This window comes from Mus musculus, chromosome Y (assembly GCF_000001635.26).
Source record: "Mus musculus strain C57BL/6J chromosome Y, GRCm38.p6 C57BL/6J".
Classification (NCBI taxonomy): Eukaryota; Metazoa; Chordata; class Mammalia; order Rodentia; family Muridae; genus Mus; species Mus musculus.
The window spans coordinates 5,182,794-5,254,882 of NC_000087.7; positions in this window are offsets into that span (position 1 = coordinate 5,182,794).

Consider the following 72,089-nt stretch of genomic DNA (forward strand, 5'->3'; position numbering starts at 1 on the left):
GGGGGAATTTAAAAGGTATACATAACTACATGTGTATTGTATGTGTGTGAGAGAGAGATTAGGATAAAGTAATTTTATTATTATTATTATTATTATTATTATTATTATTATTATTATTAACAATTTTTCATACAATATATTTTGAACATGTGTCCCATCCCTGAATACCTCCCAGATTTTTTCCAACCATCATATCCACCCAAATTAATGTTCTTTCTCTTTCTTTCTCTCTCATTTTCTTTCTCTCTCTAAATGAAAAAAGCAAAAAAGCCTGAATCAACAATAACAAAAAATCATGAAATCAAAAAGCCTCAGTAAATCACACACACACACACACACAAAACACAAACACATACACACACACACACACACACAGAGAGAGAGAGAGAGAGAGAGAGAGAGAGAGAGAGAGAAAGCCAAAATAAACAACATCAAAGAAGTCCACAAAAATAACATGTGTTGGTCAACTCTCTGTAGGTATTAGTCAACTCTGGAATGTGGTTGACATGCACAGCAATATTCCATCAGAAAAAAAATGTTCTTTCATATGCCTGAGGGTCTCAATTTAGAACAGAGTCTATGTCCATTTCCCCATCTAAGTGTTGGGATCTCATCTATCTTGAACTTGTACAGGTTTCATTTGTGTTACCACAGTCTTGTGGATTCTTATGTTCAACACCCTTTTGTCTGGAAGAGAATGAAGAGGAAACCATATTTTTATAAAACTTAATAAATAAGTTTTCTCCACTTAAGAATAAGAACAAATTTGTTGTTAGAGTTATAACATCTCTCTTTTCTAAGAGACCATCTCATTACAGATATGTGTTCATTCCAACTATGAAATAACTAATTTAATAATGTAAACATTTATTTATCTTCCAATATTGGTAAATATTTACAATTCAACTGATTTGGTAAATCAATTCAAAACTGACATTACCAATTTGAAAATTAAATAACTGTTTATTAAAATTACTAAGGTATAAAAATAAGTATGATTGCTATCAGAAAATATTGCCTTAATAAAAATAAGCATAAGTGAAGTAACAATTTTACTTAATATAGATTGTATCTCATATTCATCAATACTATTTTAAGATATTATAGTCTTTATTTTATGCATCTGGGATTAGATGACATGCTGAATTTCAGTGCCTGAAATAATAATTAGAGATGTTAGATGACTGGGAGGAAACTGGATGTGATTTTTATACTGATTGTGTTTTTATAATACTAATATTTAAATCCATTGGTTACTACACTAAAGCTTTTTGAATCACTTTTTTTCAAATTTTAAAATCTTATGCTACCTCTTACACTACATAGCAAGGCATCATTCAACAGATTCTTAATTTGTTAAATTGTTCTTTGTGAATGACAATGATGTGTAAGAATATTAAAATCATCAATATACTCACCAAATAACTACAATGTTTTTAATATGTTGAAGGAATTTTTATATTCTGCATCTGTTAGAAAAATATCTTAATGTTCATTAGACACAGCCCTCGAAGGAATTAGGGTAATTTTTTTCTTTGAGCTTAGAGATGGGTGAGTCCTTCAGTAACATTTAGAATTTCTTTTTACAATGAGCATTCTTGAATCTCGACTGTCCTGACCCATGAAACAATCGAACAGGGTCTGAGAAACCACCTAAGGAGAGAATGGGGAACAAGAAACACAAAGAATGGACAGCAAGACAAAAAAAAAAAAAAAAAAAAAAAAAACCAACAACAACAACAACAACAACAACAACAAAAAAAAAAAAACCTGATCAAGCTGACAAATTTTGTTTTTCCCAGGCAGGTTTTATACCCATAGAAACAGGAAATGGAGAGTGAAAATGATGCAAAATCACTTTGTTTCTGGGGGAATGAACCTGTTCCCCAAAGCAGGATATTGACTAGGTAAAAAAAGTTCAGCAGGAGGAACAGAACAGAGTGGGTTGCTAAGTACCTGTCCACAAGATCTATAGCTATTTGTTCTTAACTCGGACTAGTACTTTCCCACAGAGGTCTCAACTTTTCCCACAGAAATCTCAACTAAGATAGGATTTTTCCACTAAGGCCAAAAGTTTGTTAGTAAGGACTTCTGGCTGACAAGGCAGTTAACTTCACCCACAGTCAGTCTTAACACTTAACTATAAATACTGCACCTGGAAATTAAAAATAATATTTGTTTGCATGAGATGCAAGCATGAACATGTCTTGACTGAATTAACAACTTTTGGATTAGAATGGCTAGAAGATAAATACGAAAAGACAAATTAAAATTAAGTTAACTATTGGGTAAGTAAACCCAATTAATATGCTTTATTGGCAAAACCAGAAACTAATATAGAGAAAACCATCAAAGTTTCAACATTAATGTCTAAAGAGCTATGAAACAAAAACATTTTTAAAAGTAGGGAAGTGAAAATTTTAATTTCTCTTTTGTTTAGTGTTGCATGAGCCTGTAGAAAAAATAGAAAAATAGTGACAATGGGATAGAAGTCAACATAAGATTCAAAGTCACACAAAACATTAAAATAGACAGCATTTGCTAAATAAAATTGTAATTTCAAAACTTAGTGAAATATTTATTAATAAAATACTATTTGAAAGCATGTGCCAATGAGCAGTCTAAAGCCCACACTAAAACGTTAGCTTATCTTCTGAGTTATTAATAGTATGCCAAAATTGGAATGTCTTCCTTTGATACACGGATGCATTTGATGAAATCATATTCTCTCTAAAATTTTCATAACATCAACACTGCTGACAAGTATGAAGAAAGCAATGACTTGACTAGCTATTGATGTTGCAGTAAGTTTGTATTTTATTTTAATTTATTTACATTCCAAATATCCCACCTCCTGATCCCACTTCCTACAGTTCTTCAACCCATTCATCTTCCCCATTTCCTCTGAGAGGGTGTTCCACAAGCCACCCACCCCATCTCACCTCAACATATCCCACACCAGCATCCCTGATGCATCAAGTCTTTCCAGGATTCAGTCTATCGTTTCCCACTGGGCTGGAAAAAGCAGTATTCTGCTACATATGTGCCAGGTGCCATGGACTAGCCCAAGTATGCTCTTTGGCTGGTGGCTTAGTCTCTCAGATCTTCCTGGGAGTTTGGGTTAATTGACACTCTTGGTAATCCTATGGGGTTGTCATCTTCTTCAGTTCTTTCAAACTTTTCTCTAACTCTTCTGTATGCGTCCAATGATTTACTATAATTATCTGCATGTGTCTCAGTCAGTTGTTGTTAGAGACACTAGGGACCCTGTCTATTAACTGGAGGTGGTCTTTCCAGGTTCCATCTCCGCACTGTTCGGCATTTCGGCTAAGATCACCACCGAGTTCCGGGAGCCTCTCACATCCCAGCTCTCTGGGACTTTCTAGAGTTCCTAAGAGCTCCCCACCACCAGATTTCACGTCTGGTACATGGATCAGACCCCCTGAAACTGGAATCATGGATGATTTCATCTTACAAAGAATGTGTAGAGAAACAAATGTTTTCTCTGGAAGAGTACTGGCTATCACTCCTAACCACTGAGCAATCTCTCCAATTCAAGAATAGTATTTCTTTAAGACAAGATGTCTTTTCTAGAAGTTCTTATATTGGAAATTATAGATAAAATCTTTTGTAACATGATGCTAATTGTCTGAGAATATGTTTCCCATCTGTACCTTAAATACTAGATTAATTTAAAATGTTAACTGTCACTAAACAACATTAATAACTATTTTTCATTTCATTTTTCATGCAGGTTATTGAAGACTAAATAAATAGTCTGATGTTATGCTGGGCATGGTTGTGCACGCCTTTATTCCCAGCACATGGGAGGCAGAGGCAGGTGGATTTCTGAGTTCAAGGCCAGCCTGGTCTAAAAAGTGAGTTCCAGGACAGCCAGGGCTATAGAGTGAAACTCTGCCTCACAAAACCAAAATAAATAAATAAATAAATAAATAAATAAATAAATAAATAAATAAATAAATAAATAAATAAATATTAAAAAAATAAAAAAGAAGTCTGATTTTATTGTGTGAATTTATGCGTTTAAAATTAATACAAAATATAACATATGATTATCCCCACAATGAAGATATCCATAAGATACCTTATGTGATAAAGTGTTTTAGCAGTGAACTATATTTTAACAGAGAGATCATTGAGAAGCCCTTAACTTGTGTCCTTTATTATCCAAAATAGGGTGTATTATGTGTATGTATGTATATATGTATGTATGCATTGTATGTGTTTGTCTTTCTGTGAGTGTATTTGAACTTTGTGAGGGTGCGAAGAGAAAGCGTTATGAACCAAGCAGTCCAGGAAGGTTGGGGTGGGGTGTCTCTTCTGGAGTTATACACCCCAGGATTTGGCTATATTTGAAGCCAGCAAACTCTAACAATAGTATTGCTAATATCCCCTTCTAAATTTGAATCATATCTCTTCACCCATTGCCCAAATTGTTGCTGTATGAACACTATGGATGCTGTAAATTCAAACTCTGCCCTTGTGATTCAATAACAATCTCTGTTAACTACTAAGACATGTCTTTAAATACTCTTTTGTGAACACAGACATATAATAAAATACTTCTAGTTTTAGACCTTTATGATAGCTATGAATTTCAACAAGATATCATAAGGACCTATTAATGATTAGAGGTTTGGCAAAGGTAAGTGCTTGATCATGGACCATTTTCCACTTTGGTTAATGCTTCACATGTTGAATTATACCATATCAGAATATACATGAATATTTATCTTAAGCATTACACAGAATAAGAAAATAAACAGAATAGGAAAGTGAATGGAAGATAGTTTTGACATTACTAATTAATTTACAAAATTATTTTTAAAATGGAATTTAAAATGAGAGATAGTAATGGTAAGTGAAGTTGTTAAAAAAACGAAATTTTTGTGGAGAAAATAATTTTCTACACTAGATCTTTAGGCTAGTCTGTTCCAATAGGGGAATGTAACTGGTATTGGTAAGACATAATTTTTATTTGCAGTATTCAGTAGGGTAATGCAGAAAAATCATACTTTCCAAGGAAATTTGAGCTATGTAGTGAGATCCTATGGCTTAATAAGTGTTCTATAAATACAAGATACCATCACCAGGAAAATATTGTAAAATGAAACCATTTAATCATGACTTGCTTACAGTTTCAGAGATTTAGTTCATTCTTACTGTGGTGGGAGTGCAGTAGCATGTAGACAGACATGTTAATTGAGCAGTAGCAAGAGAATCTTCAGGTAGAAAGAAGAGAGAAACTCTGGTCTTGTAATGGACATTTTGAAATATCAAAATAATACCCAGTGTCAATACTTCCAAAAACGTTATACCCATTTCAACAAGATCATACTTATTCCAACAAGGCCATACCTGCTTACTCTTTCAATAATGTTACTCAGTACTTATTCAAATATATGAACCTTATGGGGGCCATCATTATTCACACTGTTTCTAAATACGGTTTTTTAATTGGACACTTTACTTATTTGCATTTCAAATGTTATCTCCATTCCATGTTTTCCATCTACAACCCTATATCCCATCTCCCCTTTTCCTGATTCTATGAGGGTGATCCCCCAACCACCTACCCACTCCTGCCTCACCGCTCTAGCATTAGGCATACAGTGTGGAATAACCACGATATAAGTCACGAACTACATGAACTTCAGGAGGAAGTAAGACCAAAGAGTGGATGCTTCCATCCTAATTAAAACGGGGAACAAAATAATCAAGGGACGTAGATGATGGGAGGGAATTGTGAAGAAGAGAACAGGGGGAGCAAAAAGAGGGGAAGAATCAGGTATGGGAGAAGACAGGAGAGTTGTTCAGAGGGTAAGGACATTGAACAGGGGTGTATAGCAACTGGGGGATGAGGAACTGGTGGTAAAAAACAGAAAGTCCCAGATGCTAAGAAAGCAAGAGCTTCCCAGGACTCCAGAAGGATGGCATTAGCTAAAATACTCCCACAAAGGGGACGGGAAAACCTGTCGAGACTAAATATATTATTTAAAGAGAGATAATAAAGTATTCTCTCCCTTCCTCTTTCTCTGTTTCTGTCTGTCTGTCTCTGTCTCTGTCTCTGTCTCTCCCTCTCCTTTCCTTCATCTCTCCCTCCATCCCTCCCCCTCGGTTGTGTGTTTTGGTATGGTGGTGGTGGTGGTGGTGGAGATGGTGTGTGTGTGTGTATGTGTGTGTGTGTGTGTGTGCGCGTGTGTGTTTGTGTACATGTGAACACACACATGCCTGTGAAGAAATGCCATGGTGTGCATGTATAGGTCAGATGACATCAGAAGTCACTTTTATTTCTCTACAATATAGGACATAAGAGTCAAACTCAGGCTGTCAGGGTTGGCAGGAAACACTTTACCAGTTGAACCATCTCTACTGCCCATAATATAAAGGTCTATATCTAGTTTTGTTTAGTCTATGTATAGTTTAGCTGACTATGGATTTACTTTCTTGGTGTATACTGGCATAAAGACATTCTTCATATTTCTTTATACTTTATACTTTAGCAAATAGTATAGTAGTGATGTTACTTTTAGAAATGTACTATGGTTATTTAAAGTATTACTATTAAAGAAAAAATAGATAAATGGTATATGAAAACACTATCCTGACAATGTTTCTGCATATATAAAAATAATCTAAAACAAAAATTGAAGATTAAATAATTAAGCTTGAGATATTCCTTCCTTTTATGAATATTCAGTAGGGACATATAATTTAGGAGAAATAACAGATGTTTCAAGCCTTTGTTTCATAAGGCTTCTGCTACTCTGAAAATGTTTATGCAAACTGAAACACCCAAAATAAAAATTAGTAAAGAAAATTGTATTTGAACACTGACATTCTTATTATGAACCACACATATGTAAACAAATTAAAATAGTAACATAAATATTTATCTTGCTAACATGTAAAATATTGAGTAATGAATATTTGTGCATATTTTACTGTCTTGGAACAGAATCTCAACAATTACCTTAGGATGTTTTTTTAACTCAAAGGCCTCATGTCTTAGTCTTCCAAGTATGGCTGTAGCTATGAGTATTAACTACCACACCAGCAAGAATTGTTTTAGATATTTACAAGAAAACTATTAGCTGGGATATAGGTATCTGCACCGTAGATTTTCTAAGAGAAAGAAGAATAAAATATTAATAAATTAGAATATGTTAAAAAAATTCAGTTTTGTTGCTCATTTCCTGGACAGAAAAAAAAATCATGATTTATATACCATATATCCAGGATTATGTGTATAAGCTTGTGTGTATTTGTGTGTGTGTGTCCGCACACACATGCCCATGCACACACGTGTGCACGTATCTAACTTATTTCTAAACCTATAGCTTACTATAACTCTTCAAAATAAAATATCAGTTAACTCACAAAATGTCATGTTTACAGGATATTGTTCAATTTTTAGGGTAGAAACCTAGATGTCAGAAAAGTTAGTATTTTTTTTTATTATGAAGATAGTTATATACCCTTGAGTATGTTTGACATTTTCCCTTTAACATAGAAATGAATAATGGTTTGAAAAGTTGGTACTCTTTTTCAAACTTTTTGTTTGATCTTCCTGAGTTTTAAATCATGCACCCAGTCCCACTTATCTCCTCATCACCTTGTATCCTGCTTACACCATTGCAACCACCCCAACAGAATAAGATTCTCATTGTGGAATTTGTAATGTCACAGTGTATATCCCACAGTGTGCCCTTTTATCTACACTTCTTTGTTTCCAAGTTGTTCATTTTAATGAGTCTTAAGAGGTCTCTGCCTTCTACTATACTATCAGTACTAATGCATAACTGTAACTCCTCTTATATATCCTGTTGTTGTTCTTTGTTATGGAGATCCTGTAGTATGGGATCTGTAGGGTGGCCATTTTAATCTACTTCAGCAGTTCACCAATGGGGGTTAATGTTGTGGTGGGGCAATTCAAACCCGAGGATCTGGGTCTGAGAGGGATCTGGCTAATCAGACCACCAGCTCTGCCACACTACCACCATCTGGGAGAGCTTTCCTGCCCTTCCCAAGCTTCCCTTTCCAAAGTTGCAGCCATCAAGGGGCAGAAACAACTTTCATGCTACCATACCCTCAGTGCTCTCTCATTTGTGCCCCTGCCATCAAAGCCAGATTTACTGTGCTTCCCAGACAAGGTAGAGGGGTCATACTCTACAGTGCTAATGCAGATAAGGGATGGAGCCAGGTCTCTAGTTCTCACTCCCTCTGAGCATGCTCACCTGTAACCCCCTAAACCAGGGCCAGCTCCTCCCTGATGCTCAGATGAGGTGCATGGCCTAATCTCCCAAGTGCTGCAAGAGGTGATTGGTACATTATTCCTGGGCTCATGACCCCATCAGGGACAGCTCTCCTGCCAACGGTGGTGAGGGCAAAAGAGAGGGAAGGGGTCTCTCCTTTGTCCAAACCACTGCACAGCACACAAGAGGCAGGACCAGGTTTCCCATGCCCGTGCCCACCAGGCAGCTGAGCAGAAAGCCCCAAATCTAGGGACAGCTCTACTCTGCTGCTCAATCAAGGAAGGCTGTCACTAGAGGCAGGTTTTGAGATCATATATGCTCATGTCTGGCCAGTGTGTAGACAGCCTCTTTTTGCTGCCTGTGGAGGAAGATTTAGAGCTCTTGGCTTCATCTCTGGCTCTAACAAAAGATCTTCCTGAAAACTACCATGCTTCTCAGCAAGACAATTATGAAATTAACCACTGAAACTGTAAGTCAACCCCAGCAAAGTTCTTTGCTTTATAGGAATTACTGTGGTCTCTTCATAACAATAAAACCCAAATTTCGACACCTTCCATCCTTACCCTCCAATTCGTTCTCTAAATTTCTTTCTCACATTCACATTTTATTTTATACTCTATGATAATGATTAAAACGTCCAGGTAATAGTAAATAAACAGTAAATTACTAAGATTTCTTTTTGTGAATCTATTCAACATTTTATCATTTTTATCATAAATGTAACACTGTACTTGTTTTGAATACAAATAAAATCTCAAAGTAAAATGAACTGAAATAAGAGGATACTAGCCAAAGAAGTACAGATTTCCTAGGATACAATCCACAGAACTCAAGAAACTTAACAACAAGAATGGTCCAAGTAAGAACGCTTCAATCACACTTGTAAGGGAGAAGAAAGAAATCACAAGAGGCAGAGAGAGAGAGAAAGGAAAAAGAGAGAGAGAAAGAGAGAGAGAGAGAGAGAGAGTGAGAGAGAGAGAGAGAAAGAGAGAGAAAACTAGGTGGGAGATGGGAGGGGGAGGAAAAAAATGAACACATTCAGGTATGGGAAGGCAGGAGAAAAGCCGTGAGGGTTAGCAGCTCTCCCAAGTCTGACTGCCCAGAGCATAGGAGGAACTCTGGCCAGATGTGGGCTATCCTCCCTACCCCTCCTTCCCCTGCCCTCATTAGTTTCCACATATTTGGTTCTAAATTTTCATTTTTTAATAAGTCTATGACAATCCTAGAACTTAGGTATCACAAAACTGGTTCATCCTTGTTTTCTGCAATGATCACTTTTCATAATATTAAAAGAGCTGGAGTTCTATTCATCCCTCCATGTTAAAATTAACTAGGCCCTAAGATTGCTGTTTTTACTGACTGCATGTGCTGCTGTTCCCAGTCCATGTCTCCATTCAGAGATCAAAAATCCGCAGCAGCCTTATGACTTGACTAGGACAATTGAGAATCCTGAAATGGGTTACTGGGCCCAACTGGCTAATAAAGAAAATCCACTTGAGATGTCATGGTTTCCATATTTAACGTTTGATCTGTGCCGGCTGGCTGATAACTCATGGCCTGACACCCAACAGACTTTACAACATTCATACACTAAGTAGACTTAGGGAGACTTTTTTATATGTCTCGGGAAAAGAGAACTGTGGCATATGGGGAACCAGAACAATTCTATTATGCTTTTTGGGGTTGTGAAACATCGGGATGGAAGGCATCAAAAGAAGATCTTATCACAGTCACCTGACAGGGGAGGGAATCTGAAGTTCAACTTATGTTCACCAGCCTAGGAAAGCAGGAAAAGGGCTGGGAAACTGGGAAACCTTGGGGCCTCCGATTTTATATTATTGGGGGGAAAAACCTCAAACTCATTTTCACAATTAGGCTCCTGATAAAACCAATAGTAAAGCCCCTGAATGTGACTGTAGGACCAAACCGAATTCTGGCAAACACTAAACCTATAGAAAGAGGTCTTGCCCTGAAAAACCTATGCCAAAGCCTGTTCTCAAGCCAGTGTTTGTTGACCTCCCAGTCCTTCCTCAGCAGGCTCCCCGCCCCCGTAGATCTACTCTGGTAAATGATGCTAAAAACCTTTCAGATTTTGACCAGTTCCCAACCAGAGCTAACCATCTTCTGCTGGCTGTGTTATTATGCCAGAAACCCTTTTTATGAAGATGTTGGATTTATGTCTAAATATAATGAGTCCGAGAGAGACACTGCATGCATATGGTCCCAAGAGAAGAACCATAACCATACAGAATATATCAGGACAGGGGACCTGCCTGGGAAAAGTTCCCTTGTCACATCAACATATGTGTAACCAAAATACCCCCATGGTGCATTCCAAATGGGTTATTTCCCCTGAACAGGCATGGTGGGCCTGTTCAACAGGGTTGACTCTGTGTGTGCACGGAGAGGTTCTTAATTCCCCTACTGCAAAGGAGTTCTCTATTCTAGTCCAATTGGTGCCATCCATAACCTATTTTTCAGAGGAAATAGTGCTGAAGAACCTAATAGGGCATGTTGGGGGAGACCTCAAAAGACAGAAGAGAGAGATTATTTCCCTAACGTTGGCTATAATTTTGGGAGCAGGACTACCTGGTGCAGGCACTGGGATAGCAGCCCTAACATTGTAAGAGAATAACTATACAGCCTTAAATTAGATACAGATCAAGACAGCCAATGCTTATAAAAATCCATTGCACACCTAGGGTGAAATGTAGATTCCCTGGCTGAGGTAGTTGAACAGAACAGACAAGGGTTAGACTTTGTGTTCCTGCATCAGGGAGGCTTGTGTGTTGATGTATTCAAAGAATGTTGGTTTTATGTAAATCACTCTGGCATCAAAGAATTACTAGCTAAGGTTAGAGAAAGCATAGAAAGGTGCCAAAGAGAACAAGAAAACTCCAAAAGCTGGCATCATTCCCTATTTGATAATTCCCCTGGTTAACTACACTCATTTCCACAATTACAGGGTCACTTGTAATTTTTTTGTTGCTGCTCACATTTGGGCCATGCATAATTAAAAAGCTTTTGCAGTATATAAAGCAGAGATTAGGGACTATTCAACTGATGGTGATGAGGTCCCAGTACAAATCAGTTAGCACAGACGATTTAGGCCTATAAAGAGTCCAAGATTGGCCTCTAGTGTCACCAAAAAGAGGGGAGAATGTTGTAACCCTCAGATTACTAATACTAGAGAGACTTCAGTGTTGTACAGACAGAGGCTCCCATCCTCCTTTCCCCCTTCCCCCTTCCCCTGCAGCTATGGAGATAGCAAACAGGTGGTTTCTGTACTGCATCCTCCTGCAGCAGACTGGGCTGCCTCTTCCTCCCCTAGAGTTACAATGACAGGGCCCATAATGAGGACACATTCTCTCTGCCTCTGTGTCTGCAAAAACCAAAACTCCTGCTTGAAAGAACTCCAAGTACCTATCCTGGAGACCTTAGAGAAAAAGCAAGCTCAAGGGACAACATAGAAAAAGTAAAAGGTAAGCAGATGTCAGGTCACAGACATATAAACCTGGCCATAATGTTAGTCCTTGAACAAACACTCATTACCCCCCTCCCACTTCAGTACTATTACACCTTCTAGTCACCTTTTCTGTAAATATTTACACAATTCCTATACTGTATATAAACCCAATGTTTTTTTTTTTGATTCAGGGACACTTGCCAGCATTCATGCAGTGAATGCTAGTTGGGCCAACCAAGGTTGAACTTGAAAATAAGATTTTTTGTGAGTTTCAGTAGAGTTTGTAATTCTTGGGCTCATCTGGGTTTCCTGTGGACACAGAGCAAAACATACTTAGATATTAAAAATGAGGACATAAAAAAAATGCAAAACCACCACCACCAACAACAAAAACAACAACAACAACAAACAAAAACAAAAAACAAAACAAAAAAATGAGGACATCCTGAGATTAATAGGCATACAGATGGAACCAGAAAATACCATGCTTAGTGAGGTAACTCAGACACAAAAGAACATTCATGATATGTATTCACTAACAAATGGATATTAGCCAAAAACCTCAAATCAAACCAAACCAAACCAAACAAACAACAACAAAAAATACAGAATACACAGGATACAGTCCACAGAACTCAAAGAGCTCAAGAAGCTGAAGTACCCAAGTGAAGACGCCTCGGTCCTAATTGGGAGGGAGAAGAAAGCAACCACAAGTTGGGAGGGAAGAAAGAACATGGAAGGGAAAGTGGAAAGGGGTAGAGTGGAGGATGGTTTCTGATCTGGTATTGGATAAGGGAAAAAGAATGAAGCCTTGAGGGCCAGCAGAAATAAGGGAAATAGGCAAACTCAGGAAATAGGATGTTTCAAGGATGCCCAATAATGCACCAGAGACCTGGGAGGTGAGAGATTCCAGCTTCTGGCTATTATAAATTAGGCTGCTATGAACATAGTGGAGCATGTGTCCTTATTACAAGTTGGAACATCTTCTGGGTATATGCCCAGGAGAGGTATTGCTGGATATTCCTGGATTACTATGTCCAATTTTCTGTGGAACCACCACACTGATTTCCAGAGTGGTTGTACCAGCTTGCAATCTCACCAATAATGGAGGAGTGTTCCTCTTTCTCCACATCCCCGCCAGCATCTACTGTCACCTGAATTTTTGATCTTAGCCATTCTGACTGGTGTGAGGTGGATGGAATCTCAAGGGTGTTTTGATTTGTATCTCTCTGATGATTAAGTATGTTGAACATCTTTTTGCTTCTCATACATTCTGTATTCCTCAGTTGAGAATTCTTTGTTTAGCTCTGTACCCCATTTTTAATAGGGTTATTTGATTTTTTGGAATTCATCTTCCTGAGTTCTTTATATATATATTGGATATTAGTCTCATATATGATTTAGGATAGGTAAAGATCGTTTCCCAATATATTGGTGGTCTTTTTGTCTTCTTGACAGTGTCTTTTGCCTTACAGAAGCTTTGCAATTTTCTGAGGTCCGGTTTGTGGATTCTTGATCTTACAGCACAAGCCATTGCTCTTCTGTTCAAGAATTTTCCCCCTGTGCCCATATCTTAATGGCTTTAATCCACTTTCTTCTCTATAAGTTTCAGTGTCTCTGGTTTTATATGGAGTTCCTTGATCCATTTAGACTTGAGCTTCTTTTTCTTTCTTTTCTAGATATATTGGATTTTTTGCTAATATTCATTATAGAACAATATGTGAAATGTTCGTAAAAAAAACATTCCTAAATGTTCCATAACCTTCCCAAACACTGTCTCTAGCTGGAGACCAACTGCTTAAATATATTAGCCTACTCAAAATATTATATATTCAAATCATAATAAGACTGAAGGTATGGTGACAGCTAGAGGCGTAAATTGCTTCTGAGTAAAATGTTCATACTAAATGGACAACTTTGACCATAGAACAGGCACTGAGTTAACATGTCAGTTGTGGGCATAAATATACCACCTCCTGTTTAAACGTGTATACTGTGTTTAAACTGTGAGACAGACTTTGCAAAACCTATTCTCTTGTTTGTCTTCACAATATTTTATTATTGAATAAAGCTTATTTGTATGAATTTTATTACTTGTCTAATTGGTTGTTATATAGGAGATAGGTTGCCAGGCATATTACTTCTATGACTTCTACCTTTGTGATTGCTAGTCTTAGTTGTTAACTTTACTGAATATTGAATTAACTAAATGTGAAAAGCACTGGATATAAGTGATTTTTGGTTCATTGCCTCATTTGAGGTCTAAAAACCTATCCTAACTCTGGGACACATATTCTTGTGCTAGCCTATGTAAAGCACATAGAAGACCCCTTTGGTTTTTGCCTGCTTGTCTTCATTCTCACAGGTATACTTGTTCTTTTGAAGGTTTTAGAGTATATTTCTTTGAGAGTCCAACATATACTGAGGAACATCTGGGAAATTCAGTCTTGTGGACAGAATATCTGTTGGATTCCTTGACTTTCTTTCTATAGACATCTATTTTTAAATACCTGGGCTGGACCACAGTGTATAAATCCCTCTACAAACACCACACACACACACACACACACACACACACACACACACACACATAATTATTTCAGTTTTTTCTTTAAAGAATTTTGACTACCATACCTAAAATCTCTAAAATCAAATTTATCTTCCTATATCCAATTACTTTCATGCTCCTGTTTTGAAGATATTCGAAACTATGTCATACTATCCATTTTACAAATTATTTTATTTATTTATATTTCAAATGTGATCCCCTTCAGCATACTCCCTCCATGAGGCCCCTACCACACTTCCCTCATCTCTCTAAAAGGTTACTCTCCCACACACCTCTCTAGAATTCCCCTTTTCTGGGGACATAAAGCTTCCACAGGACAAGCACACACCCTCATCGCACTGAGGCCAGACAATGCAATCCTCTGCTACATATGTATAGTAGGGGTTATGGACTAGTACATGTATGCTTTTTGGTTGGTGGCTTAGTACCTGAGAATTCTGGGAAATCTAGTTTTTTCATGGTGTTGTTCTTCCTATAGGGTTGTAATTCCCTTCAGTTCCTTCAGTCTTTGATCAAACTCTTCCATAGGGGATCCTGGGTTTAGACCAATGGTTGGCTGTAAATATCTGCATCTGTCTCAGCCATTTGATGGCATAGCCTCTTTTAGGACAGTCATGCCATGTTCCTGTCTGAAAGCATATCTTGGTCAATTAACAAATGGGACCTCCTGAAACTGAAAAGGTTCTGTAAGGCAAAGGACACTGTCAATAGGACAAAATAGCAACCTAGTAATTGAGAAAATATCTTTACTAACCCTACATCTGATCGAGGGCTAATATTCAAAATATACAAAGAATATAAGAAGCTAGACTCCAAAAAAAAAAAAAAAAAAACACCCTAAGGAAAAAATGAGCTCTAAAGCTAAACAAAATTCTCAATTTAGGAATCTCAAAAGCCTGAGAAGCTCCTAAAGAAATGATCAACATCCTTATTTATAGTGAAATAGAAATCAAAACCACGCTGAGATTCCATCCTAAACCAATCAGAGTGGTTGAGACCAAAATGTCAGGTGAAAATAGCTGCTAGAGCAAATGTAGATAAAAAGAACACTTTATCTTTGCTAGTGGGATTGCAAAATGTTTTCCGGATTCCATAATCTGGAAAATATTCTGGAATTTCTTCACAAAATTGGAAATAAGTCTATCTGAATATTCACATATACAACCTCTGGGCATATACCCCAAAATGCTCTACCATATCATAAGTAAACAGTCAGTGTTTACACAGCAGCCTTAATTATAATAGCGGAGGTTCAGGGACTATGCGGAACTTAGTAAATTAATCTGAACAGGTGAGAGGGTGCACCACAGAACCAGACAATTTCTGGGAAAGTCGGAGCCCAGAACCGTAGAGGCAGCAACCTATTTGGGGAGCAGAGAGAGAGCCAACCTCCCGACCAGAGCCCAGGTATCTGCCTGGTTCAGAAGGCCTCAGACTCAGGAGCAGCAGGTGCCACCTTAGTTCTGGGATGCCACCGAACTTAGGAACTAAGTCTGCACAGGTGAGAGTGTGCACCACAGAAGCTGACAGCTTCTGGGACCTGCCAAGCAACAGAGCTTCTGGAAAAGGTCCTGTTTTGGGCCCACTTCTTCAGCCAGGATGAGGTGCAAACACAAGATAATCTGTGCACCTTCCCTGTAATAGGAGAGCTTGCCAGCAGAGAGAGCTCTGAGCACTGAAACTCAGAGGAGAGAGTTTGTCTCCCAGGTCTGCTGATAGATGGTAACAGAATCACCAGAAGAACAATCTTGAAACAGGTCAACTATAACAACTAACTCCAGAGGTTACCAAATGGCAAAAGGTAAACGTAGGAATCTTACTAACAGGAACCAAGACCACTCACCATCACCAGAACCCAGCACTCCCACTTCGCCTAGTCCAGGGCACCCCAACACACCCGAAAACCTAGACCCAGATTTAAAAGCATATCTCATGATGATGGTAGAGGACATCAAGAAGGACTTTAATATCTCACTTAAAGAAATACAGGAGAACACTGCAAAAGAGTTACAAGTCCTTATAGAAAAACAGGAAAACACATCCAAACAGGTGATGGAAATGAACAAAACCATACTAGACCTAAAAAGGGAAGTAGATACAATAAAGAAAATTCAAAGTGAGGCAACACTGGAGATAGAAACCCTAGGAAAGTATTCAGGAACCACAGATTTGAGCATCAGCAACAGAATACAAGACATGGAAGAGAGAATCTCAGGTGCAGAAGATCCCATAGACAACATCGGCACAACAATCAAAGAAAATGCAAAATGCAAAAAGATCCTAACTCAAAATATCCAGGAAATTGAGGACACAATGAGAAGACCAAACCTACAGATTATAGGGGTGGATCAGAATGAAGATTTTCAACTCAAAGGACCAGCAAATATCTTCAACAAAATTATTGAAGAAAACTTCCCAAATCTAAAGAAAGAGATGCCCATGAACATACAAGAAGCATACAAAACTCCAAATAGACTGGACCAGAAAAGAAATTCCTCCATACACATAATAATCAAAACAACAAATGCACTAAATAAAGATAGAATACTAAAAGCAGTAAGGGAAAAAGGTCAAGTAAATTATAAAGGCAAGTCAATCAGAATTACACCAGACTTTTCACCAGAGACTATGAAAGCCAGAAGAGCCTGGACAGATGTTATACAGACACTAAGAGAACACAAATTCCAGCCACAGCTACCATACCCAGCCAAACTCTCCATTACCATAGATGGAAAAACAAAAGTATTGCATGACAAAAACAAATTCACATATTACCTTTCAACAAATCCAGCCCTTCAAAGGATAATAACAGAAAAAAAAATTACAAGGAAGGGAACCTTGCCCTAGAAAAAACAAGAAGGTAATTCCTCAACAAACCTAAAAGAAGACAGCCACAAAAACAGAATGCCAACTTTAGCAACAAAAATAAGAGGAACCAACAATTACTTTTCCTTATGATCTCTTAATTTCAATAGTCTCAACTCCCCAATAAAAAGATATAGACTAACAAACTGGCTATACGAACAAGACCCAGCATTTTGCTGCTTACAGGAAACTCATCTCAGAGAAAAAGATAGACACTACCTCAGAATGAAAGGCTGGAAAACAATTTCTCAAGCAAATGGTATGAAGAAACAACCTGGAGTAGCCATCCTAACATCTGATAAGATTGACTTACAAGCAAAAGTCATCAAAAAATACAAGGAGGGTCACTACATTTTCACTAAAGGTAAAATCCTCCAAGAGGAAATATCAATTCTGAATATCTATGCTCCAAAAACAAGGGCAGCCACATTCATTAAAGAAACTTTAATAAAGCTCAAAGCACACATTGCACCTCACACAATAATTGTGGGAGACTTCAACACACTACTTTCACCAATGGACAGAGCAAGGAAACAGAAAGTAAACATGGACACAGTAAAACTAACAGAAGTTATGAAAAAAATGGATCTGACAGATATCTACAGAATATTTTATCCTAAAACAAAAGGATATACCTTCTTCTCAGCACCTCATGGTACCTTCTCCAAAATTGACCACATAATAGATCACAAAACAGGCCTCAACAGATACAAACATATTGAAATTGTCCCATGCATCCTATCAGATCACCATGCACTAAGGCTGATCTTCAACAACAAAATAAATAATAGAAAGCCAACATTCACGTGGAAACTGAACAACACTCTTCTCAATGATATCTTGTTCAAGGAAGGAATAAAGAAAGAAATTAAGGACTTCTTAGAGTTCAATGAAAATGAAGCCACCTCATACCCAAACTTATGGGACACAAGAAAAGCATTTCTAAGAGGAAAACTCATAGCTCTGAGTGCCTCCAAAAGGAAACTAGAGAGAGCATACATTAGCAGCTTGACAACACACCTAAAAGCTGTAGAACAAAAGGAAGAAAATTCACCCAAGAGGAGTAGACGGCAGGAAATGATGAAATTCAGGGGCAAAATCAACCAAGTGGAAACAAGAAGAGCTATTCAGAGAATCAACAAATCGAGGAGCTGGTTCTTTGAGAAAATCAACAAGATAGACAAACCCTTAGCCAGACTCACTAGAGGGCACAGGGAAAGCATTCTAATTAATAAAATCTGAAATGAAAAGGGAGACATAACAACAGATCCTGAAGAAATCCAAAAAACCATCAGTTCCTTCTACAAAAGGCTATACTCAACAAAACTGGAGAACCTGGATGAAATGGAGAAGTGTCTAGACAGATACCAGGTACCAAATTTTAATCAAGATTAGGTTAATGATCTAAACAGCCCGATATCCCCCAAAGAAATAAAAGCAGTCATTAGTAGTGTCCCAACCAAAAAAAGCCCAGGACGAGATGGGTTTAGTGCAGAGTTCTATCAGACCTTCAAAGAAGATCTACTCCCAGTTCTGCACAAACTATTACACAAAATAGAAACAGAAGGTACTCTACCCAACTCATTCTATGAAGCCACAATTACTCTGATACCTAAACCACAAAAAGACCCCACAAAGATAGAGAACTTCAGACCAATATCACTTATGAATATTGATGCAAAAATCCTCAATAAAGTTCTTGCTAACCAAATCCAAGAACACATCAAAACAATCATCCATCCTGACCAAGTGGTTTCATCCCAGGGATGCAGGGATGGTTCAATGTATAGAAATCCATCAATGTAATCCAGTATATAAGAAACTCAAAGACAAAAACCACATGATCATCTTGTTAGAAGCTGCGAACGCATTCGACAAAATCCAACATCCATTCATGATAAAAGTCTTGGAAAGATCAGGAATTCAAGGTCCATACCTAAACATGATAAAAAAAAATCTACAGCAAACCAGTAGTCAGCATCAAAGTAAATGGTGAAAAGCTTGAAGCAATCCCATTAAAATCAGGGACTAGACAAGGCTGTCCACTCTCTCCCTACCTATTCAACATTGTACTTGAAATCCTAGCCAGAGCAATTAGACAACAAAAGGAGATCAAGGGGATACAAATTGGAAAGGAAGAAGTCAAAATATCACTTTTTCCAGATGATATGATAATATGTATATGGGACCCTAAAAATTCCACCAGAGAACTCCTAAGCCTGATAAATAGCTTCAGTGAAGTAGCTGGATATAAAATTAACTCAAACAAGTCAATGGCCTTTCTCTTCACAAAGGACAAACAGGCTGAGAAAGAAATTAGGGAAACAACACCCTTCTCAATAGCCACAAATAATATAAAATACCTAGGCATGACTCTAAGGAAGTGAAAGATCTGTATGAAAAGAACTTCAGCCCTCTGAAGAAAGAAATTAAAGAAGATCTCAGAAGACGGAAAGGTCTCCCATGCTCATGGATCGGCAGGATCAATATAGTAAAAATGGCTATCTTGACAAAACAATCTACAGATTCAATGCAATCCCCATCAAAATCCCAACTCAATTTTTCAACGAATTAGAAAGAGCAATCAGCAGATTCATCTAGAATAACAACAAACCTAGGATAGCAAAAACTCTTCTCCAGGATTAAAGAACATCTAGTGGAATCACCATGCCCAACCTAAAGCTGTACTACAGAGCAATTGTGATAAAAACTGCAAGGTACTGGTATAGTGACAGACAAGTAGAATAAAGGAACAGAATTGAAGACCCAAAGAAAAATACACACACGCATGGTCACTTGATCTTTGACAAACAATCTAAAACCATCCAGGGGAAAAAAGTCAGCATTTTCATCAAATGGTACTGGTACAACTGGCTGTTATCATGTAGAAGATTGCGAATTGATCCATTCCTATCTCCTTGTACTAAGGTCAAATCTAATTGGATTAAACTCTGCATAAAACCAGAGACACTGATACTAATAGAGGAGAAAGTAGGGAAAAGCCTCGAAGATATGGGTACAGGGGAAAAATTCCTAAATAGAACAGCAATGGCTTGTGCTGTAAGATTGAGGATCGATAAATGGGACCTCATAAAATTGCAAAGCTTCTGCAAGGCAAAAGATGCCTTCAATATGACAAAAAGACCACAAACAGATTGCGAAAGGATGTTTACCTATCCCAAATCGGTAAGGGGACTAATATCCAATATATATAAAGAACTCAAGAAGGTAGACTCCATATAATCAAATAACCCCACTAAAAAATGGGGCTCAGAACGGAACAAAGAATATGCCCCAGTACAGGGGAACGCCAGGGCCAAAAAGTGGGAGTGTATGGGTAGGGGAGTGGGGGTGGGTGGCTATGGGGGACTTTTGGTATAGCATTGGAAATGTAAATGAGCTAAAAACCTAATAAAAATGGAAAAGAAAAAAAAAGAAAAAGAAGTATCATAAAATTCTGAAATATATAATCTAAGGTTGCTCTTTAAGTCTTTGAAAAAAAATAAAAACAAAAGTTATAGTAAGAAATAATAAAATCAAAGGCAGACATGAATGTGAACTAGAGCACAGAATAAGGCAACTCAAACAAAAATTACATTATTTTAAAAGCTTAAAATAATAAAATCAAATAAAAAGGGTAAAATACAAAAGGGGGTGGTGAGTGGGAGATGCTAGATATACAAATGACATGAGAAAGAGAGACCAAGAGAGAAGAAAAAACGATTTTGGAACTCTCCCAGGAACAGAAGGAAATTTGGAGATGTACTGCTTTCTCTTTGGCCCATAGAGGAGACATCTATAATTCTGGTTACATCAAGTTCTCTACCCTCTCTGTATTGTCTGTGTTTGATGCACCAGTCTGTCCATGTGTCAATTCGTGTCTGTTTTTGTTTTGTCTGAACAACTGTTGTTCTCTCTCATGTTGAGTAAAAATAGTTAAAACTTAAAAAAAAAAAAAAGATTTCTCACCTGAGGAATACCGAATGGCAGAGAAGCAATTGAAAAAATGTTCAACATCCTTAATCATCAGGGAAATGCAAATCAAAACAACCCTGAGATTCCACCTTCACACCAGTCAGAATGGCTAAGATGAAAAATTCAGGTGACAGCAGATGCTGGCGAGGATGTGGAGAAAGAGGAACACTCCTACATTGTTGGTGGGATTGCAAGCTTGTACAATTACTCTGGAAATCACTCTGGCGGTTCCTCTGAAAATTGGACATAGTACTACCAGAGGATCCCGCAATACCTCTTCTGGGCATATATCCAGAAGATGCCCCAACCGGTAAGAAGGACACATGCTCCACTATGTTCATAGCAGTCTTATTTATAACAGCCAGAAGCTGGAAAGAACCCAGATGCCCCTCAAGAGAGGAATGGATACAAAAAATTTGGTACATTTACACAATGGAGTACTACACAGGTATTAAAGAGAATGAATTTATGAAATTCCTAACCAAATGGATGGACCTGGAGGGCATCATCCTGAGTGAGGTAACCCAATCAAAAAGAAACTCTCACAATATGTACTAACTGATAAGTGGATATTAGCCCAGATACTTAGGATACTCAAGATATAAGATACAATTTGCTAAACACATTAAACTCAAGAGAACGAAGACCAAAGTGTGGACACTTTGCCCCTTCTTAGAATAGGAAACAAAACACCCATTGAAGGAGTTACAGAGACAAAATTTGGAAGTGTGACGAAAGGATGGACCATCTAGTGATTGCCATATCCAGAGATCCATCCCATGATCAGCTTCCATATGCTGACACCATTGCATACAATAGCAAGATTGTGCTGAAAGGACATGGATATAGCTGTCTCTTGTGAGACTATGCTGGGGCCTAGCAAATACAGAAGTGGATGCTCACAGTCAGATATTGAAGGGACCACAGGGCCCCAATGGAGGAACTAGAGAAAACACCCAAGGAACTAAAGGGAACTGCATCCCTATAGGTGTAACAACAATATGAACTAAGCAGTAACAAGTTGAGCTCTTGTCTCTTGCTGCATATGTATTAAAAGGTGACCTAGTCGGCCATCACTGCAAAGAGAGACCCATTGGACTTGCAAACTTTATATGCCCCAGTACAGGGGAATGCCAGGGCCAAAAAGGGGGTGTGGGTGGGTAAGTGAGTGAGGGGGGGGGCTTCGTATGGGGGAGTTTTGGTATAGCATTGGAATGTAAATGAGCTGAATAACTAATAAAAAATGAAAAAAAAAAAGAACTGAACATAAATTTCACCAAAGGAGCAGGTTGTAATTTTAAGAAATAAAAACAAGTGGTTGTACCATTAAACAAAGAAAAAAAATTATAATAGCTGAATGCTAGAAACAACCCAGATGGCCTTCAATGAAAAATATATACAGAAAATGTGGTACATTTACCCAGTTAAAGACTACTCAAGAGGCAGGCAGATTTCTGAGTTCAAGGGCAGCCTGGTCTACAGAGTGATTTCCAGAACAGCCAGGGCCATACAGGGAGATCCTATCCTGAAAAAATAAAAACAAAAAACAAACAAACAAACAAACAAAACAAACAAAAACAAACAAAAAAGACCACTCAGCTATTCAAAATGAGGATATCAGTTTTTTGTTTTGTTTTTGTTTTTCTTTCCAGGAAAATTCATGGAAATAGAAAATATCATCCTGAGTGAAGTAACCCAGACACCAAAGGAGATATGTATGAATATATGGTATGTACTCACTGATAAGTGGATATTACCCAAAAAGTTCAGAATATCTATGAAGAATTCACAGACCATATGAAGCTTAAGAAGAGGGAAAGCCCAAATGTGAATGCTTCAATCTCCAATCTCACTTAGAACATGGAACAACATAATCATTGGAGGTAGAGGTATGGAGGGACATGTGTGAAACAGGGGAGGTGGAGGGAAGAAAAGCAGGCAATATCTGGTATGAGGGAGACAGGAAAGAAGCCCTGAGGGCCAAGAGAATGAATAGAAATATCTAGTAGTGTGATGTGGGGAATAGGAAGAACCACTACTAAATCCCAGGCAGCATGGTTGTGGGAGGCTCTCAGGACCCAATGAGGATGAAATTAGACAAAATGCCCAACAGCAGTGTGATAAAACCTGAAGAGACCCTTTCAAGTACAAAGTAAAATGGTTCTATTTGAATATATAGAAACGTTCATATAATTTTTGCCCTTAGATATGCATAGGTATTGTATTATATTGTTTCATGTGTGGTAAATTATGATTATGAGGGCATATCTCTGATGTAGATCCAATTTGATTATGGTGATTTTTTTAATGCAGTATGAATCTTTTTTCTACTAAGTTTGCAAACCTGGAAACCACTTTTGAAAAGAGAGAAACAGCTTCTGAAAGCTGTCCCATGACCTGCACGTTCATGATGTGATGTATGCAACCACATAAATGAAAGTATATACAGAGAAACACAATGTAGTTACATTTACAAAAGAAATTCTGTAGTCTGGTAGAACTCATTGTTAAATCCATCTAGTCCTGGACTTTTATGGTACTTTCCCTGCCATGATACCATTACCACATTTCAAGAACATGAGTTCTTATATTGGTTTTCTTTTATCCCCTTCATTTAAATATGTAGGTAATATATACCTATAATTTTTTCAGTTTCTTCAAGATTTTATACTTTTTGTATTATTATTTCAGAATATTATCTTATGTTTCATTGAATTTCTTTGATATATGTTGGACTATATATGGTTTTGTTGACTTCTGTACTGTACTGTCTTTAGCAATAAACTGCCATCTGGTAGTATCATTTCTAACCCTGAGAATAGAACTATCAACCACCATGTCTTCCATAGTCCACATTTAAATTTTCTACAAAGTTTGTGACATGTTCACTCCTCTAAGTTACAGATTATTTTACTCAAACTTTCTGCGTAAGATTACTCCAGTGACTCAGAATTACAATTCCTATGATTTTTGAATCTGCACTTTAGCTCAATCTCTAAGGAAGAAAAATAAAAATAAAAAACACATCTCAAGATGGACTCAGGTTGAGCATCCAGAGAAATGTAAATGATGTAATGGATTTTTCTCTTCTTTAAGGGAGAATCTATGTGATGAAAATATCTTTGTAACTGATTCAAACAGTAAGAGATTGCATTTCTGGCTCAGACTACATGTTTATGTGTGTGTGTGTGTATAAATATATATAATGAATTTTGTTATGCTTGAGGTGTGCAGTTTCTTTCTAACTTGTATTATCCATGTGATTTTTCTTAAAGGTGAAATTCTGGTATTTATATTCATTGTTCATAATAAAGGGTGGAATTTTTTAAATATCATATTTGCATTTCTGAGCACATACTGAATTTACACTGTTGCTTTTCTTAGATTTGCCATTTGTGTTATTTTGACTTTGTTTTTTACCTGTTTGACTTCTAGAGATGAATATTAATTTTCTATATTGTTTCCCAAGTTTTCCTGACTCTAAGCATAATATAGATATAATATTTCTATATTGTATGTGGAAAGGAAATAAAAATTACCAACTATCCCTGTATTCTCCAATTTGAATGAATTCTAAAATTCTCTTAGTATTAATTGTCATTTCATTGGTGAGATGAAATATTTGAATTTAGATTCTACTTTCTGAAAAAAAATCTACCTATCTCTTTTATTCATTTTTATTTTTGCTGTTTCTTTTCCAGAAGTATTTGCTGTGGCCAATTTCTGAATATTTAAAGTTTTGCAACACTGGCTGGATTGGCTCTGGATATTCCTCACCATCAAATTTGGATTCAGTTTTGTCTTCTTGGCTCAGTTGTTTATTTTCCATTCATCTTTCAAATTACTTTGTTCTTTCATGTGAATTCACAGCTGGTCACTTGATATTAAGTAACTAATTTGGTTCCTTTCTTGGCAAAAAAAAAATAAATCAGTCACTATTTATAACAAATTTTAGATTAATAAAGTCAGTGGCCTTTATAAAAATTATGAACTGAATTGAAGTGAGTTTGACCTAATGCTGCTTTTATTATAATTTTCTGCATGTACAACACTGAGGGATTCTGCTCTGAGTTGGTTTTGATTGGTAAATAAAGATTCAACCAGGTAATGGCTGGCCAGGGCAGACAGAGGTAGGACTTTTAAGGTTCCAGAGCTTAAAACAGAGAGGAAGTAGTACAAAGGAGATCCATCAGGCTGGGATAAGAAGAGGTGAAATGCCATACCTGAGAAGAGTGGATTGCAGGAGTCATAGCCAGCATTTGAAGGTGCTGGAGAGGGCACACAGTCCTCTGACTACTGCCAGCTAACCACAACACCCGCCAAGCGATCTTAAGACCTCTGGTGAGTGGAACTAAGCATCTGCTCCAATCCAATCTCACGGGACTTGACACTGCATTAGTCAGGGAAGCAAAAACCTGGTCTGAGTAGGGGCACAAGCCCTTTTTGGTCCGAGCAGCACCAGGGTAGCTAGGGCGAACAGTCGGCTGACTACCACCAGATACACACAACACCAGCCACACCATCTTAAGAATTCTGAGGATTGGGATCTGCCTGGCACGGGAGCGCTTTGCCCGAGTATTGGCAACAGACATCTTATTTCTGGGACCCTGCCAAATGTATCCTGCACAGCTCCAGAGAATACCAGATGGCGAAAGGCAAACGTAAGAATCCTAATAACAGAAATCAAGACCACTCACCATCATCAGAACGCAGCACTCCCATGCCACCTAGTACTGGGCACCCCAACACAACTGAGAAGCTAGACCCAGATTTAAAAGCATATCTCATGATGATGGTAGAGGACATCAAGAAGAACTTTAAAAACTCACTTATAGAAATACAGGAGAGGATCCACCCCATAATCAGCATCCAAACGCTGACACCATTGCATACACTAGCAAGATTTTATTGAAAGGACCCAGATGTAGCTGTCTCTTGTGAGACTATGCCGGGGCCTAGCAAACACAGAAGTGGATGCTCACAGTCAGCTAATGGATGGATCATAGGGCTCCCAATGGAGGAGCTAGAGAAAGTAGCCAAGGAGCTAAAGGGATCTGCAACCCTATAGGTGGAACAACATTATGAACTAACCAGTACCCCGGAGCTCTTGACTCTAGCTGCATATATATCAAAAGATGGCCTAGTCGGCCATCCCTGGAAAGAGAGGCCCATTGGACTTGCAAACTGTATATGCCCCAGCACAGGGGAATTCCAGGGCCAAAAAGGGGGAGTGGGTGGGCAGGGGAGTGGGGGTGGGTGGGTATGGGGGACTTTTGGTATAGCATTGGAAATGTAAATGAGCTAAATACCTAATAAAAAATGAAAAAAAAAAAGAAAAGAGAAAAAAAAAAGAAATACAGGAGAACACAGCTAAAGAGTTACAAGTTCATATAGAAAAACAGGAAAACACATCCAAACAGGTGATGGAAATGAACAAAACCATACTAGACCTAAAAGGGAAGTAGACACAATAAAGAAAACCCAAAGTGAGGCAATGCTGGAGATAGAAAACCTAGGAAAGATATCTGGAACCATAGATGCAAGCACCAGCAACAGAATACAAGAGATGGAAGAGAGAATGTAAGGTGTAGAAGATTCCATAGAGAACATCAGCACAACAATCAAAGAAAATGCAAAATGCAAAAAGATCCTAACTCAAAACATCCAGGAAAATACAGGACACAAGAGAAGACCAAACCTACGGATAATAGGAGTCGATGAGAATGAAGATTTTCAACTCAAAGGACCAGCAAACATCTTCAACAAGATTATTGAAGAAAACTTCCCAAATCTAAAGAAAGAGATGCCCATGAACATACAAGAAGCCTACAGAACTCCAAATAGTCTGGACCAGAAAAGAAATTCCTCCCGACACATAATAATCAAAACAACAAAAGCACTAAATAAAGAGAGAATATTAAAAGCAGTAAGGGAGAAAGGTCAAGTAACATATGAATGCAGTCCTATCAGAATTACACCAGACTTTTCACCAGAGACTATGAAAGCCAGAAGAGCCTGGACAGATGTTATACAGAAACTAAGACAACACAAATTCCAGCCCAGGCTACTATACCCGGCGAAACTCTCCGTTACCATAGGTGGAGAAACCAAAGTATTCCAGGACAAAATCAAATTCATAAATTATCTTTCCACAAATCCAGCCCTTCAAGGGATAATAACAGAAAAGAAGCAATACAAGGACCGAAATCATGCCCTAGAACAAGCAAGAAAGTAATCCCTCAACAAATTAAAAAGAAGACAGCCACAAGAACAGAATGCCAACTCTAACAAAAAAAATAAAAGGCACCAACAATTACTTTTCATTAATATCTCTTAATATCAATGGTCTCAACTCCCCAGTAACAAGACATAGACTAACAGACTGGCTACACAAACAGGACCCAACATTCTGCTGCTTACAGGAAACCCATCTCAGGGAAAAAGACAGACACTACCTCAGAGTGAAAGTCTGGAAAACAATTTTCCAAGCAAATGGTCTGAATAAACAAGCGGGAGTAGCGATTCTAATATCGGATAAAATTGACTTTCAACCCAAAGTTATCAAAAAAGACAAGGAGGGACACTTCATACTCATCAAAGGTAAAATCCTCCAAGAGGAACTCTCAATTCTGAATATCTATGCTCCAAATGCAAGGGCAGCCACATTCATTAAAGACACTTTAGTAAAGCTCAAACCACACATTGCACCTCACACAATAATAGTGGGAGACTTCAACACACCACTTTCATGAATGGACAGATCGTGGAAACAGAAACTAAACAGGGACACAGTGAAACTAACTGAAGTGATGAAACAAATGGACTTAACAGATATCTACAGAACATTTTATCCTAAAACAAAAGAATATACATTCTTCTCAGCACCTCACAGGACCTTCTCCAAAATTGACCATATAATTGTCACAAAAAAGGCTCAACAGATACAAAAATATTGATGTTGTTCCATGTATCCTATCAGACCACCATGGCCTAAGGCTGATCTTCAATAATAACATAATTAATGGAAAGCCAACATTCACTTGGAAACTGAACAACACTTTTCTCAATGATACCTTGGTCAAGGAAGGAATAAAGAAAGAAATGAAAGACTTTTGAGAGTTTAATGAAAATGAAGCCACAACATACACAAACCTATGGGACACAATGAAAGCATTTCTAAGAGGGAAACTCATAGCACAGAGTGCCTCCAAAAAGAAACGGGAGAGAGCACATACTAGCAGCTTGACAAAACATATAAAAGCTCTAGAAAAAAAGGAAGCAAATTCACACAAGAGGAGTAGATGGCAGGAAATAATCAAACTCAGGGGTGAAATCAACCAAGTGGAAACAAGAAGAACTATTCAAAGAATTAAAAAACGAGGAGTTGGTTCTTTGAGAAAGTCAACAAGATAGATAAAAACTTAGCTAGACTCAGTAGAGGGCACAGGGACAATATCTTAATTAACATAATCAGAAATGAAAAGGGAGACATAGCAACAGATCCTGAAGAAATACAAAACACCATCAGATCCTTCTACAAAAGGCTATACTCAACGAAACTGGAAAACTGGATGAAATGGACAAATTTCTAGACAGACACCAGGTACCAAAGTTAAATCAGGATCAAGTTAACCATCTAAACAGTCCCATAAAACCTAAAGAAATAGAAGCAGTTATTAATAGTCTCCCAGCCAAAAAAAGCCCAGGACCAAATGGGTTTAGTGCCGAGTTCTACCAGACCTTCAGAGAAGATCTAATCACAGTTCTGCACAAACTATTCCACAAAATAATAGTAGAGGGAACTCTACCCAACTCATTCTATGAAGCCACAATTACTCTGATACCTAAACCACAGAAAGATGGAACAAGTTAGAGAACTTCAGACCAATTTTCCTTATGAATATCGATGCAAAAATCCTCAATAAAATTCTTGCTAACTGAATCCAAGAACACATTAAAGCAATCATCCATCCTGACCAAGTAGGTTTCATCCCAGGGATGCAGGGATGGTTTAATATACGAAAATCTATCAATGTAATCCATTATGTAAACAAATTCAAAGACAAAAACCACATGATCATCTCGTTAGATGCGGAAAAAGCATTTGACAAGATCCAAAACCATTCATGATAAAAGTCTTGGAAATATCAGGAATTCAAGGCCCATACCTAAACATGATAAAAGCAATCTACAGCAAACCAGTAGTCAACATCAAAGTAAATAGTGAGAAGCCGGAACAATCCCACTAAAATCAGGGACTAGAAAAGGCTGCCCACTTTCTCCCTACCTCTTCAACATAGTACTTGAAGTATTAGCCAGAGCAATTTGACAACAAAAGGAGATCAAGTGGATACAAATTGGAAAAGATGAAGTCAAAATATCACTTTTTGCAGATGACATGATAGTATATATAAGTGACCCTAAAAATTCCACCAGAGAACTCCTAATCCTGATAAACAGCTTCAGTGAAGTAGCTGGACATAAAATTAACTTAAACAAGTCAATGGCCTTTCTCTACACAAAGGACAAACAGGCTGAGAAAGAAAATAGGGAAACAACACCCATCTCAATAGCCACAAATAATATAAAATACCTAGGCGTGACTCTAACTAAGTAAATGAAAGATCTGTATGACAAGAACTTTATGTCTCTGAAGAAAAAAATTAAAGAAGAACTCAGAAGATGGAAAGATCTCCCATGCTCATGGATTGGCAGGATCAACATTGTAAAAATGGCTATCTTGCCAAAACAATCTACAGATTCAATGCAATCCCCATCAAAATTCCATCTCAATTCTTCAACGAATTAGAAGGAGCAATTTGCAAATTCATCTGGAATAATAAAAAACCTAGGATAGCAAAAACTCTTCTCAAGGATAAAAGAACCTCTGGTGGAATCACCATGCCTGACCTAAAGCTTTACTACAGAGCAATTGTGATAAAAACTGCATGGTACTGGTATAGAGACAGACAAGTTTACCAATGGAATAGAATTGAAGACCCAGAAATAAACCCACACACCTATGGTCACTTGATCTTCGACAAGGGAGCTTAAACCATCCAGTGGAAGAAAGACAGCATTTTCAACAATTGGTGCTGGCACAACTGGTTGTTATCGTGTAGAAGAATGTGAATTGATCCATACTTATCTCCTTGTACTATGGTGAAATCTAAGTGGATCAAGGAACTTCACATAAAACCAGAGACACTGAAACTTATAGAGGAGAAAGTGGGGAAAAGCCTTGAAGATATGGGCACAGGGGAACATTTCCTGAATAGAACAGCAAGGGCTTGTGCTTTAAAATCAAGGATTGACAAATGGGACCTCATGAAACTGCAAAGCTTCTGCAAGGCAAAAGACACCTTCAATAAGACAAAAAGACCACCAACAGATTGGGAAATAATCTTTACCTATCTTAAATCAGATAGGGGACTAATATCCAATATATATAAAGAACTCAAGAGGGTGGACTCCAGAAAGTCAAATAGCCCCAAAAAAATGGGGCTCAGAGCTGAAAAAAGAATTCTCACCTGAGGAATACCGAAAGGCTGAGAAACACCTGAAAAAATGTTCAAAATCCTTAATCATCAGGGAAATGCAAATCAAAACAACCCTGAGATTCCATCTCACACCAGTCAGAATGGCTAAGATGAAAAATTCAGGTGACAGCAGATGCTGGCGAGGATGTGGAGAAAGAGGAACACTCCTCCATTGTTGGTGGGATTGCAAGCTGGTACAACCACTCTTGAAATCAGTCTGGCGGTTCCTCCGAAAATTGGACATAGTACTACCAGATTTCCTACAATACCTCTTCTGGGCATATATCCAAATATGTCCCAACCAGTAAGAAGGACACATGCTCCCCTATGTTCATAGCAGCCTTATTTATAATAGCCAGAAGCTGGAAATAACCCATATGTCCCTCAACAGAGGAATGGATACAAAAAATTTGGTACATTTACACAATGGAGTAGTACTCAGCTATTAAAAAGAATGAATTCACAAAATTCCTAGGCAAATTGTTGGACCTGGAGGGCATCATTCTGAGTGAGATAACCCAATCACAAAAGAACTCAAATGAAATGTACACACTGATAAGTGGATATTAACCCAGAAACTTAGTATAGTGAGATATAAGGTACAATATGTAAAACATATGAAACTGAAGAAGAACGAAAACCAAAGTGTGGACACTTTGCTCAGTCTTATAATTGGAAACAATCACCCATGTAAGGAGTTACATAGACAAAGTTTGGAGCTGAGACAAAAGGATGGTCCATCTAGAGACTGCCATCCAGGGATCCATCCCATAATTAGCCTCCAAGCGATGACACCATTGCATACACTAGCAAGCCTTTGATGCAAGGATGGTGATATAGCTGTCCCTTGTGAGACTAGGCCAGGGCCTAGCAAACACAGATGTGGATGCTCACAGTCAACTATTGGATGGATCACAGGGCCTCCAATGGAGGAGCTAGAGAAAGTATCCAAGGAGCTAAAGAGATCTGCAAACCTATTGGAGGAACAACATTATGAACTAACCAGTACCCCAGAGCTCTTGAATCTAGCTGCATATGTATTAAAAGATGACCTAGTCGGCCATCACTGGAAAGAGAGGCCCATTGGTCAGGCAAACGTTATGTGCCCCAGCACAGGGGAATGCCAGGCCCAAAAATTGGGAATGGGTGGGTAGGGGAGTGGGGGGGGGAGACTTTTGGGATAGCATTGGAAATGCAATTGAAGAAAATATATAATAAAAAAATTAAATGGAGAAATATTCAAAATAATTCAGCAAAAATCAGGAACAAGAAAAGGCTGTTCAGTCTCTGCAAATCTATTTAATACAGTACTTGATATTCTAGTTAGAGGAATAATACAACTGAAGAGGATCAAGGAGATACAAATTAGAGAGGAAGAAATCAAAGTATCATTATTTATAAAATAGTATAGATAAACAATTCCAACAATGCTACCAGATGATAAACACCTCGAGCACAGATGATAAACACCTGGAGCAACGTGTCTAGATTCAAGATTAATTAATTAAATAATTATAAATAAATAAATAAATAAATAAATAAATAAATAAATAAATAAATAAATAAATAAATAAAAAGAAGAAGGTGCTGGAAGAGTGTGACCCAGTTTGGCAGTTCTCTGGTTCCAGGGCAACAAAAGTAACATAAAGAAGTTAGTAGGTAATAACCAGGATTGTCAGTGGGAGGTTGATTAACCACATAGAGGCTAGAAAGTGGCCCAACTGTTACACTGTTTAAAGTATAACAAAATATAAAAATTCTGTGATTTATTTTCATAAGGGAGGGCAAATCATTGGGGCAGGAAACAGAAGAATGCCATTATGATTTATACATAACAATATTGTTACACTGAATAAAATAAAAAATAAGTTCTGGAGAACTAATGAATTTTGAACTTGTTATACTTAATATTATCATATACATATACAGTGAGTTAATTGTCAATATTCTTTAAAGTCATTATAAAATACCATAACTGTATCAAGTAATAGATGATATTTCAATAGTTGTAATCAGTTCATTATTATTTATACATATAAAACATGTATAAGACATATTTGTGACATACACCTTAATAAAAGAAAGGTAATACAAATTTTACAAATATTACAGAACTCTGCGTATGTATTCTGGATGCTCTCAAATGAATATTAATACAAAAAAAAACAACCAAGAATCACTGCCATTGAAAAATTAATAAAGTTGTAGTACAATTTACCCTATTGATCCATGAAACTCATTGTAAAATAGAAGACATAATTCATAAAGTAGAAAATAGGTGAATTAGAGTGTTTTAATTACTTTTCTGTTGTCACAATAAGACACTGTGGCAAAAACAGCTTACAAATAAAGAGTTTATTAGGGGTTTATTCTTGGTTTCAGTGGCTTGGAATCCATGGTCATCATAATGGAAAGCATAGCAGCAAGTAGACCCACATGGTATTGGAATAACAATTAGAAGGCAGACAGAATAATCTAACCAGGAATGGTAAAAGCTTTTAAATCTCAAATCCCACCCACAGTGACACAACTTCTTCAACAAGGTCATATCAACTAATTATTCCTAAAAATTTACTCTAACATGGGATCAAGTACTCAAATATTTGAGCCAAATGAGACCATTCCCATCCAAAGAAGCCCCCAAACCATACTTATTTTGTTTTTCAGATCATCTGTTAATGTGTTTCTTTATTGTCTGTTGTGGTGTTTACTTTTAATTGTCATCCTGACACAAACTAGAATCACTTGATAAAGCAATCAAAATTGTGTGGATAAGACTGACATATGGGCCAGACATGGTGGTGCACACATTTAATCCCATAACTTGGAAGGCAGAGGCAGGCAGATTTCTGAGTTCGAGGCCAGCCTGGTCTACAAAAGGAAGTCCAGGACAGCCAGGGCTATACAGAGAAACCCTGGCTTGAAAAACAAAAACAAAAACAAAAACAAAAACAAAAACAAAAACAAAAAACAAAAAACCAAAAATAAACAAACAAAAAAGACTGACATACGTTTGTGAGGAACTGTCTTAATTATTAGTTGATGTAGGAACACCCACCCTGAATATAGTTGACACAATTTTTTATTTGGGCTGTGGACACTTCTGTGAATGAAAAAAGTAGCTAAGTCACAAGAACATGCAAGGATATACTCATTTCCCATTCCTTCTGAATGCAGACATGTGACCATCTGCCTAGGCAACTTTCATTAGATGAAAAGTGATACATTGTAAATTCTAATTACAAGCCAAATTAAGCCTTCCTCCCTAAGATGGTTTGTTTACAGCATTTTATTGTAGTAATAGAAATAAGACTGGAAGACTCATAAAGTAACAAGACAAATTTATAAGTTCTCATCGTGTACTTTTCAAATTCTGTGGCATTTTTTACACACAATAATTTCTACACACCCTTTGATTAACATGGATGTTTGCTGAAATTATAAATAAAAAACTAGACCAACATCAGGCACCCCAGGTAACATTCCACTCTAGGCTCTAGGCTCACCAACTCCCCTTCAAGTATTTTGAACAACTATAAAGTGCAACCCATGACCTGACTCCATATTCCTTCTCACAATTTGAGCTGAAGATCTCTGCTTTTTTTTTTTTTTGGAGGTTTACCTATGGAACCCAGAGGTAATGTTGACACCCAAAACCTCAGAAGACAGAGGAGTCACAAAACTCTCAGCAAAGACACGCTCCTGGACCTGAAGACTTCCTGGTCACTAGAACCCCAAGGCATTAAGACCAAAAAACCTGGAGGAAACAGAGACCAAGGGAATAAAAACATCAACAAAACAAAACAAAAATCCATGCATCTGAGTATTACATATGTAGAAATCAATATATAAACCTATAATAATCTCAAAATTCAAGTAGCTAGAGGACAATCTAAGAACACACTCTACAACAATTTGGGAAACCTGACAGCACTTAGCCACAGATGACTTACTGTAGAACACTCTGGCTGTTCCATCATAGGTGAAGCACAAGAAAATGATCTTAAATCCAATTTTATGGAGATGGTAGATGTCTTTAAAGAAGAACTGCAGAATTCCCTTACAGAAATAGAGGCATGCACAATGAAACAGGTGAAGTAATTGAAAAAACTCTTTAAGAACTGAAATTGGAAAAAGAAACAATAAAGAATTTAAAAAGTCGCTAGGAGAGAGAAAATGTAATGAGTGACTTTCTGAAGATAGTCCAACATTTTGGATAGATGTGATGGATCTCTGAATTGCAAGGCCTTCTTACATTTCATTCGAGGCATCGATCTTTCCTCTAAGTATTCTAGAGTATAATTTTCCCTGGCATATAGCCCATCCTATTGGATGCAGACCAACAAACATGTACTCTCTTGTAGCAATGCTATGTAAATAAATTAATGATTTCTTACCACTTTATATAATTTTATAGAATTACTAAATGTACATAAGTAATTTTGAGCTCTTTATTGAAAAGCTGCAGTTGAAGTTCTGTAAGACTTCTTGTGTCACAGACTAATTGCATTATGATAAAATGCAGGCTTAGAACAAATTTATAATCAGAGAAACTATTCCTTCTATGATAGATGTGAATGCATTATCTGATAAGTATTTTCACAAACTTAGAATGAACAATTTCTAGGACGTTCAAAAACAAAACATAAAATATTGACTAGATTTATCTGTACAAAACTTCAAAATGAATGAGACACTAGGCAGATGATTGACCCCCTTGACATAAAATTTAGTTAAAACTTGTATGAACTTGTGGAGTTACTAGCAGGTAATGAATATATAATTAATAACCAATCACAATGGACTTGCAGGTAACATTCTTCCTGACATTCCTTATTTGATTTATTGACTTGTATTAATGTTGTGAACCTTTTATAAAATAGAAGCTTGGAATACCATATGATCATGTATCCTGAGAAAGTGTGAGAATTGAATACAATAGGAAATAGGTTCCCCCTTTTCTCTCTCTCCTAGAAATAAAGTCTAAAGCCTTCTTTTGAAGCGAGTACTTTTTCTTGTGAATGTGAATTTCTCTGGCTACACAAGGTTAAAGAACCTTTAGCACTGAGCAGGGAAGGCACTGTGTCCTAAATCAATACTCCACTATTAAACCACAGGTATTAATCATCAAAGGTGGGCAAACTTAACCACAAAATAAGCTAGAAAGTTTTAAGTTTCCAGAAGCCATCAGCTTTCAACCATCAGGGCAATTAGAAGGAAATTTAAAAAGGAAAGAGGAATTAAAGATTTTCTAGAATTCAATGAGTTGCACAAAATTCCAAGTAAATGGGGTACAATGAAAACAGAGCTAAGATGAAGGTTCATAGTTATGAGTGTATTCATAAGAAATTGTAGAGGTCTCATACTCACCAATTAACAGCATGTCAGAAAGCTCTGGTTCAAATAGAAGCACAGCCACCAAAGATAAATAGACAGCAGGTAATAATCAAACTGAAAACAATAAAAAAATCAAAGAGAACAAGACAAAGAATCAGGCAACAAATATTTGGTTCTTTGAGGAAATCATCAGGATGGACAAACCTTTTTTCAAAACTAACTAAAAGAAAGAGAGTGAAAGCATACAAATTAACAAAATTAGAAATGAAGACGAAGACATAAGAACAGACACCGAGATCATTGGGTTTCACATCAAAATCCTGTACTCCAGAAACATGGAAAACCAAAATAGAAAAAAATAAAAAGGACAATTTTCTCAATAGATACAATTTGTTAAAGCTGAATCAAGATCAACTTGAATAGTCCTATAGCCAAAGGAAATGTAACCTGTCATTTTAAATCTCCCAAACAAAACCAGACAAGGTCAAATGGTTTTAGAGCAGGATTATACCATACTTTCAAAAAAGTGCTAATACTGATACACAAATTATTTCACTAGATAAAAACAGAAGGAAAGTTGACAAAATTTACTTTATTGAATACAGTCAATGTGAGACTTAAGTCCCACAAAGACTCAACAAAGAAAGAGAATTTCGGACCAATTGCCCTTATAAACATCGATTTAAAAATACTCAATAAAATACTTGTAAACAGAATTCAAAGATATATGAAAAATATCACCCCTATGATGAAGTAGAGTTCATTTTACATATGCAGGGATGGATCAACATAACAAACTCTTTCACTGTAATCTACCATGTAAGCAAACTAAAAGGAAAAAATACCGCAAAATTATCATAGTCAATGTTGAAGAAGACTCCAACAAAATCCCACACTCCTTGATGATAAATTCTTAAAGAGATGAGGGATACATGTCACATGCTTGAACATAATAAAGCCAATACATTGATAGCTGACACCCAATATCAAATTAAATGGAGTGAAAAAAAATATTCCCTACAAAGCAATAATATGGTAAAAGTATATATTCTCTGTATCTATTCTGTATAGCACCTGAGGTTTTAGCAACAACAATAAGGAAAGGAAGAAGATCAAGGTATACAAATTGAAAAGGAAAAAGTCAAACTATTTCTATTCAGATACAGTAGTATACATAAGTGACATGATACAAAATTAACTGAAAATAAACAGTATACTTCCTAAAAACAGTCTCTCTTCCTATTGATGCCAGATAAGGCCATCCTCTGCTACATGTGCAGCTTGAGCCATGGGTCCCTCCATGTGTTTTCTTTGGTTGGAGCTTTAGTTCCTGGGAGCTCTGAGGAGTCTGGTTGGTTGATATTGTTGTTTTTCCTATGATATTGCAAACCTCTTCAGCTCCTTCAGTCCTTCCCCTAACCTCTACATTGGGGTCCCAAAGCTCATTCTGATGGTTGACTACAAGCATCCACATCTGTGTCGGTAAGGATTTGGCAAAGTCTCTCAGGAAACATCTATATCAGGCTCCTCTCAGCAAGCATTTGTTGGCATCAGCAATAGTGCCTGGGCTTGGTAGCTGCATATGGGATATATCACCATGTGGGGCAGTCTCTGGATGGCTTTTCCTTCAGACTCTGCTCCACTCTTTGTCCCTGTATTTCCTTTCAACATGAACAATTCTGGGTTAAAATTTTTGAAAATGGTAGGGCACCCATCTTTCAACCAGACCCAATTTCTAACCTCTGGATATGGTTTCTACAGGTACTCTCTCCCCTTTGTTGTGGATTTCAATTAATGTCATCCCCGTAGGGTCCTGGGATCCTCTTGTTTCCTGGAATCTGGAACTTACTGTTGGCTTCCCCCAGTTCCCTATCCCTAGTTTCAAGCTGTACTAAAGAGAAGAAGCGATAAAGACTGCATGGTATTGGCATAAATACAGATAGGTTGATCAATAAATTGATGTGAAGACACAGAAGTGAATCCATACTTATGAACACTTGATTTTAACAAGACGCCAAAACTATACAATGGAATAGATGAAACATTTTCAACAAATGATGCTGGTAGTATTGGATATCTGCTTGTAGAATACTACAAGTAGATCCATATCTATTACCCTTCACAAAAGTCAAGTCTAAATGGATCAAAGATCTGATCAAGAAACCCTGATATACTAAATCTGATAAAAGAGGAAGTGGAGAATAACCTTGAAATTTTTGGCACAGGAGATGACTTCCGAAACAGAACTCTAGTAGTTCAGCCAATAAGATCAACAATTAATAAATGAAATCTCATTAAACTGAAAATATTTTGTAAGGCATGGGGCACTGTCAATAGAACAATTTGTCAGCTTATAGAATGGCTTAACCAACCCTATATCTGACAGAATGTTGATATCCAAAATATATAAAGAACTCAACAAATTAAATATCAAAAAAGCAAAAAATACATTAGAAATTGGGAACAGTGCTAAGCAAAAAATTCTTGATAGAGGAATCTAATGGCTGAGAAGCACTTAAAGAAATGTTCATTATCCTTAGTCATAAGGTAAATGAAAAATGATATGACTCTGAGATTTTATCTTACAAACATCAGAATCGTTAACATCTAAGACTTAAATGACAGCACATTCTGCCTCAGGGACAAAGACAGACACCACATCAGAGTAAAAGGCTGGAAAACAATTTTCCAAGCAAATGGTCTGAAGAAAAAAGCTGGAGTAGCCATTCTAATATCAAACAAAATCGACTTCCAAACCAAAGTTATCCAAAAAGTCAAGGAAGGACAGCACATTATGTTGAGGTTGTGGAAGAAATGGAAGACTCCTTCATTGCTGGTATGATTTAAACTTGTACAACAAATTTGGAAATAAATTTGGTGGCGTCTCAGAAAATTGGGAGTAGTTGTATCAAAAAAAATTAAAAACAAAAATCAAAACAAAAAAAAGAAAAAAAAAAGAAAAAAAATACCCCCCCCAAAAAAAAAAACAAAACAAAAAAACAGCTATAACACTCCTAAGGTATATACCAAAAGGAAACTCCATCCTAATCCCATAAGAGTACTTACTCAATTATGTTCATAGAGACATTATTCATAATAGCCAGAAACTGGAAACAACCTAGATATCCCTCAATCCAAAAAAGAATAAAGAAAATGTGATAAACTTACACAGTGGAATACTTCACAGCTATTAAAAACACAGACAATTTGAAATTTGTACAAAAAATAGATGGCACAAGAAAATATCACCATGAGTGAGGTAACCTAGACCCACATAGGCAAACATTGTACATATTCACATATAAGTTGGTACTGATTATAAAGGATAACCATGTTGTAATCCAAAGATGCCAAAAATGATATCTCACTGAGATTGGAATATAGACTAGGCATTTTCATTGGACATGGGACTAGCACTGGACAAGAGTTGGTGTTTGGATGCAAACCAGAAGGATCATATTGGGGAAAGAATTGAGGTAGGGAGTACTGGAAGAGACAACTGAATTTGGGGGAATTCATCTCTGGAATGAGCTAGAAACCTACAGAAATAGAAATTCCTCAAAATCTAAGACAGTGAATTGAGGGTAACAAAAACTAACCCTCTTTGCAATGGGTAATATGAAGCCTGAACTGTCCATCTCCTGTAACCAGGAAAGATTTTCAATGGAGGGAATGGGACACCAGTCATACTATAAAAACTTCATCCTCCAATTTCTCCTACCTACAAGATGTTCAGGGGTAAAGTTAGAACAAATATTGAGGGGATGGCAAACCAATGACTGGTCCAACTTGAGATCTATGCCAAGAAATAGAGCACATCCTTGATATTGTTAACAATGTTCTGCTATACTTGCAAATAAGAGTCTAGCCTAACTGTCATGAGAAAGACTTAAACTAGCAATTGATGGAGGCATATGCAAGAACCACAGCCAAAAATTAATTTAACTTTAGGAAATCTGTGAAAAAAAAGAAGGTTTACTGGAGTCAAGGAGGTCAAGGAAACCACAAGAAAATTCACAGAATCAACTTACCTGAGTTCTTGGGGCCACACAGACACTGAGCCAACAATGTAGCATTCATGAGAATGACCTTGGCCCTTGGCACATATGTAAAATTTATGTAGCTTGGGATTCATGTGGAACTCTTAACAATGTGAGAACAGTCTCTCCCTGTCTCTGTTGCCTGCCTTTGAGACCTTTTCAGCTGATTGAGCTGCCTCTTCTAGCTTTAATAGGAGAGGATGTTCCTAGTCTGTAATTTGATATGACAAGGCAGTTTTATATCAATGGGAGGTCTCTACTTTTCTGAAGAGAAAGAGAGGAGGAATGGATATGGGGAAGGTGACCTCCTGGGAAGGACTTCAAGAAGAGGAGCGAGGGGAGGCTATATTTGGGATGTATTTTCTGATTACAGTTTCCCCTAACAGTTACTCCTTCTAGTTCTTTCCCACTTCTCCTCTAATCCAGATTACTATTGTCTGTCACATTTTAGGAAATAAATAGTTATCTAAAGAATACTAATGAAATAAACCAAACTAACTGAATAGGACAAAACAACCAAAGAAAATAAACAAATGCACACACACACACACACACAAACACACACACACACACACACTCACACACACACACACAAACATATATAGATACAGAAACACAAATTCACATACTCTATCTAATCAAAACCCCAAACCAGAAAACATAATATACACAAAGAACCTGTATGATAGGAAAGCAAAAAACAAAATACCCAAAGTTAAATTTCTTAGACAAAGAGGCTCTAAAGATGCTATCTTAGGGTTTTACTGTAGTGAACAGGCACTAAGACCAAGACAAGCCTTATAAAGGACAACATTTAATTGGAGCTAGCTTACAGGTTCAGATGTTCAGTCCATTATTATCAAGGTGGGACATGGCAGCATCCAAGCAGGCATAGAGTTGGCACAGCTGAGAGTTCTACATCTTCATCTGTAAGGCGGCTAGTGGAAGACTGACTTCCTCACAGCTAAGATGAAGGTATTAAGCCCTCACCTATAGTGACACACCTACTCCAAGACCACATCTCCTAACAGTGCCATTCCCTGTGCCAAGCATATACAATCACAGATATCATTAAGTGGAATCCATACTCAACAATGCTTGAATGTCCAAGAACGTGAAACTAGAAATGCCAGGGATCTAGAGAAAGACCAAATACTACTATTCTACTAAAGGAGTATAGCAGTTAAATGACTCCTGTTGACATTTTGCTATACTCACAGGTCTGTATATTGCTCATTCATCATCACAGAAGTATCCTCATGCAGCAGATGGAAACAAATACAGAGACTTGCAGCCAGATAATATGCAAAGCCTGAGGGACCTTCTAACATTCAGTCCTACAAGGGAGGTCACCATCATATCTCCACCTCAGTGTTCAGGAAACACTGTAATAAAAGACAGAAACAGTGTAGGATCATAAAAACTATCTTGAATGTAACTACTAGAACTTAGTCCTAGCTACACACTTTTATTAAAAAACTAACATCAATGAAATTTATATTGTAGAGTTGTTTCTACAACAGAACAAACGATCTACATTTGGGGTTGGTCTTCCTATCTCACAAAATCAAATCATGAAAAAAATTCCTCACAGGTGCCCCAAATTCCCAGAGTTTTAGTGAATTCCTAATATTATCAGGGTTACAACCAAGACTAGCCATCATAAGTGTACCTCTTGTTAATAAGACATACAATCATATCTCCTTATATTATGTTAATTTCCAAAGGAAAGCAATAGTTATGCCTAGCATAGTATCCAATATCCAATATACAACTGCAAATAAAGTAAATGAATTTCCAGGGCATAATCATCCTTAACATGAGATAAAATTCCATATACAACTACAATCATATTTTATCTTTTAGAATAGATTACAATTTCTTAATTGTAACACCATATAAAATCAAAGTCAAAGCATTGTTTACTTTCAAAGTACACTGACATGAATATACATTCTCATTCAAAATAAGAGGAAAAGAAACATAAACAGGAAATTCTGGAACAAATCAAGATCAAATCTAGCTAGACAAACCCCAAATCCTAAATTTATGTACATTGTGGCTTAAATAGCACTTCCTATCTAGTTTCATGACTACAATATATTTCTCTGTCTTGGGCTGGTTCCATTCTTTGTGTGTAGCTTTCTTTGAGAGATATCGCACAGCTGTGGACCTTATTACATCCTGAGTGCTATATCACAATATAGGCTTCCCTTTCATACCTTCAAAAAAAGCCTCTCTAGGCATCTATTCAGGGACTTCGCTGCAACCTGGATGCCCTCAGTGTCTTTTCATAACCATGTAGGAAGACTCCATGGCTCGTTTACTTCTGTATCATTCATTAATCTGATGAAAGAACTACATGGTGGATTTTGCCAAGTTCTTTTGCCTGCTTAAGATAGAACCTGCCTCCTTCCTTGAATACTTTTTCATAAATTTGATATGTTGTTTTTCTGCTATAAACAGACAAATCCTTAGGACAGTTCTTTGCACAAGTTGCAGGATTAGCTTGGTGGATTCTCACCTCGAGGAAACAATTCCCTTTATTACATTACTCCTTTCAACACTAGCTATGGCTCCCACAAAAATTTTTCTGGTGCTCTTTTATTTTCCAAACTTAGTTTTAGCTCATCACTTGAAGAATGAGTACAATCAGGAAAACAAAAGACAAGAATCATTAGCGATGTGGGAATAAAGTACAGCTCTACTGCTGGTGGGTGTTTAAGTTGGTACATCCATGATAAAATCAGTGTGTAATTTGCTAAAAATATCTAAAAATAGAACTAACTGGTGACTCACCTATATCACACTTGAGTGTAGAAAAGATAGCATGGTTATCTAGTGATACTTGCTCAGTCATTTTTGTTGCTTTTGTTTTCAAAATATCTAGGAGATGCAATCAGTTGTAACTAACTTTGCTAGAGAGTATATGGAACTTGAAAATACTATATAGTAAATGTGTTAAGTCAGGCCTATAAAGAGAAATGCTACGTGTCTGTAATCACATTTGGTCTAGCTTCAACTTTTAGATTTTATGTTTAACATGGAGTATCTGTGGAGATAAGGACCCCAAAGTGGCAAATGGCATGGAAGAAAGGATGAAGCCCTTATGGAAGGAGGAAATGACAGAACACATGCAACATAATAGGAGGAGGAAACATTAGAGATTACAAGTTTAGGTAAGCATGAGGATAGGATTATGTCTGTTATCCCCTTACGGAATGCCACAATTTAGGAAGTTTATTTAAAATATTACAGTTAAGTGGCATTACTCTTGGTTACAGTCCAAAACTTGATACTACAACACTTTTTGAAGAAACCACATACTCAAGTAATAGAACATGAATAAATAAAGTTATAACCAATTTTGAAATTTAATTCTTAGGGCTTGCTGTTATATAGTGGCAGAAATTTCTGTTTATGCTACTAGCAGAGAAAGTAATCAAGCATATTACACATCTGTGATCCCTGAAAACAAGATTAGTGACTCATTTGAAATATACTGTGTACATATATATCATCTAGGTTTAAAGTAATATATTCCTGTTGTCTATTTTTCTGTGTTTACTTCTAGATCATAGAAACTATTTTACTGTTACCTAGAACTGATTTTAGAACGAGGACAGAATACTTTGTCTTAATAATTTCATGACTACCTAAACATAAATACACAATATTGTTTAAAAATAATAATTATGAATATTTTCTATCTGCATTGGGTAGTGCCATAATAAGTACGTATTTCAAACTACTGATTAATAATATGAAACAAAAAATGTTAAATTTTAGGATAGATATTTATAATACTTCATAAAGTTGTCAACAAGTTACACAGGGAAGGAGAAATAGAATACATCGGTTTCTCCATCTATGGTTATTGAGATTTTGGCCAGGTATAGTAGCCTGGGCTGGCATTTGAGTTCTCTTAGTGTCTGTATAACATCTGTTCAGGCTCTTCTGGCTTTCCTAGTCTCTGGTGAAAAGTCTGGTGTAATTCTGATAGGCCTGCCTTTATATGTTACTTGACCCTTCTCCCTTACTGCATTTAATGTTCTATCTTTTTTTAGTGAATGTGTTGTTCTGATTATTATGTGTTGGGAGGAATTTCTTTTCTGGTCCAGTCTTTTTGGAGTTCGGTAGGCTTCTTTTATGTTCATGGGCATCTCCTTCTTTAGGTTTGGGAAGTTTTCTTCTATAATTATGTTGAAGATATTTGCTGGCCCTTTAAGTTGAAAATCTTCATTCTCATCAACTTCTATTATCTGTAGGTTTGGTCTTCTCATTGTGTCCTGTGTTTCCTGGATGTTTTGAGTTAGGATCCTTTTGCATTTTGCATTTTCTTTGATTGTTGTGCTGATGTTCTCTATGGAATCTTCTACACCTGACATTATCTTTTCCATCTCTTGTATTCTGTTGCTGATGCTTGCATCTATGGTTCCAGATATCTTTCCTATGGTTTCTATCTCCAGCATTGCCTCACTTTGGGTTTTCTTTATTGTGTCTACTTCCCTTTTTAGGTCTAGTATGGTTTTGTTCATTTCCATCACCTGTTCGGATGTGTTTTCCTGTTTTTCTTTAAGGACTTCTACCTGTTTGGTTGTGTTTTCCTGTTTTTATTTAAGGACTTGTAACTCTTTAGCAGTGTTCTCCTGTATTTCTTTAAGTGAGTTATTAAAGTCCTTCTTGATGTCCTCTACCATCTTCATGAGATATGCTTTTAAATCCGGGTCTAGCTTTTCGGTTGTGTTGGGGTGCCCAGGACTAGGTGGGGTGGGAGTGCTGTGTTCTGATGATGGTGAGTGGTCTTGATTTCTGTTAGTATGATTCTTACATTTGCCTTTCACCATCTAGAAATCTCTGGAGCTAGTTGTTATAGTTGTCTCTGGTTAGAGCTTGTTCTTCAAGTGATTATGTTAGCCTCTATCAGCAGACATGGGAGACTAGATCTCTCCTCTGAGTTTCAGTGGTCAGAGCACTCTCTGCAGTCAAGCTCTCCACTCATGGGAAAGGTGCACAGATATATGGCCTTAAGACCTCCCTCCTGGCGGAAGACGAAGGCCCAAAACAGAACCTGTCCTGAAGCTGATTTGCTTTGGCCTTTTCCAGAACATGTTAGCTTCTGTATTCTACACTCTCACATGTCCAGAATACTCTTGGAGGAGTCCTGGAAACAAGATGTCTGCAGCTGATGCTCAGGCAAAGCACTCCTGCACTGGGCAGACCCCTTTCCTCTGGCTGGGAAAGTGGCCAGATGTCTGGGATCTGTGCAGAATAATCTCGGCTGGGTCCCGGAACCAAGATATCTGCTGCTGATGCTCAGTCAAAGCGCTCCCACACCGGGTGGACCCCTTTTTTCTGGCTGGGACAGTGGCCAGCTGTCTGGGGCCTGAAAAGGGGGCTGCCTTAGAAGCTCTGTGGCTCCCGCCTCTCCAAGAAGCTTTTGGTTTCAGTAGTCCGTACTCTCACCTGTGCAGGATACACCCTGCGGGGTCCCAGAACCAAGATGTCTGTTGCCGATGCTCAGGCAAAGCACTTCTGCCCCGGGCAGACCCCCTTTCCTCTGGCCGGGAAGGTGGCTGGATGTCTGGGGCCTTTACAGAATACACTCGGCAGGGCCTGGACCAGTCTGGTGGTTCTTCAGAAAATTGACATAGTACTACCAGAAGATCCAGCAACACCTCTCCTGGGCAAATACTCAGAAGATGTTCCGATGTGTAATAAGGATTCATTCTCTATAATGTTCATACCAGCCTTATTTATTTATTTTGTTAATATTTTTATTATTACGTATTTTCCTCAATTACATTTAGAATGTACATTTAGAAAGTCCCCCATAACCTCCCCCACACTTCCCTACCCACGCATTCCCATTTTTTTGTCCCTGGCATTCCCCTGTACTGTGGCATATAAAGTTTGCATGTCCAACGGGCCTCTCTTTCCAGTGATGGCCTACTAGGACATTATTTGATACATATGCAGCTAGAGTCAAGAGCTCCGGGGTACTGGTTTGTTCATAATGTTATTGGACCAACAGGGTTGCAGATCTCTTTAGCTCCTTGGATACTTTCTCTAGCTCTTCCATTGGGGGCCCTGTGCTCCATCCAATACCTGACTGTGAGCATCTACTTATGTATTTGCTAGGCCCCAGCCTTGTCTCACAAGAGACAGCTATATACAGGTCTTTTCAGCAAAATCTTGCTAGTGTATGCAATGGTGTCATTGTTTGGAGTCTAATTATGGGATGGATCTCTGGACATTGCACTCTCTAAATGGACCATCTTGTGTCTCAGCTACAAACATTGTCTCTGTAACAGTCTGGCGGTTCCTCAGAAAATTGAACATGGTACTACTAGAGGATCCCACAATACCTCTCATGGGCATATATCCAGAAGATGTCCCAACCAGTAAGAAGGTCACATGCTCCACTATGTTCATAGCAGTCTTATTTATAATAGCCAGAGGCTGAAAAGAACTCAGATGCCCGTCAACATTTGAATGGATACAAAAAAATGTGATACATTTACACAATGGAGTACTACTCAGCTATTAAAAAATGAATTTATGAAATTCCCAGGCAAATGGATGGACCTGGAGGGCATCATCCTGAGTGAGGTAGCACAATCACAAAGGAACTCAAACGATATTTACACACTGATAAGTGGATATTAGCCCAGAAACTTAGTATACCCGAGATATAAGATACAATTTGCAAAACACATGAAACTGAAGAATGAAGAACAAATTGTGGACACTTTGTCCCTTCTTAGAAACGGACACAGTCACCAGCCTTATTTATAATAGCCATCTGCTCGAAAGAACTCAGATGTTGCTCAACAGAAGAATACATGGATACAGAATGGATACAGAAATTCTGGTACATTTAAAAAATGGAGTACTATTCAGCAGTTAAAAACAATAAACTTATGAATTTCTTAGGCAAAAGCATGTATTTGGAGGATATCATCCTGAGTGTGGTAATCCAATCACAAAAGAACACATATGATATGTACTGACTTATAAGCAGATACGAGCCCGAAACAGACTACTAAAGATACAATTTGCAAAACGCATGAAACTCGAGATGAAGGAAGACCAAAGTGTCGATACTTCCTTGGTTCTTATAATGGGGAACAAAATACCCATGCAAGGAGTTACAGAGACAGTTTGGAGCTGAGAAAAAAGAAAGGACCATCCAGAGACTGCACCACCTGGTGATGCATCACATAGACAACCACCAAACCAAGACATTATTGCATATGCCAGCAAATTTTTTTTCACAGGACTCTGGAATAGCTATCTCTTGTGAGGCTATGCCAGTTCCTGGCAAATACAGAATTGGACACTCACAGTCATCTATTGGATGGTACACAAGGCCCTTAATGTGGAATCTAGAGAAAGTACCCAAGGAGCTAAAGGGGTCTGCAACCTTAAAGGAGGATCAACAATATGAACTAACCAGTAACCCCCAGAACAATGTATCTAGTTGCATATGTGGCAGAGGATGGCCTAGTCAGCCATCAAAGAGAGGAGAGTCACTTGGTCTTGTGAAGATAATATACCCAAGTACAGGGGAATGCCAGGGCCAGGAAGCAGGAGTGGGTGAGTTGGCAAGCAGGGTAGGGAAAGGTATAGGAAACTTTCAGGATAGCATTTGAAATGTAAATGAAGAAAAATATCTAATAAAAAATGAGTTAAAAAATATTAGCAAAACCTTATATGAGCATGTTAAAAGCACATCCTAAAGATCTCAAACACAAAGAAGAAATGACACCCAAAAGAAGTGGTGGCAGGAAATAGTAAAACTCAGGGTGGAAAAAAATAAAATTGAAAGAAAAGTACAAATAAATTTTTGGAACAAATATTGGTTCTTTGACAAGATCACTAAGATCAACAAACTATTATCCAAGTTAACTAAAATAAAAAAGATAATATCCAAATTAGCAAAAGCAGATATTAAGTGGGTGGGGACATAACAACAGACACCTGATAGGTCAGAAAGTTTCGCAAAGTGCTTCTTCCTCCTAGAAGCACACTTGCTCAACCATATTAATTGCTGCTGTATTCATAATTATCTGCAACTGGAAACAACCTACATGTCCATAAACTAAAGAATGTATAACATATATGTTATATTTATACAATGGAACATTACTCAGCTGTTATGAAATGGATGGAAACAGAAAAAAACAAAAAACAAAAACATAACCTGAATAACGTATCCCAGTCCCAGGAAATTAAATATGCTATGTGTTGATTTATATGTTGATATTGACTCGGCTGGATATTTTTTTGTCAACTTGCCACAAAGTAAAGTCCCCTGAGAGTAGGGAACTTCAATTGAGAAAATGTCTCCATAAGATTGGTCTATGCAGGCAAGACTGCAGGGCAGTTTCTTAATTAATGATTGTTGGGAAGTATTTCTGCCCATTGTTGATATTGCCATCAATGTGCTTGTGGTTCTGAGTTCTCTATGAGAAAGCATGAAACCATGGGGAACTAGCCACTAAGCAGAATGCTGCAGACACTCTGGGCCCCTTTGTCTGCATGGAACAGATCTCTAGTCACAGGTGGGCAAAGCGTTGGATGAAATGATAGACAGATACACACAGGAGAGGTTGTGTAGAATCTGAATGTAATGTGTCAAATTGAGCATCAAACTTTTTATACAGAAGAGAATAGGGAAGTTGAGTGACACACAAGCAAGGTACAAAGAGGTTACTGGATTCTTACAGAAAACGGAGGAATACAAACACAGAAGGTCTGGCAGGAAACACCTGGGATACAATTCATTGTTAACAACTGGGATCAAAAAGAGCTCCACCAAAGATCCACTTAATCTTAGAAGCCAGGGTCAATGGCTTCATGCCCTTGCTATAGTTCCTATTTTAGTCTATTGTATAGTCCACCTACCCCCTAGGCCATTGTAAATATGTGTATATGTGTGGAACTCAGCAATCTATAGTTCTAACTATGTACTCTGCTTCCTCCTTAGGTCTCAAACTTCCTTCTTCCTAGATGATGATAAATTCCTGTGTAGAGCAGTGACTTAGCTTTTATTTAAAGTGGTAGTATAATACCAGTGGCAATTCTGAATGTCACTGAATAGGCACCATTCTTACTGAATTCCAAGCCCATGGTCAGCTCAAGGACTTTCTAGGACATTGGAACACTGGTGAAAGCTTAGCTATATCAGAATTCAATCTTTAAAAGCACTTATAATAAGATAACACTAAAAGAGAGCATGTGGATCCATACACCAGACTAACGCTGGAATAGGGTATGAGTATATGGGTTAATGAGAACTCCAAAACTCCAGAAGGTGAGCTTCCATGAAACTCTTTGCCTCATGAGCACTTCCAGGCCTCTAGGCCTGTCAAGCTGACTCGACTGGTGTGCATGGCAGCAGCACCCATCCACGGTCTCTGTATCAGCTCCTGCCTCTAGGTTCCTGGCCCATTTCAGTTCCTGTTCTGTCTGACTTCAGATGATGAATAGCAATGAAGAAGTGTAAACCAAATAAGTCCTACCCTCCCCAACTTGTGCTTGGGTTATAGTTTTTGGTGACAGCAATAAAAACATTAAGACATTCAACATTACATATGTGATGGCCTGTCTACAATCTGTAGATACAGTGAAGTTAGGTATAGAGGAAGGGAATTGGGTGCATACATGGATGCCCATGATATGGGGAAATAGAATGGATTTTATTAGTGGACAAAGGTGGACAAGAAGGAGAAGATCAGGTGGCATGGTGGAGGGAGATGGGGTTGAATAAGGAAATGCAGGAAGAGATATTTGAAAGAGAAGTATTTCATGAATGATGACCGAAAGGGGGAGGAACTGGAGAGGATGGGAGGTAGTAAAAGAACCGTGGGGAGTAAAATTTGGGGGGACTGTAAGCAGGGTCTATTAAATGAGAAATTAATATTATTTTTAATTTTACTAGAATATTAAGCATGGCAGAGGGCTCCCAGGAATGTACATTTTACCTCCAAAATACTGGGCTTTGATGGATTCTTGGTGAGGTGAACCACTTAAAAGCTCTTACCACTCTTAAACACTTAAAAGCTGGTACCACTCTGTTACCACTCATGCTGTTGTAGAGTTTCTCTCTACTTGCTGCCCTCACATCACATCCCTCATAATCTATGGATTGTATGGAAATTTAAGGGGGATTCCAGCCCCTCACTGGGCATATCATTGCCACCCACAGTGTTAGTTAGATCTAACTTTCTCAAGGATTGCAGCTGATGCAGATTAATACTTCAATCACGATCTTGGAAAGAATTACTACAAAAAACATGCCTTTTTTTTTCAAAGTCAGGCTGGTGTTCAGATGATTATTATTTCCTTGTACCAATTTCCTCCCTCTGATTCCTGATATGATATAAGAAAAACATGGTTAATGAACAGATGTGTACCCTGAGGATTCAAAGTAGAAAGGGATGATAGGTTTTTACATAAAAGTTTAGTTTTGTGATTCTTTTAAGATTTTTGAAGGATTAATTTTTGAGATAGATAAAAACTAATCCTTTCTGTATAACAGCAAATTTCAGTCTACCAGTAAGAGAAACTGGCTGAAAAAAAAATTACCTTACTTGCTTACAACTTGTTAATCTATAACAAGTTTTTTAGTTAGAAATGTGTGTTGGATCTTGGGAATGATATTGGATATTTAGAAACATAATTTATAAATAGCTCATCATAAAAGTATAGTGAGAAGATGCTTTTCCTTATATATACTCATAATTATTCACTAGAAGTAAATAGAAAGTAACCAGTATAAATTTTATACTAATTGAAAGATTGTGCAGAGATATATAAGCAGTGTGAGAAAAATAAAGTTGGTGCTTTGTTCCATCCACCAAATGTGAGTATTTATGGAAAGTGGTTGAAGTTTGCACTGTCCAACAAATGTGTGTGTGTGTGTGTGTGTGTGTGTGTGTGTGTGTGTGTGTGTGTGTGTGTGTGTATGTGTGTGTGATTGTTTGTGCTTCTTAAAGCTTGCTTCTTCTAACATGTATGTAAATGTGTCTTGCCTGCTTTATATGCCCTCCTTGAATCACTGAACACTCTATCACAGCTACTCTTAGAAAGACAGAGAGACAGCAAACACACAGAACCCTACTGGGCATAACTTGAACATGTGTGAGGCCACCCACCTACTCCAGTGACACCCTTCCTCCAACAAGGAAACACCTAGTCCAACAAGGTTACTCATCCTAATACAGCCTATGGGCCAATGGGAACCAATTACATTAAAACTACCACACCTACCTAGCTACATGCATGCATATATTCATGCATATGAGATAAACAGAGAAAGAGGGTGAGAGAAATAGAAAGAGAAAAAGTGATAGGTAGATGATAGAGAAATAGTTGTATACACATCTATATAAATACATTCAATCATTACTTCATACATACATACATACATACATACATACATACATACATACATACATACATATATAGATGACGGATAGACAGATAATTATATGTGAAATTAATCTAAACACTAAAGACATGGTGCCCTTTAATTCACACACACACCCTGAGCATTGTTTACAATCCTCAATTAAGACATAAAGGTTGGACATTGGAACTACAAAGACATGTACAAACAAACCCACAAAACCCACAATGTTCATTTGGTGTGCATAGATTTGATTAATATCTAGGATTTCCTTTTTTTCTGTATATTATGAGAGATTACACCCTAAAATCTTTCTCAAACTTGTCCATTATTTTAGTTACTACTGTGTACAACCTGATACTTATAATCCACTAGATAGTAATGTTACAGAAGGTGTTAATTGTGCTGAAGATATTCAACCATACCCCTCAGCTCCAAAATATATCTTTTAAAGACACATAGTAAAAAACGATCTTCCAAATGACCTCAAATGAAACTGTCACCTGGTGGAAAATAACACAGCACAGGAAGAAGTTTACACATAAAATTTATATTCATATGAATATTGTACAAAATGATTACAATTGTAAAGTTGAATTACATAGTGGTATGTCTTTGAAACAATAGGAAAAAATGATGCGCATACATTGTGTTTTCCAAAAAGAGTAGGCAATGTAAAACATTTAAACAGTGGGATGTTGGTTTCTAATGCCAGGAGATGACTAACATAGCAACAGACTAATAAAGTATCCTCTTCAAAAGTTAAAAGAAAACAGCAACAACAAGAAGAGAACAACAATCACAAGGAACCATGTCATCCGTGGCATCTTCAGGAGGATGTGCAGCAATCTGAACATTGTTCCAAGGACGTTAGTAGATGTCTAGTTCTTTATCAGCCTGACAGGTTTGTGTTCAACCATCCATGTCTGTATACTAAGGTTGGACACAATCCATCGATGATGAGTGACCTAAAGATGATGAGTTCTACTCCCCACTCCCCTTGCTGCTCTGGAGACTTCAAACCTGAGGGGAGGAATGTTATATTGATGAGTATGAGAATGCTCATTGCCTCTTTGTCTACATTGTGTAAATTTGGCATCTCTTTAAGACCTGCTTAGGCCAGAAGGTACAACTAGAGGCCTGTTGAATAAAGATGCTACTATAGAGACCCCATGTAATCACAAAGGTCTTTCTGAAGTACACTTGGACAGAGGTTGAATTTAAGATCCAATTATTCAGAAATGGCATGTAGGCACTTTTGTTGGCCTTAGTGTCATACTGAGAACACCCCCAACACTAATCAGAGATGTATGGCTAGTGGTCAGAAGTGAGCAGGTATTGGACATTGAGAAGAAATGAGACCCTATGAGCCATGAAAAATAGATAGATCATCAATGATCAGAGGGGAAATACATGAGGGCATCTTTGTGAGAAATTGGAAATCTAAAACCCCTTTGTACAGGTAAACTAGTATGTTTGGTTGGGTAGAGTTCAAATTTGCATGGTCTTTCCTTGACGTGAGATCAAAGACACAGCCTACATCATGCAGTGGAGCCCATTCCAGGTTCTTCCTAACAGCTAGCAACTCCTCATCAGAGACTAGAGCATCTGTTCCCTGTAGTAAATGTGGTGCTGGATCAGGAAGCAGTCTGAGCACTCATCAAAATCCTGGCTGACAGTTCTACACTAGTTCTTCTTCTCAGGCATATGTTCATCTCCTGTGTCTAGGTATTGATGGTGAGGAGTACATCATTTTAGTTTCTGCCTTGAGGAAATGAGTTTTGTTCTGGGCTGTACTTCTTAATGTTCAGCTCAGGTACTTTAAGCTTGGGTGGTCTGGAGGTCCATTTGGGAGTTACAATTGGAGGGGGGTGTCTAAGTGTCTGCATCAGAGGAAAACATTGCAAGGTCATTATTGGTCAGAAAGGCATATTTGATTACCACTTGGGGAAAATGAGATCTGAGGCCTCTGGTAACTCAGAGTCAGTAGATTGAAATCCTTTTCGTCAAACAGAAGGATCTGAGGCCCAATTAAATAGACTTAGTAAGTTTACTCCCACAGGGCCATATTTAGAATGTCTGAGAACCCTTTGGATATTGGTGGATGGTAGCTCTCTATTAGAACAGGGAGGTCTGGTAGATCCTTTGGTGAAAAGTGGATTATTTCAGGTATAATCTAAAAGCCAATTCAGTAAAAGACAGTAAGTGGAATACTTTGGGTAAGGAGAGACATATACAGTATCCCAATGTGCAGGAGAAGAATTGTTTCTGCCTGTCTCAGGATTAGTGATAGATCTAAGATTCTCTAAAATAGGAGGATGGTGATATGAGCTTCATAGGATTGTATAGAATAGTTTTATCCTGTTATTCCTATGTCTGCAGCACTATTGAGCAGAAATTGAACACTGATTGATACCTTGAGAATTATAGGACATTCCAGGTACTTACTCCTTCATCAGCTCCAAACATGAAATCACAATCAAGAATACACATCATCTGAATGTCTGTGGTAGGCATGACAACAATATTAGAAGTCTTCTAAGAGGGTGTAATGTAGTAGTTTCTGGTTTAGTGTCTTCCTTAAATATATGTCCATCCACACATTCCTCTGCATGGAGGCCAGGATGTCTCTGTCTAAGGGAACAAAACAAAGATAGTAATCTGATTTACTCTTACCTTGATACTCTTCTGTTTGAGATTTCAGTCCACAGTGTTCTGAAATCTCTTAGGTCAGAACAGTGCTTCCCAGACCATGGAAATTAGAAGTTATAGGTAGGACATACACTGGGAAGATGGTGAATCTGGGAAATTTCCTCAAACACACAGGTTGGAGCACTCTCTGTTGTGAATGTCTAAATCTTCTAAGTAAGATAAGGGAGGAGCTTGGGCAGTTTTACACAGAAGTAGGATGGTTGTGCCCTTCATCAAAGAGGTAATGTGGCAAACTTCATGAGAATAAGGAAGTTTAAGCACTCTGGTCATAAGCAACATTTCTGTGACACTTTGCAAATGTGAAATTCTAAACCTACTTGTAAGAGGGGTAAAATCTCTGGCTAATTTCAATAAATAAGAAATTGGAGAAATGCAAATACCTTCTGGAGAAGAGGGAGTTCCAGTATTGCTTAATCAGCTTCCAAATCTTTTTGCAGAATTTAGGAAATCCACATATTGTATGTGGTGTGTGGACAGAAGGCAGCAATTGTTTCAGTATTCCAACAGGTTGGATGGTTATCTTTGGTCTATGAAACCTTTAATCAGATGACATAAGAGCAAGGCCACTTTTCTTGAATGGGGGAATGTCCCCGAATATTTGTAGCAGGAAGAAGTTTGGAAGTAATCTTAGACAGTTGGGATATAGCAGGCACACATAGTCAATACGACAAGATCTATTTACACTTTACAAGAGAGGGTAGGTATGAGTCCACCACTGAAAATAAAAGGAAATATTTCAGTCCAATATGGGCATTCAAGAAGGCTTTGTTGCCCAATAGACAGAGGGAGAACAGGAAATATGTATGACTAGATGTGGTGTGTCTGAGGCTCCCATAGGGAGAGGGAGAGGCACTGAAGCCCTGGTATGACTGGATGACATTTATAGACCTCTTCGAGAGAGGATGTGAATTTGAGAACTGCTGGAACAAAAAGATTCATTCTGGTGTCCCTTTCAAATGAGGAGTTCGATGTGAGACACAGTTAAATGGAAATTTTTGCCCTCCATCAGATAGAGAATAGTTTGTAATTATTTCTGGTTAGAGAGGGTAATTATTGAAGACCTTTTGGACTGGAAGTGAAGTTTGGGGCCTGGGGCAGGTAGAGATGATCTCAGGCACGTCAGGCTTACAAGACAGATATTGCACCCTCATGTATACACAGGGTGCATTTAATATATAATGGACACAAATTAGTGGTCTAAGTATTGATGTTTAGGAGTAGAAGATTAAAGCAGAATTAGAGTCTGCTTAATGTCCCCAACCTCTTTAGGGTTAAGGGAGTGACCTAGCCTACCTTAAGCAGGAGAGGTAGGACTGCTTCAAAACTTAGAAGATTCCCATCTTCACATACACCTTGGTAAGCCTGGCAGCAATACAAGCATTATGCATCAGGCATGACTGTAAGTCTCTAAGCATGCTTGACGCTTATCATCAGTTATATGGGTGTTTGCATGAAGGATGGTACGAAGGATAGATGCCCTAAGTTTCAGGCTCTGTTAATGCAGGGCAAAATTAAGTGAAGTATAATTTCCTAGAGACCATCGTTGGAGGGAAATGATCTAAAGCTCATGATTGGAGTGTTATATTTGAGGCCCATATGTATGTAGGGATGGATTTTGGTACCCTTGGGAAAAATGAAAATTCTGAGATTCAAATAGTAAACTACAGTCATAATTGTAACTGACCTTGGGCAGAAATGGAAGGTTTTGAGTATTGTTGGTAACAGCATTAGGTCATAAAGGCCACCTATCCCAAGTGAAATTCTGATGACCCTTCATCCAAAGGTGAAGGTGTGAGATAACTTGAAAACAGGTTGAGTAGCATGCGTTCATACCTGCAACTTCTATGACCTTCCTGACCTGTTTTGCTTAAAAAGAAAATACCTGGGGCTGGAGAGTTGACTCAGTGGTTAAGAACACTGACGGCTCTCCCAGTGCTCCTGAGTTCACAAACATCTGTAATGGTATCCAGTGCCCTCTTCTAATGTGCAGGCACACATGCATAGAGAACACTGTATATATAATAAATAAATATATACTTAAAAAAGAAAGGAACGAAGGAAGGAAGGAAGGAAGGAAGGAAGGAAGGAAGGAAAGAAGGAAAGAAGGAAAGAAGGAAAGAAGGAAAGAAGAGAAAGAAATTAAGGAGGGAAGAAAGAAGGAAGGAAGAAAGAAAGAAAAAAGAAAGAAAGAGAGAGAGAGAAAGAAAGAAAGAGAGAGAAAGAAAGAAGGAGAGAGAGAAGGAGGGAGGGAGAGAGGGAAAGAGAGATAGAAAGAAAGAGTCAGAAAGCGAACGAGAGAGAGAGAAAGAAAGAAAGAAAGAAAGAAAGAAAGAAAGAAAGAAAGAAAGAGAGAAAGAAAGAAAGAAGGAAGGAAGGAAAGAAAGAAAGGAGGGAGGGAAGAAAGAAAGAAAGTAAGAAAGAGAGAGAGAGAAAGAAAGAAAGAAAAAGAAAGAGAAAGAGAGATAGAGAGAGAAAGAGAGAGAGAGAGAGAGAGAAAGAAAGAAAGAAAGAAAGAAAGAAAGAAAGAAAGAAAGAAAGAAAGAAAGAAAGAAAGAAAGAAAGAAAGAAAAGAAAGAAAGAAAGAAAGAAGGAAAGAAAGAGAGAGAAAGAACGAAAGTAAGTAAATGAGTTTCAGGCCATGATTAAACAAATAGCAGGAGCAAGTCACCTCACTGTACAAAAGGGAAAAATCTAGTTTATCTTGGGTAGAGGGAGAACAGAATTGTAGTGCATTGTTTGCTTCCATCTAGTCTCCCCACCTTCCATTATCCATATATTGTATATACTGTTGGGAAGAATACAAGGAACAATCAGCACACTCGTCCAACAGGGAGAGTGGTTGTCTCACCTGAGGTTGTATTTGTCTGAACCTATCTATAACTGAGAGACAGGAACACAGCATGTATATTACTTTCCCTTTCTATGTTCTGTCCTCTGCCCTACACTCAGAAACATGTGAGAGCCCACTGTGAATTTGCAATTGTGTTTGCCTTGCAATCTTTCTAATAGAGAGTGGCACTGAGGTAATATGAGTTTAAGTCAAGTTTAAGGTGCCCTTGGAATGAATACTCTTGGGCATCCCAAGAGGCTATATCTGAAGCTCCTATGACTACAGGTAGAATAAATGAGACCCTCTTAGTCATAGGATCCAAACCTGAGGTCTCTGCCATCATTGCTCCATGGCACATACTATTGGCCAGCAATTAGATGTCTATGTTCCTTGAGGTTGAAGGAGGAAATTATAGCCCCCTTTTGTACTACAATGAACTGCATGTGAGTGGACATCATTCTACCTTTTAAAGTGGGAATGGCATGAAGCTTACTTGGTCTGGGGCATCTTTTTTTAATTAGATATTTTCTTTATTTACATTTGAAATGTTATCTACTTTCCTAGATTTCCCTCTGAAAATCCCCTAGGCCTTCCCCCTCCCCCTGCTCCCCAACCTACCTACTCCTGGTTCCTGACCCTGGCATTTGCCAATAATGGGGCATAGAGCCTTCACAGGACCAAGGACCTCTCTTCCCATTGATGACCTACTAGGCCATCCTATGCTACACTTGTGGTTAGAGCCACAAGTTCCACCATGTGTTTTCTTTGATTGGTGGCATAGTTCCAAGGAGCTCTGGGGGGTACTAGTTAGTTCATATTGATGTTCCTTCTATTGGGCTTCAGTCCCCTTCAGGTCCCTGGGTATTTCTCTGGCTCCTTCATTGGGGACCTTATGCTCTGTCCAATGGATGACTGTGAGCATCCACTTCTGTATTTGGTAGGCAGTGGTTTGGGGCATCTTTTGTCACAAGAGAAATGACTGAGTCCCACTTTCAACGAAACTGAAAGATTGAGGGTTTTTTCACTAAATGAGTACTTTAGACAATCTTGGGCAAATAGAGAAGGTCTGCAAGAGGCTTAGTCATAGGAGGAATGTCTGACATTCTCTTCAGTGAAAAACAAAACAAAACAAAGGACTGAGGTAACTTGGGAAGAGAGGAAGTACTGTGCACTTAGGTGTAAGAAAAATAATGAGACCTGGTTGTACAATGGTATGCATTAGAAAAAACTTGGAGAGGGGGTAAGTGCCATGCAACATCCTGTTATGCATGAATGTCCCTTTTACCTTGATCAGTAAAGGAAGTCCCTCCACTGCTCTTCAGCTTCCAAATCTTCCTTAGTTGGTAAAAGTTTCACATCCTGTGTTTAGTCTGGAAGAGTTCAGACAACAGTCCAAGCCTTTTCAAACAGCCTGGGTGTCTGTCCCTGGCTAGATTGCCTCCTTCAGTTTGTCTTAATATGTACATATATAGGCAACAACAATTCAATTGGATTGCAAAGCATAACATAGGATCCAGTCAATAATTTTATATATAGGACCTGGGACCACAAACCAGAGAAAAACAATATATTTCCCCTGCCATCCTTATAAAAGGGAAAGGCTTGAATCTTACTTAATTAGAGAATATACATTTGATATAGTTCAAAGTCATAAGTGAATGCTTGAGGATACAAGGCACCATGCACTATTATTCAAAAGAGCATATCTAATGGCATTTTTGGAATAAAGAAAAGTGTGACCTTACTTTGGTCAAACACAGTGGTTAACGCTCCCCTCCCTTGCAAAAGTGAACAATATCCAAGGCCATATTTTGAGCGAAGGAAAAGACTGAACCTCACTCAGCCTCACCCAGGTTAGTTCTCTTGGCTACTTCAAAAAACAAGGAGTGTGAGAGGAATCTGGGGAACAGAGGAGTTCTGAGAACCTCTTCTCAGAATGGTAAGTTCTAAGACCACCTTCAACAGAGGAGAAATCGTGAATGTCTTAGTTCCTAAAGTAGAGGTCTCCAAGTCATATTTTGCAGGTCAGAAATATCCAATTCACCCATGGTCAGCAGGGGAAGTTTCTAGGCTTCATTGGGTACTGGAGGAATGTTCAGCCTCTGCCTCACTAGCTTCCAAGAATTTCCCCCATATGCACACCCTGTGTAACATCTTTGAGAGTCCAGTCAGTGGTCACAACAATCTCCCAACATAAGTAGTTATGCAAGCATTGATGTTTCCTCGAGGCTGTGTTCAGCTGCACACATCTGTGAATAAGAGATAGGAATGGTGCATTTTGATGACCATTTTTGAGGCACAGGATATGAAAGCCAATTTCAGATTTCTATTTTCTGTCCTATGATCTAAAAGGATAGAAAATGTGAGGTGTCATTGGTCGTGTATGTATTGTATGGATATGTTTAAAGCAAACTTAATTAATAGGGGTATTTGTGAGGCACAGCCAGAAGAGAATCTCTGGTGGTTCAATAATTGCACAGATGGACCTGAAGTGTCCTAATACAGAGAGTAGAGGTCTGAAATGCCCCTTTGACAAAGGAGCTAGTTCTGAGAGTCCTTTCAATAGTCTTTGATTTCCCAGGACCCCCTTTGCAGAAACTGAAGTTCTAAAATCCCCTTGGTGAATTGAAGTAGACAATAGGCCCAGATTCCTACTGGGAAGAAAGGGAATGTTAGATTCTCTTTTATGTAGAATGAGTGGTGTAAGTCTCCTATGGTCTGACATCCCTTTAAGGAAAAATGATTCAAAGCTACTTGGTAGGATTAGGAATAGTCCTTATAAGGCATAATACATGTTTTAGGCGACATTTGACCAATAGGGTCTAAGGCAATGTTAGCCCTAGGAGAGTTCTGACATTCTATTCAGTGTAGTGAGAAAAAAATGAGTTACCATGGGGAAATGTGTGCCCCATGTAGGAGAGGAAATCTCGAAGGCCCTACTGAAAGAGGAGGGCAGAATCCTCTTGAGGCAGAATGTGAAATTGCCATATACACTTCTGTCAAAGGTAAAGGTCCCTGGTACCTTATAGAGTGGAGAATGTTTCCAGCCATGATCATAAGTTTCCAATTCTTATTCAGAGTTTTGTATTTTCATAGTTTGTGTTCATTCAGGAGAGACAAGGCAGCAACGTATTTTTTTTTCTTTTTTCTTTTTTTTCTTCCAAAGGCTTTGAATGACTTTTGATGACATTGTTCATCTATCCAGGTCTAGGCAGAATTAATGAAGTTATTACATTTCTATTGACTTGCCTAAAGGCAGATGGCACAGGTACTTTGCTCTGATTTGTAACTTGGACTATGGGACCTCAAACCAGAGTGGACTAGGGTACCTTGTTTACAGAAGGAGTCACTTTTGGAAATATGGCTGATCAGCTAGGTATAAACCTACTTTGAAATATACATTCACATATATACTTCATATATGTGAATGTCATTTTTGAGAAAGAGAACATGTTGGGTGGATAAGAAAGAGCAGGAAGGTCACAGAATCTCTCAGGCAAAAGTTTACCTTGGGAATTGGAAGATGTCAAAAATAACTTATCAAGTGCAAATGTCCTCATAGTCCAGAATACCCATGTGTTCTGAGACTTTGAGTTTTGCTTGCCAACAATCAGAGCATTTTTCTTACAAACTGTTTGGTAAACTCTAGCTCTATGTTCTCCATAAGCTGTACAGCAGCATCCCAGGCATAGGCACCAAAATGGAATTGCTCCATTTCAAGTGACAGGCTTAAAATTAAAAATTAAATTAGGGTTCATATAATTACTGTCATGTCCCAGGACATCATTTCAGAGTGTTTGGCATCCTTTCTTTTATTTGAGCATGCCTGGCCATCCAGGTCTGAAGGGAAACTTTAGGACCTCCTAGAGGAATAGACCTCATGGTTCTATGGATAAAATTGGATTTTCTGAGGTAAGCATAGTCAAGAGAAATTGATTTAAAGTTTCCTTGAGGAAAAAAAAAAGGAAAAAAAAAGAACATCGGCTTGATTTTTTTATGTCAGTGGCTTTTCTGTAGGCTCCATAAGCAGCAGAATTTGTATTAATCCCCGGTGAAATTTAAGGGTGAATCTATATTTCCCTAATTCAAAGATAAAATGAAAGTTTCTTCCTTGACAGAGTATCTATGTCAGAGATTATTCATTGAAACCTTTTTGAACCTAGAGTTTACCTTGAACTGAGGAAAAATCTGGGAAACATTAGGAAAAATATCTAAGGTTCAGTCCATAATATCAGCAAGTTTTGTGGGATTCCTTGACATAAATGAATGTCCAAGCCTGCTTTGGACAAACTGGTATGATCAGAGGCTCCCTTTACTTCAGTGGGAATATGTGATGCCTCCTTAAGCAATGGTAGAAGGAGTGAGTAGCCCTCGGGGAAAGGAGGTGCTGATATCCTTGTAACAGGAGAGATGATCAGAGTATAAAAATCCCCATAGTATTTTGAGCAAAAATTAATTTGCTTACCTTAGCTCATGAGGTCCTAGCATTGCCACACCTTCTAACAGTTCTTCACATCCTGGGGTATCCATATCCTTAGCTGAATTAGCTAGGCACCAAATATAGATACCATGATTCATGAAAAGCTTGGGATTGTATCCTCAGCATGATTGCCTCCTAAAAATTATGTTCAACCAACCAGAACTGAGTTAGAATGATGATTTCACACAATGTCATGTGACTATACTCAAGGAAGTGGCATAAGGTTCCAGGATTGGCCTCCTCCTCTTGATTTCTGTGAACTTTGAGCAGAGGGAGCAATTCTCCTTGGTCAGAGGTAAAATATCCCATGGGTTCCTGAACAGAAGGGATTTTTATGAGAGCCCATTGCATCAAAGGTGTACATTTTATGACCTTGATCATCACAGGAAGGAAAATACTATAGGTTTGGAAAAGGGAAAGTCCCTCAAACCTGTGTGACAGTAGGGGAGTTGTCCTGTTCACCTTCTGTAGAGGAGTTTGTTCCAGGCACTCCAGGCCTCCACATCTTCAGAGAACTCTAAAAAATTCTTATCTCTGAGGACTCTATGCAGATTTGACAGCATTCAGAGGTTTCTTCTGACAAGTCGGCTCAAATTCACTGGATTTGTTCCCTATTAAACTTACAACAAAGCACACAGGTGTGGTTGTAGAGTACAGTTACCTTTCTGATGACCAGCTTAAAGAGAGCCTTGGATCAAGGCTGAGGTTTTCATACATTGGCCATGGGACTTGACTCTGGAGTTCTCTGAGGTTTGTTTTGTTTGTTTGTTTTTGGTGGTCAAAAGTATATTCCCTAACCAATAAGGTCTGAGGGAGAAGCTCTTAGTTGAGTGGTAGACCTGAGTCCACCATGAACAAAGACCAAAGCTGTTGTGTATTCTTGGTACCAAGGATTCAGCCTGAAGCACACTAGAGCTGAGCCTGAATATTTGAGATAAACTTCTCACTCACAAGGTCAGTTCTATACCTTGCTTCATCAGAGAGGCATGTCTCAGACCCTTGCAGTGCAGAAGGAGGAAGAATAAAGCGTTTTACTCAACGCCGGCTGACCCCTTTGGCATACGCATAATGTCAAGGGATACTATGGTTAGAGGAAGCAAGGTTTAGGCCCTCTTCAACTGGGTGTCAGCCCCCTTGAAGTTATGGGATACTTTACATCTGAGGGGGCCTGACATGATGAAGTTGATATTTATGCTGGAGGTATAAATTATCCTGGGTCTAGCAGGGTACATCTGAGTCCCCATTGTAACTTCATCAATGCTATTGAATGCTGATAGTAAAAGAGCCATCTTCGTGGCCTTCTTAAAATGTTGTTGAGGTCTGAAGTCCTTTGTTTATCATGTCATATGGATCAGGGCATCTTCAGTTATTGAGGACCTATGTGACACCTTTGTTCTGAAGTGGTAATTATGAGGGGAATTAAAGAATTTCTGAGGTTTCTGGTTCTCATATGTTAATGCTGCTTTCAATACTGGGGAGTTTCTAACAATTTGATATCGGGGGTTACATCTGAAACCCCTTGAGTTATTGGTGGAAGTTGTGAGTCACATCGGTTCTTTTTCATGTGTGTGGGTATACTGATATTGTCTTCAGACACACCATAAGGTGGCATCCGGTCCCATGACAGATGGTTGTGAGACAACAAGTGGTTACTGAGAATTGAACTCAGGACCTGTGGTAGAGCAGTCAGTGTTTTTAACTGCTGAGCCATCTCTCCAACCCCAGCACATTGGTTCTAGACAGGTAAGTTGAAGTTCACTGAGGCTATTGGGGATGATCTGAGGATCCCTGGTTCAGAATGGGCAGATCAGAAGTCTCCTTGGTCCATACAGTAGTTTAGAAGATCTGTGGTTCTTAAGCTGCAGGTCTGAACCTTACCAGAGAAGAATGCCTGGAGTGTTTTTGAATTCCTAATTTAGACAAAGTGTACCTGATGACTCCTTGAGCCACTGAGAATGATTTAAGCTCCACTTCAAGCATGGAGGGAACATGTGAGCCTTCTTGGTGCTGAAGGAATAATTCTGAGGTTTCTGTGTCAGAAACAGGACTTGGAGGACCCATTGACAGAGTGATAATGTTGATGTATCCACAAACAATCTATAACGGATGCCATCCTTTAGAGGCAGAAAGGTTCACACTATGTTGGGGAAAGTAGAAATGCCAAAGACTCTTGTATGTGTTCAAGATCAAGGGTGGATTTGGAGAGGAGAGAAGGCCTGAATATTTCATTATCGAGGCTTCCTGGGAACCTAGAACACGCATATCATGCATACCATGCAACAGCTTAATCAATCTCCAGTATGCTAGGAGGCACTTCCCAGCTAGTTCTCCTGATAAATCTGCTGACTACTTCTGAAAATGGCAAGGCTTTCTCGTTTCTGCTGGCCAACTTAATGTCTATGTCCTGGGTTTATGAACTTGCTGGCTACTCTTAAGCTCTTCAGGCACCCTGGTCCTGATCCTTGGACAGAGTAATTAGGTCAGAGGATCAGAATAAGAAGCACTTGGTGCACCTTAGATCAAGGGAGTCGATTTGTCATGGACTAGACCAGATCTAGTAGGTAGGTCTAGGTCCTCAATGATCAGAAGAATCACATAATACTCTCCATGAGGTGAAAATTATATAGCACATACTTCTGGCTACAATTGTGAGCTACTCTTAATCAGAAAGGGGATTCTTGTCCTACTTTCAGTCACAGGGGCATAGATGATGCTTCAATGTGCATCTGAGGCAGCTAGGAGTGGAAATTGTAAGTTTGATAGACTGTTGATGAAAAGAAAAAGTTCTAAATTCATGTTGCTCATAAGGGGCACAGAAAGGAAAAATATGAGGGCAGCTTCTGGATCAAAGAAGAACTGAAAATGCCAGGGTAAGAGAGAGTAGGGCCCAGGCCACCCTCTTGAGATAGACTGCCTTACAGGTTCCATTTGGCAGGCTGGGAAGCTCTGGTGCGTCCCTAGGCAGAAGGGGTAAGTCGGAAGCAAGGAGTAAGTCGGAAGCCTCCTAGAGCATTTTTGATATCTCTTTTGTCATAAAAAGTATCTGTGAGGCACAGTTTCTTAGATGGGGCATTTGAGAGGCCACCCCTTTCAGCCTGAAGCATTCTGAGCCTTTCTGAAACAGGGATCACATAGCTAGAGTCCCTCTGGTGAGAACTGGAAAGTGTGAGTCCACATTGGTCTGATTGAGAAGGTCCGACACCTCCTTTAGGAGAGAGGAAAGAACAACAACTCCCCTTTTGCAATGCAATCCTATTGAGATTGATTTTCATATGACGTGTATATTTGTGGCCTCCTAGGACAGAATGGTCACAAAGGGGGAACCCAAATTCATATTGTAATGACGGGTCTCTCCAAGGACAGGAGAGAGCAGGTACCACATCCTTTGCTTGAAGTATTGTACATCTGTAATATCTTCGAATAACAGGGAATGTTCCAAAAGGGAATGTGGTACTCCCTTTTGGAGGTATAAATCCCCATAGAATAGGCACCAAAGCTATGGGCTCCTGTTTGGCACTTCTGGAAGGTTTCTCTCCCTCTTGGACATTAGGAATATGTTTTGAGCCCTCCTTAGTAGAAACAGGGTGCCTGATATCCTCTTGGGGTGATGATGAGAGTTTCACACCTCTTCGGGGACTGTCTCCATCTGGAGATGACTCAATGCATTCTTTATCTGTAGAGGAAGTTTGCAGGGCTCAATGGGTAACAGAGGCTTTCATCTGTTTCCTTCTGGTAGAAGTAGCGTGTCTGGGAATCTCATGAGGAGAGGTGGGATGCCGGAGGCTGTCTTCATGAGAAAGAGTGGTTCGCATGCACTCTTCTGTAAGGATAGAGGATGGCTTGTCAACCTCATGCTCTGAATTGGAAGCTTGGGTGTCCCATTGGTCAGAAGGGGCTTTTCTGATGGGGTTTCAGTAGACTTGGATGGTCTGTGAATGCCTTGGGTTGATAGGGGACTTCAGAGGCCCACCTCATGAGATGGTGAGCATCTGCAGGCTCCTTTAGCAGAATCAGAAGTGGTGAAGTTTATGTTAGTCACAGTTTTAAGCTTTACATCTCTTTTCTTAGATTTGCAAGCTCTGACCCACATTTTGGAAGAATGGCAGTGTATCCAGCCCTCATGTTTTGAGCACACAGATTTCAGGCCCTCTTGATCTACACAGGAAGGGCTTGGTCTTGTTTTCCGCAATTTAGAAGGTGTGGGGCAATCTCCTGGAGGAGGAGAATGACTGAGACCTCTTTTACAAAGGATACTAGATCTGAAACTCAATTGTGATGATTTTAAGGGGGAGATGCTCCTTTGAGGAGTAGAGGTAGGACTGGATTTCTTTTCTGCATACTTGGAAGATGTGAGGCTACTTTCAGCAGAAGAGATACATTTTAAGGCATCAAGTTCTGAAAGGCAGTATCTGATATCCCCTTCAGGAAATGGGACATGTTTCAATATCCTTTGGTTAGATTTGAAACGTCTAGGGCTCTTCTTGAGATAAGAGGAATTTCTCCGGCCATCTTCATGAGGAGTGGTAGGAATAATGTCCCCTTCTGCACAAAGGGACAGTCCCTTAAACTCTGTTGAAAAGGAATTACCCACGGTTTCTTGGGGAGATGGCACAGGTTTTAGAGGCCCCTTGGCTGGTTGAGAAAGTTCTAGACTTTCCTGGGGAAATGCTGTTGTTCTCAGGATCCCTTGTTCAGATACTAAAGGGCCCATAGCACCTTCATTGGGTTTCAAAAGACACAGAGACCCTAACACAGATGCCAAAGCTTCTGGAGTCCCTGGCACAGATTCTGAACTCTTAGAAATGGATTGTGTATATGTCAGAGGTTCTTCTGCCTCTGGACTAAGTGGTGAAGAAGCTGGTAATTTGGGAGAATCTTGTGTGGCTGACAAAGATTCTATGACCTCTTGGGTGAAAGGTGGTATTTCTGCACTATTTTGCATACATGCCCGTGTTTCTAGTGTGTCCTGGGAAGAATCAGAAAGTCCAAGATCTTCTGGATTGGATGGTGAATATCCTAAAGCCTTTTTTTCCAAACAGGGTCCCGGAGGCTCTTGAGGGAACAAGGAATTTTCTGTAAGACTTTGGGAAGATATTGATGTTTCTAGTACACCTTGGGCAGACAGGGAAGGTCTCTGAGACATTAAGACAGAATGTGACACTTTCAAATCCAATTGGACAGATGGAGAAAGTCCTAGACTCACTATGGTAGAGGCTGAAATTTCAAAAACCTCCTGGTGAAGCATTGGACATTACTGGCTTGCCATGTGTACAGGTACAACCTTCCAGATTACCCTGTAAAGACAGGCAAGGGCCTCCAGCAGATAACAAAGCTCCTGGATTCACTTGAGCAGATAGGGACATTGTCAAAGGCTCTAGGGCAGATGATACAGATCCTAGTGTTCCTCATCCAGATAAATTACCATGGGTCCTTTGGAAGAATGCATAGATCCTGAAGGATCTGAAGCAGATGGATCTGTTTGTTGAACCCTTTGCAGAGAATTTAAAGACTCAATTGGTCCCTGGAATGAAGTTAAAGGTCCCTCTGTAGGTTTAGAGAGATCTAAAGGCTCTTCTGTAGAAAGGGAAAAATCCAAAAGGCTTAGGGAAGAAAATGAGGAACTAAGTTGGGCAGAAATTGCAAGTTCCAGAGGTGAGTCATTGGATATTACATATCCTGGGGTAACTGTTGAAAATTTTTGTGCACCTGATGCAAATGATGAATATCCTATAGTCCCCTGTGGAGGTGGCAAAGGTTCTACAGAGCCTTCTGTAGTTGCTGAAATCCTCAGAGATCCCTGGTCAGATCTCAAAGTCCTTGCTGTATTTTGAGCAGGGTGCATATATCCCTGACACACTGGGAAAGATGGTGAGTCTGCTACTGTGTAGTGTGTAGATGTGGACTGAGTTCCTATAACTTGTGTATGTAAAGAAGGACTTGAAAACCTTTTGGAAGATGTAGAATGTTGGGAAGACCTTTGTGGACATGGGGACAGATGTACAATACCCTGTGCAGAGAGACCGGGACTCACACCTCCATGAGCAGGATCAGAAGATGCTGGAGTCCCTTGTTCTGAGGAGGAAAGACCCAGAGGATTATGAGAACATTCAGAACATTGTGATGTATTCATCATTGCCTGGGCTGAGATAGAAAGTTTCAGAGGCCCCTGGGCAGATTGCAAAGGTGCTAGGTACCCTTGGGCAAATGGGAAAGTCTCTGCACCTCCTTGGGTAGGAACGGAATGTCTACCAAGTGTAGGAGGTGATGGTGGCAAAGTACCTAGAGTCGCCGAAGTAGACTGAGAAGATGCTACAGCCTGCCTCACTTGTGGAAAAAAGGCCTAAAGCACTCTGTGACTCTTCATATTGTGCCAATATCCCTGTGGCATCTGTTGAATTTTCCAGATTTCTTTGGTTGGGGATAAAAGAACTTTGCATGGGCAAAGGTCCCTCTTCTGCCCTGGAAAGTACCTTTGGCTTTTGAAAAGATGACAAAGTTTCTAAAACCACTGGAGTAGGTACAAGATGCTCCTGAACACCCAGTACAGGTGGGCAATGTCCTATATCTGATGGTGAAGGATAAAAGGTTTTTTGAGATTTCTGGCTAAGTAGGGAAGTCCCAGTGTCTCTTGGGAAAGCTGGGGATCTTTGTGCAAAATGATGGGCAGTTGGAGAAAATCCTACATCTGTCTGACAAGAAGTTGGATGGTGCAAAGTATCTTGAGCAAATGAAACACTTTGTGTATTCCCCTGTTTAGAAATGGGAAGTTTTAGAGACCCTTGGGCAGAACAGAAATGTCCAAAAGCCTCTTGGGAAGATGAAGAGCATAGGGTTCCCTGTGAACCTAGGGTTCCTTGTGAAGATAAACAAATTCCCAGAGGCATCTGATCAGATGACACAGATTCTGGTAGCAACTGAGTATTTTGGGGAGACACCAGATGTCCTGGAGTGTGAAGCAAAGTTCCCACAGTCTCCTTTGCAGACAGGGACGTTCCTACTGTGGCTTCTGCAGAAAAAAAAATCCCCTCAGTGCCCTGAGCAGATGTGGAAGACTGTAGAGTTGTTTCTTTAGATTTAGTCACTTCTAGACGACATTCTTCAGATGAACAAGGTCCCAGAGTTCCTTGCTCAGATCTCAAAGATGATGGTGACACCTGTAGTGATGTAGTAAGATCCAGATGCAGTCCAGACCATTTGCTTGGAAAATTGTTTTCCAGCCTTTTACTATGAGGTAGAATCTGGTTTTGTCCCTGAGGTGGGTTTCTTTTATGCAGCAAAATGCCGTGTATTGTTTATATAGCCAGTCTGTTAGTCTATTTGTTTTTATTGGTGAATTGATTCCAGATTAAGGCAACTTCAGACCAACTTCTCTTATGAATATCAATACAAAAATACTAAATAAAATTCTCCCCAAACTAAAAGGTCTATTAGGTCCTTTTCTGATAGTCAAAACTGCAATGAGATCTGCCAGTTTTCCAAGTGTCACTGACTAATTGCTCTTAGATAGTAACTAGGCTTTCTCCTATTCAGAGCACATTACAAGAGGTTGTATAACAATTAAACAAAGGTCATCAGAAGGGAACTAATGATTTATTATAGGTTCTAGGGTAAAAGATAAAATATGGATGGGGTTTACCTATACAAAACTTCACTAACATCTTAGTTATGGTTTGATACCTTCAGTGAACCTGTTGATCTGAGACAGTTGATGAATTTTGTAGCATGTGGTCATGTATTCTGAAATATGTATAAGTGCTGAGGACAAAGAGACGAGGAAAATCGAGAGAGAAGATTTTTTTTTTTTTGCCTTTCTCCACTTAGACTATTTTTTTTTTCCTTTTGCCCACTTAGAAGAATTTTTCCCTTTTCCCACTTAGGATCTTTCTGCTTTTCCCCTTATATAACTTTCATAGGAATTTTTTTATAACTTAGTAATAACTTCTATAATCACTTCTCTAAATTCCTTCTCTTCCAGTGACATCTGGCTAGTAGGCTCAAAATTAGAGCCCAGCAATTCCTCCTGAGCTAGAAAAAAGGCTGCATTGTTTAATCCTCCTCTGTTAGGCGTTAGGTGTTAATCACCTAAGCCAGCCTACCCTCAGAAAGACCAAGTACTTTTTAGAAGTTATCATCAGCATTTCAGTACAATGAGAGAGCTAGAAAGCCCTGGGGCACTTAGATTTTAAAGCCATTGCCAGGGTCCTACTCTGTGACTCCACTGCTATCCTGGCTCAGAGCATTCCTGGACCTCAAACTCTACTATAGAGAAGAAGTGAAAAAAAAAAAAACAAAAACAAAAAACTACATGGTATTGATACACAGACTGACAGATGAATCAGTGGAGTAGAACTGAAGATCCAGAAAGAAAACCAAATATTTATGGACACTTGATTTTTGACAAAGAACCAAAAAAAAAAAAATACGATGGAAAAAAGAAAGGATTTTCAATGAATGGTGCTGTTCTAATTTGCAGTCTGTTTATTGAAAAATAAAAATAAATCCATACTTATCACCTTGCACAAAGCTCAGTTTCAAGTTGAACACGATTATCAACATAAAATAAGATACACTGAATATAATAGAAGATAAACTCATTGACACAGAGAGGGAAATGTCCTAAACACATCTCCCATGGTTCATGCTCTAAGATCAACAATTCATAAATGTGACCTCATGAAACTGGAAAGCTTCTGTAAGCAAAGCATATAGGCAATGAGACTAATCATCAACCTACAGACTGGAGAAAAAAAATCTTAACTAACCTCACATCCAATAAAGAGCTAATATACAAAATATATAAAGAATTCAAGAAACGAAATAAACCAATCAAATATGGGGTATATATCTAAATAGAGATGTCAAGTCAGAAGAGTCTAAAATGGCTAAGGAGCACATAAAGATAATAATAGTGACACTTAAAGATCATAATTGTGCCACATCCCATGGGCAATAGATATTCTAATCAACACACTGCATCATAGGACATAAAGAAAGATACTGCATGATTGTATTCCTCTAGTCACAGGTGCTACATACCTACACCCTTATATGCACACACACACACACACACACACACACACACACACACACACACACATGCCTATCGGATATGCAAGTGCATACAAATATATTTGTCTATTTATTTACTTACTTACTTACTTACTTAGTTACTTACTTACTTTGTTTTAAATTTGTTGGGTAAGAACATTCTGCATACACATAAATGAGTTTTAGCAAATTCATCCCTATCTTCTCCTCCTTGAATTGTTCCCCATATCCCCTGTATCACTTTTATCCTTAATTATATTTTCATTTTTGTATAGACGGCTGTGTAGTGCCATGCCCCGAGCAATCTCTGAGAAGAGCCGTGCATGCCACGTGCAATTGCCATTATAAATCAGTATTTACATGTTTCCATTGACACCTGCAATGGTGTAATGTTTGCCACATCTTTAACAGGGGAAAAAGCCTCTCATGTTATACAGCACTGCCTAGAAGTGTGGAGTGCTTGGGGCAAGCCCACAATTCTTAAAACGGATAATGGGGTAGCATATACTTCTACTAAATTTCAACAATTTTGTCATCAAATGGATGTCACTCACTTGACTGGCCTTCCTTATAATACTCAAGGACAAGGCATTGTGGAATGTGACCACCACACACTCAAGTCTTATCTTATAAAACAAAAAGGGGGAGTTGATGAGACTCTGCCCTCAGTGCCAAGAGTAGTGGTATCTATTTCACTTTTCACACTTAATTTTATGAATCACGACGAGCAGGGATGTTCTGCAGCTGAGCAACATAGCTCAGACACTGATAGACCAAAATGAATGGTCAAACAGAAGGATGTTTTAACTGGTCTGTGGAAAGGCCCAGATCCTATCTTAATCAGATCCTGGGGAGCTGTTTGTGTTTTTTCACAGAGTGAAGACAACCCATTTTGGCTGCCATAATGACTCACCCACAGGATATTCATCAAGGATGGTGCAGAAGATCCTGACCTCCCGAGGACTGTTCCTGATCCTGACAATGCTGAACTTGTCTCAGGTTCCTTGTATAATGGGTGAACAGAGATGGGCTATTCTCTCGACTTTCTCTAAACCAATGTCAGTTCGCCATGATGCTATAGTTTTTCCAAAATTCTTTACTACTAATAAAACAGTGGATTTGCCATATCTACCCTATGATCCCACCCGAGCACCATTAGGAGATAATCACTCCTTACTAGAACAGGGTTCTTTATGTTTTCAAATTAATGGACCAGGAAATTTTATCAACCTCCCAGCCCAAGATTTAGGGAAGTTTAATGAGCACCAAGGAGGTTGGGTGAGCACAACCCAAGATACTTCCAATGTAGATATAACCTTTACAAATCGGACCTTTTGGCATTTGGCAATTTGGGTTAATGGTACATTTCTACCACCTAACTTTTCAGAAAAAGAACATCCCCACCAAACAAAAATAGCCCCTCATTGTATCTTGGAAGATGAAGGGCTGATCCTGCCTTGGTCTAATTGTCGATCCTCCATCAATTGTTGGGCAGATCAGAGTAAAACTTTTTCCTTTTCTTCCAACATGACAGAT